The 52,803-nt window shown below is 38.4% G+C and overlaps 1 protein-coding gene across 2 annotated transcripts; it reads right to left on the bottom strand.

Annotated features, from left to right (window-relative positions):
• Nucleotides 1–3,778: 3,778 nt before the first annotated feature.
• On the bottom strand, nt 3,779–52,538 carry SCAF11 (SR-related CTD associated factor 11). 2 transcript variants are annotated; one of them, XM_083859271.1, is made up of 15 exons: nt 52,518–52,538; nt 35,433–35,508; nt 34,478–34,632; nt 24,858–24,935; nt 23,051–23,148; nt 21,957–22,024; nt 21,272–21,327; nt 18,796–18,902; nt 17,793–17,882; nt 16,368–16,474; nt 12,561–15,053; nt 10,240–10,583; nt 7,598–7,816; nt 7,040–7,159; nt 3,779–6,668 (listed from the first exon to the last, which is right to left on the bottom strand). In XM_083859271.1, exons 2-15 carry the CDS (start codon nt 35,491–35,493, stop codon nt 6,540–6,542), a joined length of 4,125 nt encoding a protein of 1,374 aa, XP_083715397.1. In that variant the 5' UTR covers nt 35,494–35,508; nt 52,518–52,538; the 3' UTR covers nt 3,779–6,539. The 2 variants fall into 2 exon arrangements, with proteins under 2 accessions (XP_083715397.1, XP_083715396.1); XM_083859270.1 differs by lacking the exon at nt 52,518–52,538 and adding an exon at nt 51,718–51,998.
• Nucleotides 52,539–52,803: the final 265 nt, after the last annotated feature.

The raw sequence follows: 52,803 nt of genomic DNA, 5'->3' as shown, positions 1-52,803 counted from the left end.
AAGTTTGTGTTTGCTGTCTTTGGTGCAAATACCTCTCCACTGCACCTCCAGATAAACAGCCATTTTCCTGCTTCTGTAAAGTCCCAACCTGACTGAGATGAGAACCAAACCTGGCTCTATAGAGTCTGCACTAAATATGGAACTAATTAAGGTTTCTCTGGAAAACACACAGTCATTTAAAGCTCTGTTGCATTTGCTGTTACCTAATGGATTTGTGGATTGAATAATTTTCCATGGCAACTGAGAGGGCAAAGTATTTACTAGATTGCAAAATGTGATCTTACAGAAAATAATTGATTTCAAAGTTTAGAAAATACAATATGGAATAATGGAATAAAAAATGGAGAAAAGGAGGTAGAGAGCACTCTTTTTAAGGAAGCTGTGGAAATCTCTTTACTTGCGATTGCTATCTTACAAGCAAAGCAATTATCCATGTGAGCAGCCTGACGTTGCAGGGATATGGGGTGGAGAGCAGTGGCTGCACCTTTCCGTGCCAGAGCATTTCTGTTGCAGGTTCTTTAGAGAGCTCAGCACAGCTCACGCTGCAGCCGCCGGCTGTGAACCTGCCCTGGTTGCCAGGGGCATTTCCCGGGGAGGAGGAACCCGGTGCTGATGATGGATTGACAGCTTGTGGTGGAGAACTGTGGTCTGCACTAAGGATTTGTGTGCAGGCATTGCTTCACTGGGAAAGTACTTCCTGGCCCACTGCTCCAGGGGAATGCCCCAGTGCAGAAGATGGGTGCCAACAGGCAAAAAGCTGCAGGATGCAGAGAGTGTGGTGTGATGGCTCAGCTGCATGTCATCCGTGTTTATGTGCTTGTTAGTGTACAGGAGAAATTTGATGCAGAGTTGTTGTCACTTAACTTTTCACAGCTCCATTTGTGACAAATCCAGTTCTTGAAAGCTCGTTGAGGGGAGGGAGCACCTAACAACGTGTTTCATATTACACGAGACACAGCATATTACCCTTACAGATGTTTTTGAAACCGGTAATTACAAAATTTCCCTTATATGTATTTTCTTTATTATAGATTACTTCAGTGTTACCCACTGTTCATTACAACAGATGGAAAATGTTCTGTGCTCTCCAGTGAGTATCATCTCACTGGAGCACAGTCAAAGAATCTTTGCTGTGGCTTGGGTCTACAGCATCTTCTTGAAGAAGAGTATAAATTTCTTTGGGAAATAAACCCCAAACCAAAGTTAACATTCCAGATTAGCTGTATTTTTTTAAATGAGGTGTTCTTGTATTTCTTCCTTTGAAGTGTTTTGCAGCATAGTAAGGATGCTAAAAGCATCTCTTGGCAAAGTAATCATTATTCCTCAATCATCAGCCTGCATCCTCTAGGGGTTGTGAAGTTGTCAGCACAGTAACACAACACTTCCTTAGCCTGTGGTCCAATTCCACTGAAAGCTGTTGCAGCACCCTTGCCTGGAAGGAGGAAATGTGCTGCAGCTGATGCCCTCTAGATCAACTCTTTTTTCCATCACCTTCTGCTCAGCTGTGCTTGATGATGCAGTTCTGGTGTTCCCTGCTAGAGCGTGATGGCAAGGCTGAACTGCACAGCCATTGGTGGTCTTTACTGCCTGCCAACCTGCAGAGTGGGGCACAGCATATCCTGGATTTGAATCATTTTATTACTACTAAAAATACGTGGTTCTCCTTTTTTCTTGCTAGTTTCAAACTTCAAAGGAGGGTAACCTGGAGGGAGAAGCCCCAGAGCATGTAGTGAGGTGTGAATCCATTTCCCATCACTGCCCAAGATGGGCTGACATGCAACAGCTGTGGGCACGCATACTCCTCCCATTGGGCTTCCTCCCTCCTCTGCCTTTTCTGCCAGGTAGTTACTGGGCTGTTGGACATTCCCTGCATGAGTGGCTGCAGAGAGTTCTGTGCCTGATGTCCCTTGGCTTGCTGGATCAGGGGATGTGTGTGCAAGCTGCAGAGTGTGGCAGGGGCAGCAAGCTGAGGGAGCCAGAAGGTTGCTTGGTGTCCTGCGTGGAAGAGGGTGCTCCTGCAGCACATGAGGCTGCAGCACTGCAGGGGCAGAGCAGCTTCCTGGAGCTGGATGTCTCAATGAGAGGGATTTCACAGAGGGGTTTGAATTTATGAATAATTTTCAAGTGGCAGACAATTCAAGGCCGATTCAAAATGGTAAAGTTGTCACCAGTTTGTTGTGGTCAGAAGGCAGTATCCTCTTAAATTACCACTACTTTTTAGAAGGCTGCTGTTTTTCACCTGTTTGTATCACAATCATTACTTGAGTCTTGGCTTCTCCCTGTCTGTGGTAAGATAACCAGAGAGCAATCTGAGCCCATACCTTTGAAAAAAGCTAATCTCCTGCGGCTGAGCAGAAATGCAATATTAGAGTAACAGACGTCTCCCAAAGGTGGACCATGGTAAAGTCTGTCTCATGCTGTGATGTTGGGTGGCTGTTGGACAGCTGGTCTAAGGTGGATTTCAGGCAAACTGTAATCTGAGTGGATATGTAGGTTTTGTTCTTAGGGCTGTTTGAACCTGCATGTCCACAAGAACGTTGCTGTCCTGGCAAACAGTAAATTTTTCTTTTACACCAGTGTCTGGTTGTCCTGACCTTTGGGCAGGACACTCTGCGTTTTTATTGTTTACAACAGTAACATGGTGAATCACAAGGTATGAACACATTCTCTAGGAGAGGGGCTTGCACCCTCATTCCAGTTTTCCTGCTGGCCTTAGTGGGTTCATGTGAAGTTTTAGGCAACTGACCTGCAGCTTAACTCACAGTTGACAGCACATCAAAAATGGAATCCCTTACCCCAACCCATGTAACCGCAGTGCCTGCACTGCACGGGTGTGTGCTGTACTTCCTCAGTATCAAGTAACGCTCTACTGTTATTAGAAATATTTGTTTAAATAGTCTTCTAGGAAAAGCCCTGCAATTAAAGGGTTAGGGCTTGACAGGAGACCATGTGTCAGCTACACTCCTAGTCCTCAAAACCCATGAATTTTTGTAAAAGGCTCTGAAATTTACAGTGAATTATTTTCTGTCATCACAACTGCTACCGCACCAAACCATCAAGAAATGCCTGCCTATTTCTTATTGATGCTCCTCATAATAAACTCGCTGGGTTTTAAATTTCTTTAAAACTTCAGGACTAATTATATGAGAACTTGCTGCCAAAATTTCTTGTGTTTGGCTGCTGCAGTAATTTGTGTTGGATTACACTCTGGGTTTGAATGTTTACCATGTATAATGAGCATTGACTGTATTGCTGTCAGCCCCTGTACTTATTGCACAGTGCACAACAATGAAGATCAGGTCAAGCTTTACTGTTGGTGGGTGATTCTGGGAGTTGTGAGTGATACTGGAAGAGTCAAGTTCCAAATCCCAGCCTCTGCTTTTCCAGAGCTTCATCTCCTTCTCTACAAGTAACAGTGCTCTTAATGGGTTTCTCACTAACCTAGTGATTATAAACTTAAAAAAATTTTCACAGACACTCCATTATTTTGAAACATGCATCTAATTAATACTCCTTAATTACTGAAATTGGTGATGTACTTTATTGTCCTTACTACTAAATACTCATCTCTATTAATTATCAAGTATTGATTAATGTCAACATTGTAAGGTGTAGTAATAATGAAAAATGTTGCCAGCCTAGCTCCTTAACTGTGACACTCACACCTGTGCCAACCTTACCTATGGAGCTACCTCATGAAAGTACAGTGGAGGTAACCCTTGGAATTTCCAAACCACACCACTTGAGCCAGAGTCATTTAAAACCAAACACTGCCAGCTGAGAGAAAAGAATTTATTAGAAACTGTTAAACACTACACAAAACTAAATTTAGAGTATTTTTTTCAGTAGACAGCACTCCAGCCTACATACACAGTACTGTGGACTTTGGACAGCCACTGTGCTCATAAGGTATATCTTTAGGATGAGACATTCAAGCAGCATGCACAGTGAGAAAAGGGGAGGGGGTGCAAGGAAAACCCTTTTGATTTGCATAAGTTCACAGAAGGTACACTTTTGTAATTGTTTCCCACAAGGCAGTTTGGAGTGAAGGAATCACCACTACCCTGGAGGCAGCAAGGGGACTCAGCTCCCCACCTCTGCCCGCAGTGCTGGTGCATGTTGGGACTTTTCAGTAGAAGGTGTTACAATAAACAGAAATACATTTTTCATCCTACTGGAACATAACCAGGATTCCAAGGTTGCCATACTCCCCTTGTCAGGAGATGCACCAACAGAGACCTCGCTGCTTTTCAGGAGAAACAGGAGCAGAGTCTACAGATTAAGGCAATGCATTTCTTTAATTCAACACAGAAATTGTAACAAACTGCATATTTTCTGATAAATTCAGAAATATTTAATTGTAAAAAATAAAGTTACTGATCACATGCTACTCTATCTGCTATTCTTCATTAGGTATTGAAATACAGTGGAGCATCACTATAGTCACTGCCCCAACAACGTGGCAGCCAGTGACAGCTTCTCTCCCACCCAGGAGCTGCGAAAGAAGAAACTAATAACCCCTCCCTTCTCCCAGTTCAAATCCTCCCTTGTTTCTTCCCACCTCCCCTAGTTTCCACCTCTCTTCTAAAAGAGGGGAAAAAACCCCCTTGAAACACCTGTCTGGCTCCTGAAAACAGCTTTATAGCAAGGCTCAACTGTATAGACTAGAAAAAGATATAAAAAGTGACTAAAATCCAAAAATTCAGAGAAGGAAAATGTAATAAAGTACGCATGGCGTGATAAACCAGGATACACATAGCAATTTGCTACATTTTTCAAAAAGTGCTAACCAATTTTAGCTTAAAATAGTTCAAGAGATCTTACAAATTGCTATCATAGTGTAAAACTGAGTATATTGAAAAGACTAAAACCTGAATTGACTGTAGAAAATGTATTATATCTGTTTCTAATTTACATAGCATTTGTATTTAGGCACACAAGAATAAATATAGACAGTCAAATGCTTCATTAAGTCTGCAGAAAGTTATAGTTAAAACCAAGCAATCAACTGTTGTGACAAACATCACATTTTTACACCTCTCTCTCTACATCACATGTGTGTACACAGGGGTGGATATCCCTTATGTTATCCTCAGGTCTCTGCAAAAGTTACTTAGAGATTAAGACTCTGTTTTCTACCAAAACCAGGTAATTTGGGAACTACTGGCTACAAAGAGATAATTTCTCAAAAAACTCAACTGCTATTTTCTGATAAAATGTTTTATTCCTGCTTTTTCTGGGCCAGGAGGCTTTGGGCTGGAGTGGGAGCCAGGCTGAGCCAACACCGAGGGCTGTTATGGCACAACAGGATTGGAAGGTTAATGACAAGATTTTAATAGCACTGGGTAAGAGTAAGAAAGGGAACAAATCAGAGTAAGGCTCCTTTGAGAAGGAACTCCAGCTGTTCTTTTGCTAAGGAGCAAGTGATCTCACTATTCCAGCAACTCTCCTTGCTGCTGCCTCAGGAAAACTGGTTTTACCTGAGGGGTAAGCTTTCCCCAGGCACATTCAGTGACCCTACAGCTGTTTTTAGAATGCTTGTGGTACCCCTAATAACCTCTCTGCAGTGCTTAGGGAAGCAGGAAGACACTTGGCTTCCAGTGGCATGGGCTCACCAATACCAGTCTGGTGATTCATGCCACAGTCCCTAATTAATGGAGAAAAGCATTATACACAGCTGAGACTGGCACAACTGGAGGTCTCTGGTCAACTGGGAACCTAACAATAAATTCCAGCTTTCTTGATTTTACTTGAAGAAGAAACTTTTTTGTTTCTCAACAGCTTCAGTATGCTAATATCCTGCTAGCCTAAGGGCACAACCTGAACTGAGATTCAGTGTGTGGTGATTGAGGGCTTTCAACACAAAAATTATTCAAATTATCCCACTATCTTGAAACAAATTGAAAACATCACAAACAATACCAAGCAGCATAATTTTTATTTGGTGTTACAACAGCTGTGCAGCACACCCATGCTTTTGGGCACCACGTTTTACTCTTTATGACTTTTCTTTTTGAAATCTAAACAGTTGTGTTCAGACAACTCTGTGTGCTTTTTTAATATACACATTGTGACCCCTGAATTCAGCCTGTCCAGTTAACACTAGAAATATTTGTCAAGGCAATTAATTATTTTATCTTTGCTATAATTAGGGAGCAATCAAAAGAAAAAAATTACTTTAATCTGACTGATCACATGTACTGTACATACCTGTTCCAAACCCAACGTACTCAAAGTTTCTAAGTTAATGCACTCTCTTATTCAAGTCAAAATGCTGTACATCTAAGTATCCACACAATCGTACATTCCTAATGATTCTTCTTTACACCTTTATTTGTTTTAGAAATCTCTTTTTAAAAAGGCATAAAGAAGTTGCCCTGCAGATCTATATTTCTTTAGAACAAAACATTATACACTACCTTGAAAAATAATTTTATCAAAACCAAATTCAAATCACTGTCATGTACAATTTTCAGTTAACTCTTCACATTGAAATTGCACTTTGCAGATAGAATAAAACTAAAAAATGAAAACATATTTTACTTCCTTTCACAGGAGACTGCCTCTTCAAGATTTTTCTTCCGTGAATGCTTGTATTTGTCTACATATGCTTTCACTAGATTTGCCACTTTTGCAGAATTAACTTCCCCGCTCTTGCTATGACAAACCTGCAACAGTTTAAAGAACAAAAGTGCGTGAAACATTTCCATTGATTTGCCACAGTCCCATATTATTCATTTATTTCCCGATACTTCTGATTCTTCTATCCCAGGCAAAACATATTTTAAAACTCCTAATACTTTCCAATTGCTTTCCAAATATTTCTGAATTCCCATTAAACTCTTCTACACAATAACCAGGTGCTGTTCTGAGAACCCAGAGAAAGCTCTTGTGGATGGAGAAAGAAAAAAGGTATTTTTGCTTCTCCCTCTTCCCCCTTTTCAGCAACTATGAGCTGTTCCCACACAAACGAGAAGCCCATCCCCCAAAGTTTGCCCTGGGAGAAATGTGTGCAGTTTGGATTACTGGACCAACTCACTTTATCTACAGCTTTCCGCACAATTTCTTTGTATTCCTCCTTTGTGATATCTTTGTTTTGGTAGAAAGGTTTAATGGCGAGTTTGACCTCTTGGGCTGCTTTTTCTTGAATTAACAATTTCTGAAGAGAAAACAAACTTGAGCATTATATTTCACTGCCTATGTATCTTTATCAATCACAAGTTAAAACTTTACAGGGAAAAGGTTGCTGCAGAAGATTAGAAACCCACCCCCACCCTCCCCCCGACATTTCAGCTCTCATGGGAGCTGCCTGTGCTCTGCTAAGAACAGAACGTTTTCCCACAGCAATTCAAGTAATATTCATAATAGTGCTGCTTTAAAGAGTACATGAAAAAGAGTCAGAAGCTAATTTGTGTCCTATGGCTGCCACAAAAATATTACATACATAGAATGGAGTATGTTACACTGAAGGGTTATTGTCATAACTTGCTATTTTTTAGTACATCAAAATGCATTTATATAAAAATTAAATTTTATATGTTTTAATGTAAATACATAGACAGTATATATATAAATATATGCTGAACTTTGAACTTGCCTGGTCCTTCTTCGAGCTATCTGCACTGGCTTCCACTGTCACACTTGCTTTGTTTTCTCCCAATCTTACAGCTGCATTAGAGCTCTTCATGTGACCTGATGACGTTGCATTACCCGAATTTGGTCCCTGAACTGTTCCCACGTTTCCCAGGACTGCTGCTGGAGCAGGCAAAGCTGGAGCACTCATGCTGTTACTTACATGAGAAGCATTTGGAATACCCTGTTTTAAAAAGTTATCAGTAGTTAATACGTCATTCTTCTACATGGCAATGTGCCTTTCTAGGAGTCTCAGCTGCTCTAGAATGAGCACAAATACTGCATGCTTTGGTTCATTACCTGATTTCCACACTGCCCATTATTATGGAAGGTACACACATTACATTAGATCTACTCAAAGAAAAAAAAAAAGAAAAAGAAAAGCTTGAGAAGTAAAACATCTTCCATGTCACCACAGTGGCTGCCATTTTCTAGCTCTGATCCCAGTAATACAACACCCTGCAAACAGGCATGGAGGCTGTTAGTACAAGGGGAAGGAAGTTTATGGCTGCAGAATCAATGTGATTTACAAAACAGGGCTGTGATAAGTGAACATTTCCTAAAAAAATAATCAGCACCTAAAAACACATGCAAAAGGTACCCAAAGCCACACTTGCATTCCTACATCATAATGATGCTGCTTTGAAAACATCTATTTTCATATTTGTTATCAGCTTGAACTTGCAAATATACACAGACAGGAGATGAAGCGCTGGCTGAAGTACCAGGATCAGTTTTTCAGGAAAAGCCATTTTCTGGCCATTTCCAAACACCACCAAAAGGCACTCTACATACTTTCAGACTGAGAAATTAAGTAGCTCTCAGAGGTCATTTTGAGCAAAAGCCCAGAACATCCTCCTGACATGTTTCTGGCAGGTTACACTAAACACTGCTTTTTTTGCAGGTCATCACTTTACACATCTGCATTTATCTAGATGGAAAATAATGAAACAGGAATCTGAGCTCTTTGGAAAGGACAGAGAAATGGAGCTGTTATAATCCGCGTGCTAACGCTCACCAGTGTGCTCTCTTCATTTTCCTTTCAACAGGAAGGACAGGTGGTGTCCTGCAATATTCAGTCATTTCTATTGTGCTACCATTGAGGGGTTGTTGAATGAAAACTCAAAGAAAAAGCAGCAGCAGCTGCAAGAGCATTCAGGTTCCTGGACACTAGTCCACAAAAGCAGGCAAGAGCAACAAGTGTAACATGGGCTTTATAACAGGTAACTGCGTCTTGCAGCAATACACAATCTTTACAGAAACATATTAATTGCTGCTTTAGATACTCATAGGCCTGAAGCCTATGTTCTGACTTCTTACATTTTTGGAGGTTAAATCTACTGGATTTCCAGTTGTGAAAATATCTGAATTCAGACAGGGAGGCATTAATTAAATCAACAAGCAATCTACCAGGATTTTAGTTCCAGCAGTACCTTGCTAGTTTACTTTGCAGTGTATTAAGTTATTTCATGTGGCCTGTAACCCCACTCAGTATTTCCCACAGCACTCAACTCTCCTTGTTCTAAGTTAATGAATATGAACAGATGACAGCAGTGAAAAGTGAGAACAATGTAGGCCATTTATCAGTTCACTTCAGATCTTTATAGGAAATGCATGAAAACAGAGGGTTAGAAATCATTTGTTCACTTTTTCAACCTGGAATGTAGGGGAAAGTGGTTTAGGTTAGAACAGGCAGCAGCAAAAGAAAAGCACAAACCCCAGTCAGCTCCTGAAGAGCCCTTTACTTCATCATAAATGCAGCATTAAATCGTCTTGCAGGGCCACGGGTTCTCCTCCAAGTTCATATTCCTTTCCTTGATATAAAAGCTCTTAATATAAACAACTACAGGAGGAGTTCACATACACAAGAGTTGTTCTAAAGGTATCTAGAGAGTAATAAAAAAATGGTCTACCTGCCCTAAGCATGGCAGAGTCCTTCTGAAACTGGAGAAATAAAGTGGGAGTTAGGGCTGAAACAGGGCATGCAAAACCAGGAGAATCTGGTAAGAAGGGAGAAGTAAAAAACACCAAAGAGGCCTCAGAAATTATTAATAAAAAGTCTTAAAAGAGCAAAGAGAATAAAAGATTGTGTGTGTGGGGAAGCCACTGAGATGGCAACAGCTGGAGAATGGAAGTGTGGAACAAATGGGTGCCATGCAATATTTGGCAATTCTCCTCTGCTGACAGACCTCCACAGGATGAGAACTGCAACAACAGAAGTTTAGATTACTTCATACCTGCTACTGAAAGGGTATTCAAGCATTTCCTAAAATGCTTAAAAATCAGGTTTGGAAGAGGAAAATTTTGTTTTTGAAGCAGGTCACTTCTAAGATAAAAAAGATAATGGACAACACTGACTAAATTTTTCAGTGTTCATTACCACAGAAACCCAGTTATGATGCTGTATGCTGTTATTATTTAAAAGCTACAGTCTCATGAACAACCCATATGCTCATGGATGCTTCCACTTCAAATTTGATGTGGGGTGGACGAAATAAGGCAAGAGAGAAAGAAACTGCAAGTATAAATTTATGGTATTCAAGATAAAGAATCCTTAACTGGTATTATTTTACCACTGTTCTTGCCATGGCTTCTGATAAAGCATACCTGCAATTGTTTTCCATCTTGCTGTGAAGCAATGTAGTTGACTTGTTGAGATGGTGGGGGTGGAGGTGGAGGCGGAGGTAATCCCTGAGAAATATTTGTGGGAGCAGCTACCTGTATGAGAGGCACTCCGGTAGGGAGATGCATGGGCATTGGAGGGTGCATGTTGAAAGGATTTCGTTGCATATTCATCAAGGGAGGATGGACACCCACTGGATATGGGAAGATATTCATAGGTTGGTGCTGTGCATTCACTTGTGGCATTACATTCATTTGTTGCTGCATCATATTTATTGGTAACTGAGAACCATCACTTTGCTGGTTGCCTTGGTCTTTGAGGTTTGGATCTGCCAAAACAAAAAACAAAAAAATATCAAGAAGAAATTATGTACTTTATAAAGCAAAAGGGGAACCAGGTGTCTAAACTCTTAATTAAGGATGGATTATCAAAAAGCTTTCTATAACCTGAGTATTTTCAAGATATTGCACAGTATTCACCACCATACATGCCATGAAGCCAAATGCTAGCCTTCCAAGTGTAAAAAGTTCAGGTTATTATGAAAGACTGTGTTTTGAATTTGTTTTCTCTACTTGTTCCCATAACACAGCCAATAATTATTTCATCACAATGAAACTGCAATTTTTCACCAAAGAGCAGGAAGACAACATAATTTACCCAGTTCTGCAATTGCAGGTTAGATACACATTACCCCATCAGCAAGTCTGCTCCCCTTTACCTGATTCACACAGACTCACTGTACAGTTCTGATAATTACAGAAATACTCTGCTGGGATTTTTCACACAGAGCAATAAGTCATCCTCAAACCATTTAAGAAATATTCGTATTGAGTTGTTTAAAGATCCTGTAATGGTACAACAGGTAAAACCTAGAAGTAAAAATAACCTCTTGGGGTAGCAGGTAGCACGTCTTAAATAAATTACTTTCGTATTGCATCTTCTCTTCAACAGAAGCCAGAAAGTTGAAATCTAGACACAAGCAGCAAGCATTCCAGAAGTCAAGAAATTAGTTTGGAGAAATCACAGGCTCCAATTTAGACATTCTTCCTTTGAATCCCTTTGAGGAACCCTGTCATCTAATACACAGGGATTGCAATCTAAGGCCTTGCATGTCAGACCAAATCCTCATTTTTAAAGATAATGGAATAATAGAATCACTGAGGTTGGAAGGGACCTAATGAGACTCTCTGGTCCAGCCTCCCTGCTCAAGCAGGGTCAGCAAAAGCAGGCTGCCCTGAAGGACCATGTCATGATGGCAACCTAGCCCGTTTTATCCAGTTATGAGAGATTGTTGTACTATTCTCAGCTGAATTCAAGTTCCAAAAGTGAGTAACAGCATGATTGTTCCTGAACTATATGAAAAAGTCTTTGAATCACAAAATGCTTTCAGTTACAAGTTGGTAAGTTTTCCCTGCAGCAGACAGAAGGGTGACAATGTTGCCTCAAAACTAGGAAGCCACTGATACATTTCTCTCAGAAGAGGGAGAAAACTGCTGGTATATGAGAAGAAAATGAATAAAAATGAAAGGCAAAACAAGGAGAGAGTGCAAGAGTGCAAGTGTGGTTGTCTTCAGAAATGGATTTCATAGTTTTTGAATTCAATTCACATCTATCTTTAAAGATTATTAATCAGGGCCTTAATAATCTGTGGATGACTTTTTAACTATTCAGAATCAATCTCATCTACAGTTCACTTAACTTACTTTCTACCAAAAAGTTTATTTCTGTCAGGGCAGTTGTCTTTTAGATATAATAACCCCTCAAAAACTGATTTAGACTTATATTAACATTTTAGAGGAATTTTAATACTGAAATACAGTAAAAGCACTGGTTTTGTATTTATAAATTACCCTAGATCTTTAAAAAGTATTTAAATAGGACTATGCTTGTCTAGGAGCAAGATAAACATCAACATGCTGCTTTGTCATCTCTAAAATCTGCCATGTGGGTATGCACAGGCAAATTCATGTCTTTTTGAAATGAATTAGCTTTCTTAAACTTGTGCAGATGCTAGAAGTAACCATGAAATATGCCTTCTCTTCAGTCAAATCAATTTAACTTCATGAGCACTCTTCAGATGCGCAGTCCTTAAACCCAAATTCAGACTTTACGCACAACCAAGAAGCCATCAAAATACAAGAAATCTCCATACCTTTACCCTTCCATATTGCAGTAAGAGTATGAATTCACCCCAAATTATTTTTTAAAGAAGTTATCAGCAGATCAGATGACAGGGTAATGTGACAGGATTTTGCTCAGCTACTCTATTTGTGACTAAGCTATTATATTTCAAAACCATTTATACCTTGTTCAGGTGTCTCCTCTTCTTGTCTCATTCCCCATCCAGACTGTGGGCTTGATGAATTGCGTCCCCTTCTCGAATAATAATTCTGCACATCAGCAGGTAAAGTCCTCCTCACAGCCCAGCTGGATGCAGATGTCCACCCAGACCTGTCAGCGGGGGTATCAAATGAATACTCTTGTTCATTCTTACGCTTGTATGGCTGCTGTTCTGAGAACCTTGAAGTTTCATTCCCAGAACCATTTGAGTTCCCTGAGAGAGGTTTTCTGTTTTGCCAGTGATTTTCACTCTGGTCTCCATACATGAAACCACTTCGGCCACGGCCACCTCGGCCACATTGACCTCTCCCTCGATTTGGAATCCAACCTGAACCAAAGTTTTTATTCCAAGACTGTCCTGCACTGTCATGCTCTTCCCAATGTGGTTTCTCTCTCTCTCTGTTTCTGACTTCAGGAACAGAGTTCATCCTCTCCATTACCCAATCTGGACAATCATTCCTCTGCTGCTTATCTGAAGAACATTGATCATCGTTTTTTTCTGTATTATTGTCCTTCTCTCTTTTAAGGTTTTCATTCTGTTTCTCTTGATCACTTCTCCTGTATCGATCATTTCCTCTGGGACTCCTCCAGCTGTCATTTGCCCGTCTCTCTTTCCATCGAGGTGAATGACCTTCCCTCTCATTTCTAGAGAATGAAGAACCTTTATTTCTAGTCCTAGATAGTGATCTTGATCTAGAGCGTGAATGTGACCTAGACCGCCTCCTATTTCTTCTTTCTCTGTCACGATCTCTTCTTTGATTATCTCTATCATTGCTTCGAGACCTAGATTTTCGCCTTGGAGATGAATCCTTAGTTCTTGATCGAGAAGATGATCTCCTGCTTTCCCTAACAGTTTCCCTTTTGGGAGATCGAGATGGTGTTTTTTTCTCATCTCTGAGTGCGTCTCTCTTTGGAGAGCAAGATAAGGATCTCCTTCCCTCCCTCACAGTTACCTTCTTGGGTGATCGTGAGCTCCTGTCTCCAGCTGTCTCCCTTTTAGGTGATGGTGATTGAGATTTCCTGCCCTCTCTCCCAGAAGGAGACCAAGTTGTTGATGGAGAGTGAAATCTAGATCTTCTAGTTCGAGCCTTTTTCTCTTTTTTGAGCTCTGGCTGGCACTCTCTTTCTTGAGGAACAGTCTCATCTTTTTCATCAGAACCTGATGCAGAGTTTCCCATGTCACACTGTAAGGAGTTCAATTCTCCTTGCTCTATACTTTCAGGTGGTGGTAACTGCTCAATCTTAGGTTCATTCTGGTCACTGCAAAATGAGTCACAGTCCATTGGTATCATTTCATTGTTATCTTCACCAAAATGTTTATGTTCGGCATTTACCAGGGGGGACTTTGAAGTTCCATCCTCTTCACTTTCTGAAATGGTGTTCTCCTTTAAGGTCTGTTCTGATGTACTGTCCATAGAGATACTGTGTATTAATGCATCTGGTTCTTCATCTTGAACAGGTTTCGTATCTGCACAGTCTACTACTGGTGTTAGTGCAGTCTCAGAATTATCTATTTCCATGGTTTCAGGATGTTCAGGCAATTCACTTCCGGGGCTCTCTAATGGCTGATCTTTTCCCAAAGGTTCCAGATGTTCCAACAATTCATTTTCTGGACTAGCTATGGGTTGATCTACTTTTGTCAAAGTTTCTATGTTCTCCATTAATTCTTTTTGAGGACTGCATGATGTCTGATCTACTTTTTCAGAAGTTGCATGGTCGCATACATCATCTTTGGGACTAGCTACTCTTTCTGCCAGTTCAAGAGTATTTTCACAATTGTCCTGATTGGCAAGATCTACATTTTTTTCAGTAACATCTTTTACGTCAAATCCCTGACTTTCACTTCCTAAAGTTAGTACGGGGGATTCTTGGAGAGAAAAACTTACATCTGCATTGCTTGAAGTATCTTCATCTCTGTCACATTCTCCTGTAGTTTCCTCAATTTCTGCATGCTCACTACAGCTTTCCAATCCATTAGCAGATTCTGTTTTTACATTATTCTTCTGTGGCAGGCTTGCATTATTGCTTTCATTATCTGACTGGTGGTCTTTATCTGAAGTTAGGGCTGCTTCAAGCTCAGTAATGTCATCATCTTCCACTGAGCCACAGGGTGATTTTTCAGCACGTGCAGAACTTCTCAGTTTCTTTTTAACTGCAGGTGTTTGTTGCTTAACTGCTCTTTTAGACTTGCGTTTTGGAGGAGCATTCTCTGCTTCTGAATGAGTTTTATTCAGAGATGGGTTATTGCTATCAGGGGCACTGCAAGCAGAGCTGCTTGATCGAGGCGAGCTCCGAGACTGACTCAGAGCCTCATTTTTGCTGTTTCGTGCAGACCTTCTTGTAGGAGTAGTAGTAACTGATTTCCTCCTATTTCCTCTAGTGCCAGATGAGCCAGAAGCTTCCTTTTTCTCTTCTCCTTCTTGGGTACATGCAACAGCATATCCTTTGCCTAAAGATTCTAATAAGAATAGAAGACTTAAGATTTGATAAAAACCATTTATCTGAACATATTTAAGAACATAAAAGAGCTTTCTGCAGTGTAACATATCCTCAAATATTACAATTTAAGATTTAGTATGAAATACTGCCACAGCTTTTTTCCTTTTTTAAATGAGGACTGGTTGTTTTAAAGAACAGAAACAAGGTAAAGTGACACATCAGACATCTGAATGCACACTTTAGAAACAGTGCTGGCATGTGCATGGACAGTGACAGCATGCACAGTGAAACTGTTATTGACACAGCTGCTCAAAGATAGTCAGCATTTAAGCTGTTAGGAAAGTAATGAATTAACCACACAACACTGTTAGCATATAGCAGTTTCTGTCACTCTGTAACACAGGCCTGTTGATAGTGAAGCTCTGTACTAGAGAAAGGGACATTTTCCAATGGCCATCAGTGGATGATCACATGAGCAGCAAAATACATACCTTTAAAAATAATTTTAAAAAAATGAATGCAACTTTTTAACGATCCTTCTACTACTTAATTCTTTCTGGCAATTTACTTCCACAAAATTTTTGTAAGCCAGGAGACCCAAATCTTTCCTATCTCTTTACCTACTATACAAGTGAAAGTGGTGTGATTCCCAATTCAAAGAAGGCTATTAACTCTAGCCTTAAGAAATAGGACTGCTTTGTTTCCACTTCTTTCAACTTGTGCAGCTTTTTGGAAGAGAAACTACATGCTTGCTGAGTATAGAAACAGAGGCTGTTAAAGTAACTGGAGAAAAGCAATTCCTTCCTTGTCTTGTCTTCTGCTGCTTTCCTGACAGAACATGGAGCTCCAGTACTTTGACAAGGTTTTTGCCCTGTAGGGTTTATAGGCAAACTGAAAGAGATCCATACACTTCACTGCTTCCTGACTGATGCTCTTCTCCGCCACAAAAGTTTGTTCCTCATGCTGCACAATACACCTCTTAAATATGCCATTCATAATGCAACAAAATGAGATTTATCCTTAAACAATGAGAAATTAAGAAAGAAGAGCATGAATGGAAAAAATGTTGCAATTAGAAATGGAATTAAGTTACATAAAGACTTACTATTAATTTAATCTTCAAAAGAATAAGTTATACCAGCTTTGGGGTGGACAATTCATGTTCTGTATTCCAAATCCAGAAATTAAGCAGCTGATTTTGAAATAGTACCAAACTGCATCAAAACAGATTTTTTCCCTGTTAAGCGTAACTAACTCTGTTTGATTTCTGATAATTATATTTTAACAATACTCCACATGAGCTATAAATAAAACTTACAAAAAAAAAGTTTACCAAAGTTTTCCAAAGGCCTGATATTTGTTGGAAGAACTCTTCCAGCCACTGCAGGAGAAGTGAGAAGAAAGGTCTCAGCTTCAGCTCCATAAGATATTAAAGGAACACTGTAAAGTAAAAGCAAAAGCAGTAACAGTTGTTTTAACTGTTTGCAGCAAGTCTTGGAAACAATGCACAAAACCAAAAACACATTAGGCAACTATAACCCTTTCAACTTCATCACAGCTGGAGCGAAACACAAAGCTGATAGTGAAGAAAACTTTCCTTGTCATATTAAATTTCAGGTTAATTTTACTGCCTAATCTATTAAAATTGTTTCAAGAAGATATGTTATGTTAAAGCAATATATGTCTGGCCTTCTTTAAAGTCCAACATAGACCAGTAATAGCCAGTACTGGAAATAAAGGTCTGAGTGCTGATTTAGTACTTCAGCAGAACAGCAACTTTTTCTGCAGAAAAATGAGAGCCAGTCTACACGAGAGTTTAGAAAAGGCTCCTATTTTTTTTTCTTCATACAAAAAAAAGGAAATAAATAATTATTCAGACTCCCACAGCAGACCTTGGGCAAAAACAGAGTTTAGCTAAAGATCTACAGTTTTTGTATTATCACTGAGTTGGAATGAAATTTCTCCTAAGAAAATGTACATGTAATAAATTTACATTTATTATTTCAATCCTAGACGTAATTTTTAAATTACAATTTAAAAAACTCTTCACTTGTTATTTTAACTTTAGTCTTTGTTTTTATACAAAAGAGAGCAAAGATATGTAGTGAAATTAAGATCATATAACCAATTTCTTATTGTGTTATTTGAAAATCAGTTATTTTTATTGTTCTGCTTTATACTCACAAAAATATCCTTAGGGCATGTTTAAACACACGTCTGCTCTCTGACAAAAAAAACCCCATAGAGTTATTTTATGTTCTCTGTTTCACTTGATACAACTCCTGTTATAGCTCTTTTTAAATGCAAACAGGATTTTTTTCATAAATGATTACAGAAAAAATGACAGAACCAACCCATGAAAGTAGAGTGCAGGGTGGTGTGGGGAGTCAGAACCAGACTGATATTAAAGCAAACATAGTCTGATATCTGGGGAGAGATAATTTTAACAGCTAATTGAATATCACCTTCCAAATAGAAAATATATTCAAACTCACATTTCTGTAAAAAGGTGACATATTAAGATGCACAAGTCAGTGGAGTTACTACACTTGTCACGAGTACCAAAAAAGTATTAAGACATACAGAAAAAAATATATTGACATTAAAAACACCAGGCAGCAAATACACAAAAACTTAACAAGTTAAATGCAAACACTATTTAGTTTCATGAAAATGATACTCTATCTAAAGAGCAATTTGAATTAATCAAACTCCAAACTTGAAGTATGAAGATCCATTATGAATCCAAAACACAGACCTTTCAACTCTAGCAATTACAGATGTACAGGACAATTCCAGTTCTTGCCTCTTCTGTCTGATCCCTGCATTGACTTCTGCGAATTCTGTACTGAAAGACAAATTTCACACAAGAAGTTATAAAAAGTAACTTTGTACTGTGACAATTCCAGTAATTGCTCCAACCAATGACTTTAACAGTATTAGAACTTTCAACAGTCATTATTAAACTATGCTTTGGTTATTGCTTAGAGGGAAAACATAAGAACCACAGCAAACATAGAAGAAGTACTAAATAAATAAAGCAGATGGAATGGAAAATAGATGAAATGTGTCTGCTGGGGAGTTAAAGGATGGAGAAACTTTGCATCCTTGACAAATTCTGTTGCACGCATGGCAAAAAGTTCACCTTTTAGAGACTATCAAAACCATACAGACATAGTACTTTTTTTTTTATTAGGCCATATTATCCAAATAACATTCTTTTAGACTGTTCATTTTCTTCCATCTATTCAATGATTTTTTTTTAATACATCCATTCTTAAGTATTAGGCTTAATTAAGTATTTTGCTTAATGCAAAATTGCTCCATGGATATTCAAAGTATTCCTCTTGAAATCAAATAACAACAACAAAGAAGACTGTTTCTGATACAAACCAGGATATTTACTGTTAAATGTTTTGGTAACTGCTGTTGTAATAACAGGGCTAAAACTTTCCTATCCAAGGCTACAATTCAGCAGGGAATTAAACATGAACTAAAAATAAAACTCTAATTAAATCAATGAGATTAAAATGCTCAAGTGTGTGCTTCTGATGCTGAACACATGACAGAAATGGGGGTGTGCCCTTAACAGCACTCATTTTAAAATGTTTATCTTTTAACTGCTCTTTGTCAATGAATTAATACTCTGGCAATCTTCAAAATATGTCAAGGCAGTATATATAAAGGTAAGAGCAGAAGGAAATTCAGAATTTACAATACAGTAACCCATCAATTTATACAAAGCACTAGTACAAACTAACCAGTCATTTCTACAGCTAAAAATGGATTCTTCACTGCTACCACCAGCCGGAAGCATGCTGAAGAAATTAGTTCTGATGCACTCATTCCAGCAGGTCTGTCTTCTGGGCTACACAAAAAATAAATTATGAATTAAAGACACCCAAAATAAAATAATTAACACTAAATATATAAGGACGCACTAAAATTAAATTAGCAAGACTTCAGCTCATAAAAAGCAGACACCATAATAGCTCCATAGGTATATGCAAAGATTTGCAGTTACAGCAAACAAATTTTCTCTATTCAGTCTCTAAATTTTCAAAAACTGCTCTTTGCAGGTAAACTACATATCATATATAAAGCAAAATCTTTAATGTTCCATATAGACATTCTGAATAAATAAGCCTGATCTTCACTATTGCACAGTTCTGCTACTTAATGCACAAGAGTAAGTACAACTCAAGCACCTTCACACCCCGCACAGCAGTTCAGCAGTTCACCAAATGTTTTGTTTCAAGTAACAAGAAAACCTAATGAGAGTAGCTGGGATTCTCCTTTGCCCCCAGGTAGGATTATGGAATTGTCTGGTGTGTCCAGTTACTGGGCCCTCACACAGAGGCACAACACTCAGCACCCACTTTGTATTTCAGAAGACACCACCACCGATTTATGCTGCTACCAAGGCCCAGCCATGCACTGGCTGCCCGTTGCTGTTTGCAGGCGTGCAGGGAGCTCTGTGCTGGGCATTGCACTGGCTGCTGGGGAAAAACCAAAAAACAAACCCCAACAACAAACCATCAACAGTCCTCCAGATACTCTTCCTACACTAACATACACCTACACTGATCCATTTTTGTCACAGAATCTAAAGGGCTCATACCACTTAAAATCTGACTAAAACTTTCCTGTTGATTCCCTGTGACTGGTGTTTTAAACCAGGAATTTAGAATACTCCCATAATTTTAAATCAGAAAAATGAAAAATAAACTTTGTAGTGGGTTGTATAAGAATACATGTCTTAATATGAAGTCATTATCCGTACGCTCCACCAAACTTTGGCACAGAGAGCTGCTTTTGCTGGGAACATGACCTATTTTATCAGTGTACAAATTTGAAGTTTTGCCTAAAAAATGGTTGGGTTTAAGTTTTATTTTAAGAATAATATAGATTTTAAACATTCACCTTTCTCCCTCCAATTAAAAAAGCTATCTAGATGTTCCACAAACGTCCTTTTGAAGTAGTTGCTAGTACATTATAGCTTTCTTTTAAATTTTGAACATTTCTTGGATAATTGAGTCCTGTGCCTCCACCTGAAGGTTTTTAATGGTTCTACTTTTGCTTATGTACTTTTTTTTGCTACAAGTACTATTTGAGACATTAATGCTATTAAACACTTAAAATGGTTATTATTAATTATCAATTATGGTTAATTTATTCACCATAAATTAGTGAAATTAAAAATGAAAGCATTCCCCAACCATGAAGTCACATTAGTGGCTGACCTACCATTAGGCGGCATCTTTTGAGTTCAAAACCACTTCAATGCAGTGAAAGGTACTTTAAGTTTACAGGGCAACAGACCCAAATTCTCAAACACCTGACTTAGAAGGGACAAACTGGAGCTAACAACATCCCTGACAACTATGGTGTAATGAGCACCAAACAGAAGTTACAGCTCAGGCAATCAGCTGCTGAAAACACACAGGATGTGCCCCATACTACATGAAACAAAGCAGTCACCAAAACAGGGACTTGAACATAGCTTTTCCTCCAAATATTCAAACTTCAGGTAAGACAGAATGATGGCAAATTATGGCATTTACCCTCCAGAATTAAATTTATGGCCTAAACCTTTTTCACACACATGCATTTACAAGTACAACTATGAGTAAGAAAGCACTGATCAAAAACTTGTGCCTCAGAGACAAAAAGTATTTTCAAAAGGAGGGATGGTAGAAATCAAACAAGAGAGCCTTTACAGCTCCTTATAAATCCTGTGTTTATAGGCTAAGATTTATGAACGAGAAACCTGGAAACAGAAACCTTCTAGACAGAAATCTCACATTTAAAAAAACCCCAACTTGATGCAAAGCATGATGTCTATGGCAGGTTCACATAAATTACTTGGTTAATTATGTCTATATATTTTATTGAAAATCATGAAAACTATATAATGGTGCTTGGCTGACAGCTTGTACATGCAACCATCTTCCTTTGGTGAAGATGGATGAAAATAGCATTCAGGATCTCATAATGTAACATCCTAATCTAAATGAAATGAATTTACCACCACAAAACTAAGTTTAATCTGAGAAAGAAGCTCATATAACCTAGTACTATATTCTAATTACTACAAGACAAAAAGAGACAAAATAAAAGTTTGAATCATACCAAAATTAACAAATAAAAGTTAACCTTGAAAATAAGCAGGAAGGTAGCCTTAAAATTGCTCTAATCGAAGAAAGCATTTACAAGTGTTTCATTATCAGAACCAACCTTGTTCATCTTCACAGAGAAAGCTTTCTTGTTTTGTTTGTCATATAAAATATTACCTGTGGAACAAGGAACAAAGCTTTGATCTTAACTTCAGCATATTAGTTCTTGATTGTTCATCAAAATCATTAATGCAATGAGAGGTTAACAAAATGTGTATCTTGAGTGCATTTACAATGTTTACATACAAACTGAGAGAAATGAAAATGCACACACCTCCAGAATAGCTTTTTAGATACCAAGCAGTTTTTTACCTCTTCAGATATTTGCTTCATATCCTAAGTTATGAATAGACTTATCAAACAACTTCTATTGAATAAACCCCCAGAACAGCAACCCCAGAACACAGCTAACTGCTGCTTGTGTTTGAACTCTCACCAAAAAAACTTCAGTGAATAAAAGCTAGTCATTAGCTGTTCCCCAGCTGCCTGATGCAGAAAATTACTTGAGGCTGAAACCACATCCATTTGACTTGTGACTGAAATTGAAGAGGCAGTTTTCCAGTAATATAAAAACAGGAGTTTCACATACTGCAATTCTGTTTTAGAAGTTCCATATTTCTACTACTTGGAATATGGGTTTTATATACAAATGTAAACAGTTTTAAAAAAATTAAACTGGCTCATCAAGAAAAGATATTCTAGAGTCCCTTAAAAAACCACAGCAATTCTGGAAAACACCAACTTACTGTATTTTTTCTTCACAATTCTGCTTAATTTTACTGTTACTGGCCCTCTGTCTGGACATACCGCTCGCCTGCAAGATCAAAAAAAAACATTAAAAAAGCAGCTTCTAGGCACATCCAAACAAAATCCATTCCTATTTGAAGGTATTTTTATTTTATGCACATAAACCAAGTTCTAACTGCTTCAAAACCTGAACTTGAATCATGAATATCATCTTCCACATATTAAAAGCCACAGTGCTTCAAACAGCTTAGATAAAAAAAAAAGAAAACCAATTTATACAAAAATAAATATCCTGTATTAAATCAAAATGCTCAGTTTTGTTTGATTTCATGGCAACACATGAAAGATGTTATAATCTGCTTCCTTTTAAGAATATCAGTCAGTGTTGATTCAGAGTGGTGAATCTTATTTTCTTATGAGTTAAAAAGGAGAATTTACCTCCAGTTATCTTTGCTGTAGTGAAGTCTGCTTCACATTAAACCTCAAGAACTCTGTATTTTTCATACATTCCATTAAATGCTGACTTCAGATAAGCACTATTTAGCAAAATTCATCTGGGTAATCATGAGCTTCCCTTTATACAATGCAGCAAATATTACAAGATAAAGTTTTCCATAACAGAAATGTTTTTTCCATATAACAACAGAAACGTTCCCTCTCAAGCTTGCTAGAATAAAACCAGTTGTTGACTACAATTATGTTTTATAGAAGAGGAAGATGACCAGTGCTTATGATAACATCCATGAAAAGTGGATGTTTGTTTAGGTAAGAAAGAAAAAGATTCATATTGTTAAAATTTGATGTAGCCACACTTCAAGTTAAAGTAAAATTTGTTCGATTTGCTTGAAAACGCAACTTTCACAGAGCTCAATGCAAGAAATACATTGCCCTTTACTTCTCCCTTGCTATTTTAACTATTCAAGTGGGAATTATAGCAATGATACAAGCAAAATTAAACTACCACTCATGAAAACTAACTTATTTTAAAATAAAAATAATTTTATAAAATATCAGACTGTACATGTTGAACCACTTGATTTTATACATTTCAAATATTCCAATTCAAATGCTTGAAATTACACAGATGACCAACCTCACAAAACTTCTCATCTTCACATGGCTGTAAATTTCCTTTTTGTAGGCACAGTTTTCCTCTTCCTCCTTCCTCCTTTGCTGTTTTGTAACCTGAACCTGTGTTGTAAAATAGAGTCAATCCAATCTAGAATGTCATGACACTTGGGCTTTAAATTCATACAAAGCCTCTTCAAGTCTATACAAAAGTTAAGCCCAAATAGAAGGACTAGAAAACATTTCAAATCTTATTTCTTTGACTTCACAGTTTGGAGACTTTTAAAATTTGTTTTTCATTTAAAAAAACCCTTCACCTTGGTATGTTATTGACAATGTCTGAGATGCATACTAAGTTCACAGAACCAAAAAAGCCCTGAACGTGCAGACTGCCATGGCAAGTGTCTCAGAGCTACACACTAGTTTCCATTAAGAATCTATAAGCTAAGTTTTTTAAAACTAAGTTGGTTGTTCAGAATATACCAGGTTCACCTTGGGAAAATGTTAAACTACTACTCAACTTAATATGCTTCCCCAAAATTAAAACACATCTATTTTTCTACTAGAGTAAAATAACTTACGTATTTTATACAACAGTGAGGTTTTCCACATCTCAAAAAACAGAGGGCAATACAACTTTTATTTCACACTGTGAAGTTGATTCAATGCTATATTGCAATTGTTTGCATTAGAAACTTTGTATTTCCTCATTCCTAAAATCTGGCTTTTTATGCAACCCCTTAATGTATTAGCATTCTAATTCTGACTGTCACAAAGAAAAAGCTGCCAGTCTCCTGATAGCACCACTGATAATGCTGACCACTGTCTGCATATCTTGGTACACATTCCATCTCTTCCTACTGGCTCTTTTTCAGAGAAGGACATTGTTCTCTGCCCACCTGTTTACACTGCAGGTCTGTGAACAGACAATCAAACTGTATTTTGATACAGCCTTTACACTTTTCCAAATGTAAACTTCAGTTTATCCCATTTCAACTGCTTCTTTGATTCTTCAGAAATAAAGAAGACAAAATACGCAAGCAGTTTTCTATGAGAAGGAAGCATCTCTAGTTGCCAGCACAGCTCCTTTACAGGTGACTGCCTGAGCCTTGAGAAGTACAAGGAATGAGTAGTGGAAATCTATTTTCTAAATGTAACAAATTGCAAGAGCAGCAGCTTATTAACTACTTATAAGTAGAATTTCATCACAAAGTTTCCAAATCCTACACGGAATTATCAGCATCTTTCTATATGCATTTTTAAGGTCAACTATCAGAAGAGGTTTTTTCCTACTTGATAAACTACTCTCCATATCAGTATTTTTAAGAAGAATTCAGAGCTGAAAAAAAAATCAGATTTGGGTTGAACAATGTTTAGCATTGATTCCTCTTGTCTTCATGTGTTTTTTTCTGGGAATTGGAGGCTGTGAACACAGAAAATTCACTTCAGCCAAAAAAGAAGGCACTATTGCATGATAATTGGTATAGCAGTTGTTTACAAAACCTAGTTTGAAAAACACTTTGAGACCAATTACCATACTTCTATTCCTGGATATATCATGAATGTTCAAAGATACTAGAAAATAGCAACAGCAGCTTTATGATTATTATTACTATGGTAAATACTTGCTCTGAAAAGAATAATTAGGACTAATTTCTAACTTCAAATATGTAATAGAAACATTGAAACAGTAACTACATTAGGAAAAGTAGTAACTTCATTAGGAAAGCTTATTTAACCCAACACATTTCATTTGTATGAATAAAAGGCTGCCGCATAACTTGGATGTTCCTACAACGGAAGTTATTTAAGAAAATAAGTCTAGAACATACCTTTATCTGCTTATCCAATGCATCCAGCCTGCACACTGCTTGAAATGGTCTGCGATCAATAGGACATGAAGCCTGTGTCTGAAAAATTATTTTTCTTATTACAAACTCAGTAATGAGCTAAGAGAAGCCTTAATTTGCCACACTTCTATTCGCTATTATAGTAGCTTACAGAAGCACACAAAATCCCAACTTGTTAAGAAGTTGCAAGTAAGAATGATTTGGATGCATTATCCATACACTCGGTGTTTTGTTTCATATAAGCAGATTGCTCTTTCAGGAAAAATCTAAAGGAAACAAGAATGTAACCCAGAAGTTGTGTTTAAAAAAGGAAAAGCATTTAATGCATTTTACATCAAGTTACCTTCATTTTCTGGACGTTTAATTCCTTTTAGGTAACTGATTTTATACCAATGTATCCTGATTTTGGCTGGGATAAAGCTAATTTTTCTTAGTAGCTGGTACACTGCTTTGGATTCTATGTAAGATTAATGTTGATAATGCAGTGAAAAGCATAACAACATGCAAAGTCCTCTACATTTTGTATTGTTTTAGCATTTTATTTCTTAATTTTGTTTTCAACAGGAATTTTGTTGCATTCTGTATCCCCTAAAACATAAAACTGGTAAGGCCAAAAGCCATCAGTGTTTATAACACATCTCTTTTGTTGCAGTCAGCAGACAACAGATTCCCCACACATAACATATCTTAAGTTTTATAAATCAATTTTCAAGAAAAGTGAACTGAAGGCTATTTTACTCGACTGTTTGATGGAAATAGCAATTTACTGGTTTTCCCTGATCACCTAAATGCTCTCTTATTGAGGCTGCACTACATCAGATAAAATACACACACAGAGAGAACAGTAACACATTATTAACCATGGAAATGGGAAATTTCAACTGAAGCTCCACCCAAGTGGATCATGTAGTGAATCAACTTTAAGAAAAATCCACATTGGATATTAACTTCTGCTGTGAGAGAACCCTTTATTCCTTTTAATTCCAGACGTGTTTGCTGTGAGTGTGTGGTTCTCTCTCTGGCTTGGGGGTTTTGTCATCATTACACCCTGCACACCCACTTTAATTCCACTGGCTTTCAGAGGCTCAGTTCAACACTTGTAAACAAAATAAAAAACCAAATCACATACTCAGTCTCCACCCCTAATTCATTCACTGAACAAGATCCAGTATATGAACTGCACATAATTTCTGCAATTTAGAGAGCTACAGGGTATCTATGCAAGCAAGACGCAGTACTAGAATTGCATAAGTAGCTGTGAAAAACCTGCATATGAGCTCTGCCCCAAAATTTAGTGGTGAAGTTAATTCCTGTTTTCTCACTGGGGCTTCTAATTTTCCAGTTAATTCTGTTCTTTTCTCAATTTCAGAGTGCTCAACTTCTATTTCACATACCAGCCCCCAAACATGGAAAATTCAGGAAGTTTCTGAGCTTCTGATTTCAACTGTAGTATATAGAACCAAATTAGACTGTTTTAAAAAAAAAACCAAACCCACAAAACTAACAAACAAACAAAAATACCCCAGGAGTAGTTTCAGGAACAAGAATGTAAGTTAAAGCCATTACCTACCCTTTGATTCTCTGGTATTTTATCCTAACTAAAAACTTCCTCTTTTGGGGGATGCCATTGTTCTCTGCAGTGTCATGGTCCCAGATAAGAAAAGCATATTGGGTAATTAAGCCAGCTCCCTAAGGACTCAGATCATGAAGACAGTGTTTGTCCTGTAGTCAAGGCACAGCTAACCCAGAGTAACATAGTAGTGCAATGTTCCATCACGATATTTGATAGCATGCAATGCACTGTAGCTTCTGAATCCACTGCAAACATCAAGGTACATACTTTCATTCTCAGATATACCAGATTGTAAAAGATAGGTAGAAGGAAGTTATTTTTCTTAGCCATTTTTATTCTCATTTCAGAATCTACCTTAGCTGAAATGTCCATCCAATACAATCTCTTTCTACATGAAATTTACACATGAATGTCAAGTTATCTTTCCAAGTTTAAGTCACTGTAAGTTACGTTTATTCACTGCAATAAAGTATCATCAAATACTAAGTGATACTAGCAGGAATCCAAATAACAACTGGTTTTGCTCCACTAGAAAGATATTCAAGGTTCAGTTCTTTTGAACGAATGCTTAACAACTTAAAACAGTTTTACACAGTCGTATAAAAGGAGGAAAACATTCTGGAAGAGTCAAAAACTACCATTAGATTCATATGCTCAGAAACAGGAGATGCTCTTTCCACTCCTACTCAGTTGCTTTTTATAGCCTTAGCATTTTCTGTAAGCTGACAACACTATCACAAGAGAAATTCTAGTAAACTCAGGACGTTTGGCTGTACATTCCCCAGTCCCCAGGTGGAGTACAGTTGTTGGGTACCCTAAGGGAAACTAGAGGTTACTTCTGTCTAAACATGCATTAGCTCTCACCTGTCTGCCAACAAATAAAAGTAAACCTTTAAAATGTTGGAAAAAATGGAAGAAAAAACCCAAAGTTCTTCCCCTGTCCCTTTTCATCAAGACAGGATTTATACTGCTACAGAAAGGAATAAAGGTAAAAAAGTCAACATTCATTATGAGAAGCAATTATGAGGAGTGGTGGTCTTTAACTCATCTCTCATGTTTTTTGAGAGCATGGTACAGGTAACAAAGGTGTTGAGTCTTCTTTCATCAAAGGCAGGTTAGCAATTCTACTCTTCTGAGTTTTCTGTTCAGGGAGCATCGTAAGTAGTAGTGAATGTACACTGTACTTTTTGATGAAGAACGTTTAAAAAAGAAATAAGATGCTGAGATGGAACAAGTCCAAGGAGCAGCTGCCACTTTTATTGTGCGCAAGGGAGGAGATATGTGCAATGTATCACAACCTTACAAGAACCACAGATTTTTACAATATCTTTCTTTACCAGAGCTTTAAAAATCAGACCATGCAGTATTTAATGTAATCATCAGTATCACTAGAACCTCAGTGCTTGTATTAGTGACCTGCTTTGCTTTGCTTCCCAACAGTTCTTTCCTTGGAAAAGCACACACTAGTAGCTTAGCACACTTCAAAATGCCTTTGATTGTTTTATTCTTCACATGAAACTATTGAGAGTTTTCCTGTTAAACCTGCTAACTCAACAGTGATTTATTTACCCTTTCACCCATCCTGTGATATCTGAAGAATTCATTTCATAAAATACATAAGCATTCACAAAAATCTGCAAGCCCTGGAAAGTTATCCACAAGTAATATGTTTGGTTTTCAGATTAAAAAAAAAAAAATAAAAAAATCGTATTTTATTTGGTTTTTATGACCCTCTAGAAAAATCTTACTTTAGCTCAACATGCATAACTTAATTTCTATATTCCTGTAACTGCTAGAGTAACACAGAACTGTGACCTCTAAACTCAAGGAGCAATTGTCCCTATTTTAACTTCATCACTTCAAACAGCTTTTGAACAAAGTGAGGCAGGCAAAAGGCTGAAGCAGTTACTACTTTCCAGCTAGGAATTTTTAGAAAGCTATACAAACAGGTCCAAGCTAACTCCAAAACATTTTTGGCTGATAAAATAACTTTGAGAGATATCCCTACCTCGTCAAGTTCCATGTTATGAGGTCTCATTACAAGTAGTAACAAGATGCAAGTACAGATTTCAAGTTGCTGCAGTAATTCCCTCCCCCAATTTTTTTTTCCTACAAGTGGCTCATAATAAAGTCTGTTCTCCAAATTTTGTATTGAAAAGCTAATACAAAAAGAAACATGATCCTGCACTCTTAGATAGTCTATTAAACACAAATAATACCAGATTCTCCTAACTAAATTCAGACTTAAGTGAGATTTAGACTGTTAAAGCAATGTCTATATATTTTACTTCTCTTTATAATAACAGTACAGTAAAAACCCCACAATTCCACCTCCAGCTTCAGTGAACAGAGAGACCATTACACCACAGGTAGTGAGAAACACCCTCTCCACATTTTAATGAAAGTAGGAAGACATTGGAAAATGCACTGTTTTCTAGAAACATGTAAAAACTTATAATTACTCCTTTTTCAGTCTACTTTTAAAAAGCAGGTTTCATACTTATACTTTAAGAAAGCACTATTTCTGACAAGAGTCTTTTTTGCACAATACAGAGTGCAAAATAACAGATTATAGATGGACCACATAATCAGCAGACTACTTAGTTACAAACCTAAGCTGCTCTCTTCTCTCTACCTACATGACACAGCTGGCTAGTTCTTAAGTTCCAAAATTCCATTCCAAGTTCAAAACTGCCATAAAGTGTTGACAAATTAAGTTTAATTGTATTGACACTATTGGAAGAACTAGAGTAAAACAAAAACCACTCAGATTTCTGCACTGCATTTCAAGAGCATTAACATTCATAAGTTGCTACACAAATGTTCTTACAAAATCACAAAGTGGTTGCAGTTGGAAGAGATCTTTGGAAGTCATCTTGCCCAACCCCCTGCTTAAGCAGGGAAATAGCCAAGAACAACTGTATATACAAACCAAACACATAATATGCAAAATCTAAGATCTACACATTCTGAAACAATTTGATTAATACATTTTTTGTGACTATCAGTTCTCAGATGAACTGTCTACATATAGAACACTTTGGGCATACTTGAACAATAAGTTTTTTTCGACTTATTTTTGGGGTTTTAGGTTGTGTTTCTTTGAACACTATCTACGTTTCGTTCATTAGTGTCATCTTAATCTTGCCCACAGTGCTCTGTACAGCAGATCATTGTGGAGATTATTGCTACATAAGCTGATTCCTTCCTAAATCCTTTAGAAAAGAAGGAATCCAGATCAGAAAGAATACACATTAAGAATCCCAGTAATCATACAGGTAACTCTCCTTAAGCTCAGAAGAATATACTGTGCAGTAGTATACTCCACATATTCAATGATCCAAACCTTGTATGAGCACAGTCAACAACTACTCTAAGAGCATCCACTAGAAACATAATGCAACTAGAAACATAATCCATTAGGAACAGCTATTTGTGCCAACTGCTTAGTTTTGTTTAGTCAACCACAGATCCTCTACAGGGCCTACCTGAATATGCCCTAATGCACTGGAGAATTTACAATTGTACATGCTCCCCTTTCACATTCTTGAGATGGGAAAAAAATAACGAGGGAAACTGGGACCAGAGTGTGAGAAATAAGCTTGGTAGGTGAGGGTCACTGAAATCAATGTCTGTTACACAAACATTGCAATAATGCACACAACACATTGAATCTTTTCTTCAACATTCTTATCTTGTGATGATTCATAAGAGGAATTAATAGTAGAGACAGAAATCTCTGGTATATTTATTAGCACTCTGAAGAACAGAAAGAAAGTTAAAAAGCCTAAAGTAAAGTAAATACTTACTGTTTCTAAGATTGTTTTCTTTGAATAGAATAGAAAAACAAAGGCAGAGATTTTTCTCTAATGCATACAGGCAAGATATCACAGCTGCTAAAGCAGTTGTCTTAGCTGAGGTTGTGTTAACTACTTTGTGCATGTTTGCCAGAGATGCCTAGTTAACTTTCCTTTGCATCAGTTTCTCTTAAATCCTTTCAGAACCAATTTTCATAAACTAAAATATGTGCTTACCAATGAAAATATGAAACGCAAGTTTATTAGAAAAAAAAGTTTAAAAAATTAGTTTTGACCCAACTAGTTTTAATATACTAATAGTATAACAGATGACAGAAACACATGAATGTAATTGCTTCCTTTGGTGCAACATGACATTACTGATGGTGTTTAAAGACAAGGGGATTTTTGTTGTTGGCTACACCCTCCCCCCTTTTTTTCTGTGGCTGGAATAATGTTACCACATACATGTTCTTTATACTGAAAGCAACCCTTCACTTACACTGTCCTTCTAATTCCCACTAAAGAGTGTGTCCAGTAACCTCAGCTCCTGATTTTTATGATCTTCCAGCACAGACTCACTGAAATACAAAGCCTCAAGCTTGGAAGTCTTCATTAGTAAATTACACCATGTTGGTCTCCAGAAGTGGTTGACAGCTGACACAGGATGACAAACATTTATGTAATCTTCATGTGCCTACTGAAAACAGCCCCAGCAGTGTGCCAGCCCAGTGCTGCCCAGTAGTGACTGGGAAAGCACTAGTTAGCATGGCCTAAAGCACACAAGTTGACAATCTAATAGTATAGAAGAGTTTAATAGCATAGGCAACTGAATTTTGTGCATAGCAATGCTCTCAAATGCCACAATTAACATAGCCAAAGAGAGCAGAACAATTCAAGGGACATATTAAAAAGTTACCCTCAAGATTAACTATTTTGTGGGGATTCTTGGTCTGCCCTTCACTTTTTGTTTTATGTGTTAGACACATCTCTTCAAAGACCTGACTCAACTGTAATGCCATTTAATTCTGAAATTAAATGTTCAGGATCTTGCCTGCTCTGTGGCGGGTTTCCTAGCCCTCTCTGACCTTTGGAATAAAGGCAATTTTTATATATTGCTTCTAAGTGCTTTTTAAAAATCTATATTCTCTCATTCTCAAAAAGTAAGATGTTCAAAGTGTTATGGCTCCTGATTTCAGACAGAAGATCTGCTGGCACAGGACACCTGACTGCAGTTGTAATGTTGAAAATCTCCTGTAGATTGAAGAGGGAGCAGAACAGTAAAACTCTTATCTTCTGCCTAAACTACCCTGGTTTTGATTAGTCTACACAGTTATATACAAAAGCCATAAACTCTCAGGAGAACAATGATTATGTACAATTTCAAAACAACAGTTTCAAGAACTAGCTTCCCCTGTTATCTTTTTTAGTCCAGATGCAGCACAGAAAAATAAAAGAAATATCCAACTTGAACCCAGACTGCTGGCAAAGCCTCTAAGTATACAGAGCACAACTGAAGATGCATAAAAGAAGACGTCAAATAATGTGAATATCAGTCCTTTTTTAAAAGATTTCATTCAATAGTTTTGTTCTCAGTTTTTTTCTCCAGCACTTAAAGAAGAAAATACCATTTCTAAAAGCTATTTGTTTATATTCCAAAAATACTTAATCTTTACCCAGAATCAAGCAGTGTATTTTTAAAACAACAGGTAATTTTTGTATCTTTTTTACATCTTCATTACTCAAAATTACTTAAATTATGGTTATGATCCACCAAGAACCAGAGAAAGCTAACCCTTATCCAACACTTCTCAAAAAATAACACATTCAGTTACTAAATATTAGTAACAGACAAAAAGCACACAGCATCAGCATGTTTTAAATGGTGACATGCTTATAATATTTTCCTATTGTTCAAATCTATAGAACCTCATCTGCTTCTCATAGCTGAAGCCTCTGAATCCAGTTTCCAACACTTCTTTTGTCACTTTACTTTTAATTAAAACTACCAGATTAGGCAGTGGAGAGCCATGAACTCAACAGGCCTGACTGTCAAGTACAAGTAACCTCAGAAAAGGAAGCCTGGCTGGCTTTACCTATCTGATATCACTAATGAAAAGCAGCAGCAGTCTTATGTACCTTTAGAAACTCCCCCACATCTTTTTTATGGCATCACATCTACTTTACCTGTCAACTCTTAAGAGAAGTTGCTTTTATTCTATTTGAATAGCACTTCAGACCACAAAAAATAAAATTGACGCGATAAGAAAAATGTCATATCATACATTTGCCCCTTTAGAACAAGAAAATTTCTCTTCCTCATTGGGCTTAAAAGCATCTGTTAGACAAAGTGAATAAACTCAAATCCAGCAGCAAGCCAATATACCGTACTGCTTCTGTGTGCATGTCACTGTTTAATGCTTTTCAGCTGTCAATATAGCAACCAGCTAAGTCACTCAGGGTAAAATTGCAGGTGAAACTTTCCTCTTTCCCTTATAAATAAAATTGCTCCAATGAATCAAATGCAGGACAGAAAATCCGGCAACAGGAAACTTTGTTTACTATCTGGTTTGTAAATCTAAAGCAATTTTAATGTAATCCTTTTTTTTAATATTCTGAAGTTCATATAAATTCTCTGGAAAATTGTGTTACCACTGCCTTTCAGTAATAAATAGCACAAAAATTAAGATTAAGAACATAGCAAGAATAAGCATATTGCATATATATACAGACAAGTGATACCAACCTTCTGAAGGGAATACTGCAACCAAAATCATTATTTACTTCAAAAGAATGATATTGCAAAGAAACCAAACAGGGGTCTCACTAAAGTGACAAATTAATTCAAGCCCACAGAAGCAGGGCAAAAGGCAGCAAACCCCACTCATCCCAGTACAAAGCAATATTAATTTGGTGTTTTATACTGATAACTGAAAAAGCTACAGGAAAAGTAAAGACATCAGACTGAATGCAATGCCTGCATGACATAGGTGAGGGAAAAGGACTATATAGAACAAGGTTATCAAGGATTTGTTCAAAGAGCAATTTTTCTTTAAGGTTCCAGAGCTATTGTCCCAGGGTGACTTTATGATGCTTGTACCCCCCCAACTGTCTGTTCCGTGTGTGCTGTATATTGAGTTCTCTGCCTTTAAGGCTGGTTCTGAGAGTGAAGCAGGGAAGGAAGCAGCCTGCAGTTTGTTTGAGAAAACAGCCTTCACTCCTCTGCATTTTTTCTCGGGATGGTTTTGTTCGTCTGAGGCATGGACAGCAGCAGCACAGAAATATTTTTTGCTTTTAGTTAGTTTAGCTAGCTGATGCAGAGAAGCTTCCTGGACGTTTTCTTTCCTTTTTCTTGGGTCTGTTTGAACCTACTCTGGACTGAGAACCCAGAGGAGCACCAGGGAGCTCACACCTGCAGCCCACCGGGGCCTGGACCTCCAGAGGGACGGATAAGGGACTGATCAAGTTGAGTTACACCCACAGCAAGGACTTTGTTAATTTGCCATCTCACTCCAGAATGAGAGGTTTTATTGTTTCATATTATTCATTCTTTATGCTTGTGGGTACTCTGTTTGTTAAATAAATAGTTTTTCCCACTTTCCTTCGAAAAAGTTCTTTTCCCAGACTGGCTGTGGGGAGAGGCCATTTGAGTCTGCTTCCAGGAAGGACCCTATTTGGGGGTTTTCTCCCAAATTTGCCCTAAACCAGGACAACTATCTACAAAGTTATTGACAGAACAAAAACCAGCCGTCATTAAAATACATTTTTTTTCAGCACAGCAGTAAAGCTTTTAGCTGAATTCTCTTTATGGTTAGAAAATTAAGGTTGTACCACTCATTTTGTAGACAAACATGAATACATATTGGTCCCAGCCCTGAGTTGACACTGTGACAAACAGCCTGAAGGTTATCACAAATTAAAATTAAGCTAATAACACAATATTATAGCAGGTATAATAATGTTTGATCTTCCAAACAACCAACACTGATCTGTTTACTTACCCCTAATCTCTAGCAACCATTAAGTTACTAGAGTAAGCAGGATTGTTTAGTGAAAGAAAACACAAAATACTTTATTGAATTAAGAAGAAAGTTTTCCAAAATCTGACAAATTGGTCATTGAACACTTCTCTGCAAAGCCAAAATCTGTAACTTCCATAAAAAATATCTGTAGGTATTAGATGCAATAGATATCACTGAAAAATAGAAACACACCTTAATGCTCAGTCTTACCTCAGCCCATTTAAGAATACAGGTCATGCAGAAGGTATGACTGCAGTTCTCAGGAAACCCAATCTCTTGTTCTAGAAGGCAGTTCAGACAGATGGGGCACGTGTTGCCATCGTACAATAAAGTAGAACAGGAGCAGTTATCCTCCTTTTCTTCACCTGGTATTATTAACACCAACACTTAGAAGTTTTGACAGTGTTTGAAACAAAGTCCTTCTAGATTTAAATAATAAAGAAGTAAGAATTCTTTCAAGTGCTCCTCTGGCCATCTTCTTAGCTGCATTAGACCTGAAAACCTGAATTCAGCTTGCTTTTAACTACAGAACACTGTGTTTCAGGTGAAAAAAGCTAAGCAACTCATTTCACAGACTACTGTACCACTCTTTGCCATTAAAACAAAGGGAAGCTGATTACAGGCATCACAGTGTTTCCTATTGATTATTAAGTCATTTAGACATAATTCTCCTAAGTTCTTTCTCCCTGTGTGTTTGCACTCTCTCCATGACAAATTACACCAGCATATTCTATATTCAATAGCTTATATACACATAGTCTACCTTACTTTAGTTTTTCTTAGAATTATCTTAATCTGAATATTTTCAAATATTTACCTAATCATGTACATTAAATAAAAAATGCTCCCGATTTTGTTACAGTTAAAGTGTTTTCAGAATAAAAAATGTATGAAAATTTCTTCAAGAAATTTTACTCTGAATTAATCATTTTCTCATTTTTATTTTGCTACTAGAAGTTAACAAGTAATAATAAGAGAAGACACAGGAAATTATCTGGGGATGTCACAGGCCAAAGCCAAATATTATGAGATAGTGGTTATGTTTACACAACTTCTTTCAAAACAAGCAGCACACTAATTGAGAGAGCAATTGAAAAAAACCCCAGACATTCACAGCTTGAAGATGAATAATATGCTTCAATATCTAGACATACACAAACTTTACCTTCCATGTCTTCATGCGTCTGATCCTCAGTATCTTGAATACATTCCTTTCTGTTCTTCATCTTACAAAATGAAGTCTGGAAAATACAGAAGCAGTTCATTTAGACTGCAACTTGAAAATAAAAAATTAATGAGTATTCTCCACTAAAGAGTAGAAATACATGATATTAGAAGTTAAGGGATCATTTAGAATGTTTACAATTTAGAAGCATCATTATTACTGTCAAGCAACTGATGTTTCTAATGTCAAAATTAGCTTTTGTTCAACAGATGCTAAGTTTTTGCAGTGTTTTAAGACTACCACTCGTGCTTTTATTTTTAAAAATTAATCATATTGCTAAGTTTCCATGCAAACCACCTCATGCAACACTGCAGTAACACCTGCAAACTGCCCTAAACAAATAGTTGAAGCAACAAACTGTAAACTCAAGCATCAGAAGAGTTGGTTGTTTTACAAACCTAGAGCCATCATAGTAGTGTCAAGTGAGAAAAATGAAAGCAGCTTATATTTGTATGACAAAAGCAATAAGGAAATAATTCAAACTATTTGTACTCAGTAAAACATGTAGAGAAATTTGATTCAAACAAGGGACAGGTCACAAGCACAGATGCAGGGGAGTATCATGAATGGGGATGCATTTTTTTATCTGCCCCCTGAAGGAGATGGCACAGATAAAGTACATCGCGGTGATCCACATTGCAAAGGTGGGAAGAATTTGACCCTGCCTAAGAAATAGCAAGTATATGTTCTTTGGAGGCTTACTTAATACATGTGGAATGAAACACACTTGAAAAAAAGAGTATCTAATACCAAGGGCTGAATCTCCTGCATTTCAAACTCCTGTACTCACAGCAGAGATAGTAGATATACCTAAAGCTCCAACCCAAGCCCCAGCGGGAACAACGGGTTTCTTCAAAACTATATGAAGCTTTTAAAAAAATCAGTATTTAAAAGCACAAACAAAAACTTCAGAAGACATTGAAGAAATCAGAGATTATCAAGATCTGCCAGTTAAGCATTCAAATCTGAAACAAACCAACCGACATTTACTCTCACACTTTGACACCTTTGCTAGACAAAGCAGCAGGACAGAGCTGAAACTACCACAACTGCACACCTCAACCAAGTCTCCTCCTGTTTCACTCAGAAAATACATATTATCCATTTACCACCAAGTCATCCAGAAGAGGAAGACACAGAATTTGCTTCCCCAAACTTTTCTTCTCATCAAGTTTTTATTGCTTGATCTTGGCAGCAGGAAGTGTTTTAATGATTTTTTTTTTTTATACTAAGAAAAGCAACTGCTGCACATTCCCATCACATACACTTTTCATTTTCTTAGGCAACCCAAGAAATCAGGACTCAGATCTGTGAGTCTCAAAACATAGACAGTTTGCTAAACAAATAGTCAAAACTGTAAAACTAGTTAGAAATCTGCCATTAGAATTCAAAACGGCTTCAATATTCCCGCTAGAAATTACTTGTTGATTTCCCAAAGGGAACATGGGAATCAATCCAACTGAGGATAGGGGAAAGTGAAGGCCAAGGAAAGAAAAGTCTAGGTTTAAGGGATTTTTCCCCTACACTGCTATTGCATTTTTTTGCTTGAAATTATTTTCAAAAGATATCATTAATGCATGGCATCAACTGCAGGCTGGTTACCAGCACTAACACTGACACTGACTGAGTTGCAGCCAATGCTGTAAGGTAGAGACAAGTTCTGTCGGTAGAACAACCACTGTCCAGACCTCCACTGTTTGCAAGCTAAGCAAAAGGAAACCCAAACCAAGTCAAGCTGCTCCTTTAAAATTTCATGCCTTCAACAAGCAAAATCTGGATGAAATTAGGACAGGTAAGACGACCAAAACTACATTTGAATTTAGGAGATTGTGGTCTGTTGCCTTCACTCTGATTTGCACAAGTGGCTTTGGCCCCACAACGTGTAAACCATGCAGCAGTGTGTGGTATATGTGTATATGTTTTCATACATAAAACATAAGAACATCCCTTCTGCTCTACATCTTAAAACCTCAGCAATGCTTTACAGAAGCAGAAAATTCCACAAGCTGTACTCAAACATCTTTCAGCCCTACAAGTCCCAGGACACCTTAAAGCTGAGTCAGTTTCAAGACAAGATCAAGAATTCTGCACTCTGCATACGTCCACAGAAAATCATTTAAAAAGATACAATCTAGACACCAAATTAAGGAGTAGCTTTTGAGTTCACACTTATTATAACAGAGGTCTAGAATTCACTAAGATTGCAGAAACAGAACACAGAAGCTCTTCATATTTGTTTTTCCCCAGAAAAAGTAACCTTTTATTCCATTGTACTCTTTCTAGATACAGACATTCCAGAAACTCTGACACACTTCCAATAATTAGAAAAACAGAGATCCTAAAATCCTGACAGAGTATCAGTAAGTCCACAACATGCAGTAACTGAAAACATTTATGTGGTGTTACCCCATTCTTCTCACAAGCCTATAACTTAAACAGATAGTGAGTGCTGCTGATGCATTTCACAGATCACTTTGCACAGCACAACTTCATCAGTTTGACATTGCATTTCACACAACACAGCAAAGGAATTTAATACTACTGTTTTCTTAATAAATAAAGTAAAAGATATGATCAAAATTTACGTATTATTTAACAAATTAACTTGGAAAAGATTGTTTTCTCCACTACTTTAAAAGGGGCACCACAGGCATTAGAATAGCAGAAGAGTTAACACTGGACTGTTGTTAAATTTATATGATTAAAAGCAGAGTTAGGAAATAAAAATCTGGTTTTGAAAGAGCAGACAGCTTGGAAAACAGAATAGTTATTTTTCCCAAAATGTGACAAAACAGCAACAAGCACTATACTACATTTATGCTGACCAAAAAAAAAAAAAAACAAAAAACAAAACAAAAAAAAAAAAAAAAAAAAAAAAAAAAAAAAAAAAAAAAAAACCACCACCAAAAAAACACCCCCAAAAAACCCCAAACAAACAAACCACCCCTCTCCGAACTCTGCAGATAATCCTTCCTAATAATGCCTAAGGACAGCATAGCATTACAGCCAAGATGGTACTTTTCTGGTGCTGCTACATTCTCAGTGGAATTACTTTCTAAGAGAAATATTTTACTTTATTTCATATTTGACATAAAGACAAGTGTATCTAGTATATTAAATTGAGAACAGTGAGCAGAGACACTAGCACAGGTACACAACACTACCTCATTTCTCTGTTGTCTTCAAATAATTACATGTTTAAGTTTCCAGGCTATTCTTCCAAGGAAATGAAATTCCTGTTCTTGTTTTCACAGAATGCATCTGCCAACCAAAGTGCTTAAAGAGAGTTGACTGTAGATTGCGGTAATACATTTGTCACTGTCCGTCTGAGGAACACAGCTTCATGGAGAACTTAACACTCCACAAAGCAGACTGAGTGCCATGCACACATTAAACTATTTCTTGTATCACAAAAGTACAAGTGTGATTCACACAAACTACTTCATACAACTCACAATCTAAAAATACAGATGTATTTCAACACTAATTCATTGTGCATGTAGAAAAAAGACTTGGTCTGTTCAAAGTCATGCCTCTTAATTTCTTAATGAATCTATTATCTTAAAATCTTAAATAGTCATGGAAAAAGCATTGGATTAAAACATTACAGAAGCCTAGTTATAAGTGACATGAAATTAGCACATGCCTCCTTTTTGCCTAACTACAACACAAAGTCATTACAAGCATTCTTTATGCCCTGTAAATAAAATGCAACAACTAAATACACTCTTCCTCCAACACAATAACCCTCCAGAGACTCATCTACACAGAAGTGCCACAGTTCAGCTGGAAAGGGGGATGGAAATCAAGAACACATGCAACAAGGTCTCTGGTGAGAAAGTGCAAAATGATGCCCATGACATCTCACTCATTTCTGCAACAGATTTAACGCAGGAAACATTTGTAATCGAGCTTTCAGCTTCTTAGATACATGTTGCATTAACACATAGGCTAGCAACTTATTTTGACTGCTCCATTTAAAATATTTTATTTTAAGAAGGATTTGGGGGACTCTTAGTTATGTTTTGATTTTTTAATAACTCAAGAAACAACCAGTTTCAATTATGAAACAACAGTCAGGCATATGTTTAGTACACAGAATTTACTTTCTTAATAAACAATAATAACACCCTTTACTCCCATCAAACTTTTGGGCAGTAATAGGTAGGACTCTGCTTCTCCCTATGCATTTTCACTGTCATTAAGAAACCTTGGAAAGAGGTTTAATCTGCTCCCTCAGCAAATATGTTGTTAAAGAAAAAGATCTCAACAACTAGTTACATTCACAAACACAGATTTTTGGTGGTGGTGGTTTTTGTTATTTAAGTTTTAGTAGTTAATGACAGAACATGTGTCCTCTGAAGTTCCTCACACAGGCTCATCCTAATCTCTGGACCATTACTGGGAAAATGTCCAGCTGCTGATGAAAAATTTTAAACATTTTGCCACTTCTGTGCTATCTAAGGGATGGGCTGCGAAAACACTTATAATTTGCAATGGCAGTTGAACATTTGAAAAGCTTTTGACCTACTTGTATCACTATGTCTAACACAATACACACACCAAGAAAAAGAATAGAAAATCCACCCCCGTTACCGGATATTTGTCTAAGTACATCAAGAACCTTCACAGTTGTTTTATTTTTTATTAAAAAAAAAACAACTTCTGACTTGTCAGAAGAGCCTGGAAGGAAGGTAGACTTGCTTCAAGTGACAATTGAGTAATGTTGTTTGCCCTTCAATAAATGAGAGCTACACTGAGAATCTGGAAGTACTTATCCTGGATTTTCTCTTTTGTGCAGTAAAATCTCTTGGCCCAGCACATTAGTGAGAGTAGAACCAACGGTGACACTCAAAAGCAGGCTTTTAAAGAGGATCTTTACTCTTTGTAAGCTCAAATTGCACCTTGTCTGCATTCCCAAATCAAATGCAATAGAACCAACAATGACGAGAAGAAAAAAAAGACCAGTGCTATGCCTTGGGGAATAGAGAGAAATCTTTTTCTATAGGTGGTTTAAGCCTATTCATGTAGATCCAGTGTCTTGAAAGAATCACTGCTATTCAGACAAGAAGATACTGCTGATTTAAAGACTCTTTCCAGACCCTCTAAGGATGCAATTACCCAAAAGAGCTGAGCTAATCTAACAGCTTGCTGCCACCCAAAAAAGCAACTATGTTTCTCACCACTGGTGACGGTGAGCAGACTCACTAAGAGTCATTGGTGTCCAAAGACATTGCAAGTGACAGAATGAGTGAAGGAAGACATAAAAAGGCATTGCCCCTTTTGGCAGTGGTAAGGTGCAAAAAAAAAGCTCAGACTTTGTTGTCAAACTTGCACCCCCTTCAAGGACCCAGCAGTACTCAGCTAGATCAGCTGCTGGGTCCATGAAAATGCAAGGTAAACTCACAGGAGAAAACTACCAAAGCCAAATGGCTAGAACTATACCATACTAAACAGTACACTGCTGTCTGTTGCTCTTCCCCTTCCCTACGCAAAAACCCCCAAAAAACCAACAAACCCAACACACAAAAAACCCACAAAAACAAAAAACAACCCCTACTCAAAGCAACACAGTGGATATTATCCTCAGATTTTCCACAATCTAGCAGCAAGATACTGACAGGTACACTTCAACTACAGATGCTGTGGCTACAGCTATGTCCCTGCTAGAATCAGTGCTTTCATTTTTGTGGCCCACTCAACAATAACAATGTGAATATCAGCTGCAAGCACTCACTCATGTCCAGTCAGCACTGGACAGGACAATACCACAACTGCCTTCTAAGCAGGGAAGGAAGACACAACTCCATCAAAATGTGCTTGAAAACGGCTGCAGTGACTCAGATGCAGTGACCAGCATTTAGTAACCTGTCTGACCATCCAGAAAGTCAAGAGTTTTAAGGAAGACTTAGAACCTTACAGGGGACACACAGAGTAATCTCCTTCCTGTATATAATGCTTATAAACTGTCTCAAAATCTGCAGTACAGATCTTTTCTTGTTAAATCAATGGAACAGTGTACCTCAATGAAGTTTAACAAAAGAGTACCTGCAAGACTTAAACAAAAAATAAGTGTAGTAACAAAGATGCCATTTAATAAGAATATTTGAGAATATTTTATAAACTGTGGGGACATAATGTCTTTTACAGAATGTTGGGTGTTGAAGTGCTGCTACAAATCAAACTCTAGTTTCTCAAGCAAAATACTTCTGTTCACTGGACAGTGTAAAAAGGTAGCCTAGCAATACCAGCAGTACCACTTCACTTATCTGTGCCTTCACAACTTATGCTGATCCCCAAGTTGCTTTAGCATTCTGTGATTACTAATTGAAAAATGCTTCACTCATCATAATGCTATTCAATGTGTCAGGGTGAATAACCAAGTTCTAGCTCTACTTAGAGAGGTCACTATCCAAAAAGCTTCAGTACAACACAGAGCTAGATAGATTACCAATCTGAAAAATAGGGCAACATACTTACATTCCAAAACTTGAGCTTTGCTGTTAATAGCTCTAGCAAAAGAATGGAGCCTGTATAATGCTCTCTAGTACAAACTTACCAAAGCTTTAAGAAACCTAAACTGTAACAGATTTACTACCCAACAGATATCAACAAAGTTACTATCACCAACAGGAACCTATTAAGGAACTTCTATCTCTCTATTGGGAAACTCAAATACGGAAGAAGCATCCCTTCAACCTCAAAATCCCAGTCATGCAGCTGGCCTCCCAGTCTACCAACTTTCGTGTTCCTTCCCTTTCCCAAATAGCCAGTTCTCATTAGTTTTTAGCTAGCAATAAAGAAAAATTAAGAATGCAGGTTGCAGAAGAGTAATAAGTAACAAAATGACAGTCAAATCTTGTACTAAAAGTTAACTGGTAATGAAGCTATCAGTCTTCAGCAAAATTTCAAATTCCACCCTTCCCATCTGAAGAAATCATCCAAAAGAACAAGCCATTTAAAAAATTTTAAGCAGTAACTAACTTAAAACAATATCAGGCACCAGAATTTGTGAAATACTGTTTTATCACCCCTCCTTCCCCATAAGGATGGCACATGTGGGACAGCTGATTTGCCTAGACTCAGGACCATCCACGTAACTACTGGGACAATCCATATAAAAACTGATGCTTCCAGCAAGCCACAAAAGGTATGACATTTGACCAAAACAGCTAAAGCCTCAAACAGATAGTAATTTTCTGTGTCAAAATCATGCTGAAGAAGTTTTCCCTGTATTCATCAGCTCTCACCATGCTATCACACAAGATGGACCCCCATTTTCTGAGGAAAGTCTTGAAGAGGTGGAGGAAAACTGATCACAAGCTCGCACAGCAGTTCGCAGTTCTGAATATGGTACTGAACTAGTTACTTCAGTGGCACTGATAGGTAATTAACTACAGGAGGCAAATTCCATTTCTCATCTTTCTGCATGTCAGCTATAAAAGACTTTGTTCCACTAGGATGGATAGCAGAAGTTTAGCATCTCTCCTGAACTCGTTTTTAAGGTGATAATAAACTGTGTACTTCAGCAGATTTCTCCATGAGTCAACGTACATCAATTATCCCCTAAGATTTTCAGTATCTGGCAGCAGCTGTGAGGTTGGCTCATAAGACCATGTGACATTACATGGCAAAGTATAGCTAAGTGGCACCTCTATACCATCAATATGTTTCAGGGTGACCACTGACAACGGAAATAGGCCTGTGTTTACATAAATTCCATTCCTAGACCAAAAACTAGATAAAGCTAAACTTTCTGGTCAGTAAGGAACAGAATAAAAACAAAAAAAGAGGCACTTAGGGGAGCTAGATGTCACAGTGCAGCTTCATTTGATTCAAAGTATATGTTCCCAGCTGATCAATCTAACCAGTAATTTAAACTTATGCTTGTCCCAGCTGGCTCTTTAGTGACACTTCCCAAGTCTAGGAGAAAACCCTTTCCCTATTCTGCTAGAGGACAAATTACGTTACACAAGCCTCTGTCAGCTCTTGACAATGCAAAAGCAGTGAGGGCAAAGCCATGCAGCTTCCCTATATGCTAAACTTAAGGTAATTTTGCAGGGCAGCTCCTCAGTAAGTCTGCACTGATAACACCGCTTTCCAAAGACGTTCTGAATTATATAAAACAATTCCAGACCTAATCTTTACAGATGTGTACAGCTAGGCTCACAACAGCCATAAGGAGGAAACATTCATTGGAGCTGTAGTTAAGTCCCTTGGGAAAAAAAAAGCTTCATTTATACAGAAGAGAGGATGAATAAAACCTTCTAAAGACTGATACAAGGTGATGAAATGTGTAGTCACAGAAATTAAAAGCCCACCTCATTTTCTTTCCAAACCAGTGTTTTCAACAGAAGGCAATGTGCATTGTGCTGCTGTTTCTCATGCGCATGCATGTGTATGATAAGGCTCTCAACAGAAGATGCACTTACACCACAACCACCCCTGTAGGAAGAACATGTGTTTGCCACTGGCTAAGTCACATCATTTCATATCCTGATAACAAAACACATAAATACTGTAGTAATTACCATGATACAAAAAATATGAAAGAGAAAACAGTGTACGTAGCATGCTCTCACAAAATGTAGAATTCAGCACTTAGGTGTTTCTTCTAAGTAGTCTGTGACTAAACTGGGTGAAATTGAGATTTACAAATAACAGGAACTCATTAGGCATTAGGTACTATTGTCATAGTGCACATGGTTCAAGCAACTAAATCGAATGAGCTTAAACTCAGGACCTTGCCTTCTGCTGCTCAGGCTCCTTAGTCACATGTGGACTTCTGCAGCTGGAAGGGATAGCATTACATACCAAAGTCAGCAAAAATGGCTCAGCCATCTCAAAGAACAGTGTTTTGGGGGTTTTTTAAGTTCTTTTTTCTAGCCACTTGGAAGCACAAGTATTTTCATGCTTTCCACCAATGAGCAGATATTTGGCAGTGGGTTACAGAGAGTAAGAACATGCTTTCCACACAAGTAACCCTTCCAAATACAGCCATGTCACAGATCTGGAGGGAAAAAGATTTGCATTTAGTCAATTAATCTTTGCTAGTCATTGCATTTAATTTTCCCCCAGCCATAAACTTGATCTGTGCTTCGCATACAGAAATAATTTGAAGTTCCTATTCCACTGCTACACGGCACATACAACAGTCCCACAAGAGCAATGAGCATACTTCAGCCAGTGCTATGGCAACACAGCAGGACTTGTTGCAGTCATCTCTCTGATGCTGAAGAAACTAGAAAGACCATCTTTATTCTTTTTAATACCATTCTAATCATACCCAAATAGCCAGACTCAAACATCAGGAATGCAGAAGCTGAACCAGAAGACCTTCCAAAGACAGAAGCAGAGAAGACTAAGACCTTTTAATAGGGCAAGGAAAAATGATGGGCAAACCTGATGGAGTAAGATTGAGCTCAAATGAAAAGCTCAGGGGCAGCTACAAGAAGCATATTTAAGATGCAAAAAGTAATGGGGCAATAGAACGAGTGTGGTAGGTGATTACACAAGCCTCTTGAGCTAGAGACAAAAAGAATGAATGCAGCAAAGAAACAGCATGCAATTGTCCAACTACAGACTACCACTATTTTTTCTTTTACCTAAACCACAGTAGTCATTTTTTAGCCTCTGCATGTTGAGCCCCTGCAAAATGAAGGACATTCTTCTAGCAAAATTTATGTAATACACTGGCTTCCCTATAACTTTATGGCTTAATTTACATGGAAAAAAAAGGACTACAGAAGATTGCATAGAACAATAGACACAGCCTTGATAAAAATATCCTGAACTTGAGTCCTCTATTAAAAGCATGCTGTTCTTTCATTTGAAATATCAAATCAAGAGTTTAGACTTCTGTCATGTTCATGATATGTTCATGATTTTAAAAATGGTATTTCTGGAAAAAGAAATTTCAGATTACAAGTAAAATATATAGACATTGAGTCAAAAACAAACAAACGAAAGAAAATAACATCCCAATTTTAAAGTACATTTTGCCTCTGTGTAAAGGCATACACTTTAAAAAAAACACACTAGATGAAAGCTATGGTATCAAAAAGACAGTCCTCAAGCTCCTTCTTGCTTTGAATAACAGCATTTGAGGTCAAAGACCTACACAAATCTCTTACAAAACCTGAACAAAAACAGATGCTGTATTTGTGGAAAAAAGAGTTCACGAAGGATTGATGACTACTACAATAATTTTACGTGTAATTGTATTTTGTAAAAAATCTCCTACAATATCTGCAGAATAACAATGCATTGGATGTTATTTCAGAAGTAGTAGATAGATGGGGAGTAAGCAGTTTCAATTACTGTTTTCACAGCCCTTACTCAGCAATAACTTTCAAGACAGCTAAAATAAAGTTAGAAAACTCCAGCCAGGAATGGGAGACAAGTAATGTAAGAAAAGGTCCTTCTTAACACAAACAGTAATGCAAAGAAAGGTAACACAAACTACTAATGCAAGATAGCAACCTCAGATCTGAGCTTGAAAGTACAACCTGAACTCCATCACCTTTCCTTCCTTTCCTTCCAATTTGTGAAGTGAGTCTAATAAATAGTCATGATAATCACCTTTTTGGCTTCACCATATATATGGCATCAAGAAATTATCTACAACACAAAAGTACTTTACTGTGAATTCTTAAGTGACCAGCATAGGCCTTATTATAACTGATTATTCTATACCATTGCAAACCTTCAAAAAGAACTTCATCTCTCTGTATCAACAATGTTAGAGGCTCCCCACAATGAGGAACTCCACTGTCATTCAAAGTTTCTTGCCAGAATAACTACTACAAAATAACCACTGGAACCCACTAACTTATCCAAGACTTGCATAAGGTACCTTTCTTGCTTTAGCTGATGAAACTGCATCACAATTGTATAGGTTTAAAGAGAAGAATATATTTTAATTTCATTGTTTTAGGTAACTTTATTTGGTAATATCTCTAAGTCAAAACTCCAATGAGCCCCAAGGCTCAAGGTAGCCCTAACATTATGCTTTTCTCCAGCTGTTTCATAGGACTTCCAATTACTTTTTGTTACACCCATCTATCCACAATGGTCACTACCTCTTACCTAACAAGTGATAAACTAAGAATGTTTTTAAAAAAGCAGAACTGCATATAGAAAGTGCTTATTCAGTAGCTATATGAAAGGCAGAGAACTTCACTGCCTCTCCTATGTCCAGCACTGAACACTATTCAGTTACTCTGAATAGTGAGCAGGCTAATTAAGATTGCATGCCTACCTTCATATTCTACCTTAACATTCCAATTTTTAATATCAGTTCAACTCATTTTCATGCAAGTGTCTCCATCTCTCCTGTGGCATAGCAAGAAAAGCAGAGTTTTCATTGCTCCAGTTTTGGCCTGTGTTGCTATCTAAAGATACGGACAGAGATGAAGACTTCTATCAGACATCGATGACATAGAATTTCACATTCCTTATTACTGCCGGCAGTCTAACAAAAGCCAGGAAGTAAGTAGAGAGATAACAAGGGTTAACTCAATTGACATTTCCAAGCAATTTCGTACTAGCTTGAAAATTTTCAAATATCACTAAATGCATCACTCAGGTTTACTGACAAATTGTACCTGTGAAGGTAGATCACAGTTAAGCAGTAATTTCACCCCTAACCATTGCATTTTAATGTGAGCTCACCAATCCTTAAGTTAAAAAATGCATTAAGACAGACATTATTATTAGCATCTTTTAGAAAAAGTGATCGGATACTGCAACTCACCACACTATTAGGCTTTAGAAAACACTCACTGGAAGACATTTCTATTTCTCAATTCTCTCCATATATTCTTTTATACACACACATATATATGCATACGCAAAATCCGAAAATCTCAGAAAGAAATACCACCAATCACAGAACCATAAAACTAAAATGCTACTTTTCCATCTTTGCTATGACAGAGTATTTTTCAGTTCAAATTTCAATTCTGTGTTCTCATGGAGGAAAAAAAAAAAAAAAGAGCAATACTACCGTTTCATCAAAATAAATTTGCGAGACAGCATAACTTGCTAATAAAAAATAAATAGGTGAAAAGACTCAGCACAACATAAACAAATGTTAGACATACATGTACAATGCCTACACAGGTGTCTGTGTATTTGTTTCATGAATAAATTACATGCAGTATTTTGATCATCCATTGTGAAGTCAATTAACAATTTCCCAAGTTTAGAAATGACAACTTCCACATTTAGTTATATTGAACTTGTTTCTCCAACTTCAGGTCTTCAGGAAACTTTGCAATGCTCATGGGTTGAGATAAGGAAAAAACACTAAAGGGCAAAATAGGCTTAAACAGTATAAAGAAAATTTATTAGCAGAATTAAAAAAGAATAATGAGAATAAAAATAAATCTTTAGAACACGTTTTTTCTCCCTCCAGTCCCTGCTTCCTTCCCACTGACAGCACAGAGGCAAAACATGGGAGTGTTTAGCTGGCTTGTTATTTTTTAAAAAAATCTTTCTTCAATTCACTTAGGGAAAGGAGTTTGGTTTTTTCCTGTTGTGCCATGGGGTCCTCCCCATAGGAGACAGTTCTCTGTGAACTTTTCTAGTATGGTTTTAATCCACAAGTAGCAGTCCTGCCCAACCTGCTGCAATGTGAGTTCCTACAACAGGCAAATCATTTTTCCACAACTGTTTTTCATGGTCATTAGTTCACGTCATTAGTTCCTTTTGAGGATGAGCTGCTCTACTTTGGAAGTAAGGGTCCTTTCTCTATCTCTGGAAGCAAGGGTCTTCTTTCTGTTTGAGTTTCCCACTAGGTTACAGCTTTTCAGCATCTACTTGCTCCAGCATGAGCACCTTTTCTCATGAGCAGCAAGTAGACCTCTACATCCCCCCACACACTTCATGAATTACAGGGAAACGGTTTGTTGTACTATAGTCCTCACCACAGCTCGTAGAAAAATTTCAGCCTTGATGTCCAGAGCACCTCATCCTTCCCCTCCCTCCTTTTACCAACCTTAGTGTCTCCATGTTATTCTCCTCACATGCCTTCACCTTTTCCTTTTCTCTGACTCAGAAGAAAATTGTTATTTGTAGGTTTGTTTGTTCTCAAGTTCTATCAATTGAAAAGTTCTTGTAGGGTTTTGTAGTGCTGGAAGGTTGATACCATCTGGACTCCACATCAGGGAATGGGTCATCGTGCCCCCTGCTGTTGACCACATGGTCCCCCCTCCAGCACCACAGGGACAGCCCTGGCCACCGTGGGGCTGGCTCCATTCAGCGCCTCTCTCCATGCAGGGCACCAAAAAGGAGAAGCTGCTGGCCCTGCCCCTGCCCTTCTGCCCGCAGCAGGGCTGTTAAAAGCAGCCAAGCACAGTTCGCCACAGACCGTGCCAAGACAGCCCTGGCCGCATGGTCCTGGCACTGCTCTGGTTTGCATGGTCCTGGCCACAGGGCCACTCGTGGCGCTGGGATGGCCCCCAGCAGCAGAAGAAAAGAGAGTGGACACAGTTTTTTCTTTTCTTAAATATATCATCACCATTAGAGGCGTTACTAACTTCTCCAATTGGGCTAGCCACTATGTCCATCATCAGAGCCTTCAAGGATTGGCTCTGCTGGACACAGTAGAAGTTTCAAAGAGCTTCTCTCTCAGCAGGCACTGTGGCTTCCTCTGCCCCCACTAAAAGCCACGCTGTATTAAACCAACACGGTTGGTTGGTTTTTTTAAAGCTCCCAACAGAGAAAAACTACTTTCTGGATCTGGTGTATACAGATTATGCACATTCGACCTTTGAGAGCCTTTCCAAGGCATCACCCTCATCATGCCTTTGGTACTTCACCAGAGGCCAGATGCAGAGAGGACAAATCTCTCAAACCTCTCACACAGAGCTGTTTGAGACAGCAGAGCTGCAGCTTTAGCGAACATAAAGGTAGAGTCACCTTCCATCTTCCAGCTACAGTCCTCCCTTTGCTACTTCGTGACTGTAGCTATGTTCCTGCACAAGAGAATCAAGTAGTTCAGGGTATCAAAACTAAGCAACTTTCTTACAAATTGTGTCCACATCCTCACCAGGCGGGCTAAAAGAGATTGAACAAGTAGGGAAGATACAGTATCACTGCACACAGACCCTCTCCAATCGGGCAAGGTGGACTAGTACATACAGATGAAACAAAATGTATCTACACTGCAGAAAAGCTGTGAACTAGCCCTTGTTTGGAAGTGCTCTAAAGCAAATGCACTTCAGAGATCTCTGTCATTGATGAGTACAGAGGATGCTTAACACTTAATTCCAACCTGGAATTAAAAAAGGCAGAAAGATTGGACAATGTCAAGATTTATAAAATCAACTTCAGCCTTAAGGGGTTTAGCAGATTAACCATAACCATTTAAGAATTCATTAAAAAAACCTGATAACAATAACAGTACTGGATAGTCAGTTTAGCCATCATGAGGAATTACTCTACATGTTTTTATAGGTACTAACAGGAAAGACAATTTTTCTCCCTCACCGTAGACTGTTGGCAAAGAAAATCTGAACACTGAGCAGTGGACTGACAAAAAGCCGGGCTTGAAGAATTTTGGTGTAGGTATGGCAACTTGAACTTTTACCAGCAGTGGTTTTTTCACCCTTATTAATATAAAGTATGCTAAAATACATCATTAATTGAAAGACAAATTACTCTTTGATTACTATATAAAGCCAACTTAAGTAATTTAAAGTTTTTGCACAGGTTTTTTAGTACTCAGGACAGTGGAAGACTGAGAAGATTCTTCAAAGAAAACCTGTAACAAAATAAAACAAAAAACCAACAGCTGAATGTAACCTGAGAAGAACAATCATGTACAATCATGAACAGAACCATCTACAAGTTTTATAAAAGCAGTGGCTAGAAGCCATGCAACAACTGCATCAAACTACAGCCAGTTGAGAGCACAGAGAAACTCTTTATCATTTAGATGTTTCCAAGGCAATAACTGACTAACTGGAGAACAAGATAAACTTACAACTACCCATTGGGTCAAACTCAAAAACCTTCACAACTCTCCATGTGAAGGAGAACCATAAAATCATGGCCAAAACACTCAACATATACCTAGAAAGGTGTTTCCAATGGTAATCTGAATACGAGATAAACTAGTCAACCCAGGACTATTGCGGTTCAAGGTCAGAAAAAACATTCTCTTCCATGACCATTTGGGGGAGAGAGATTTCCTCACACAGACACAAAGTTGTTGCCTGCTCTGCTCATTTCAAAGCAGACTTTAAGGTCAGTGAAGCATGAAAAAAATGGATATACTTCTTATGTGTGTAATTTGTCACTCAAAGTCAAATCAGTCACATCAGCAAATGTGAACTGCTGAAAAGAAAGCTTCAAAAGATTTAATATTCTGACTAAAAGTCTAAAGAGGCTTCCCCACCTACAATATGTTGCATCTTATCTCAGGAAATCACAAAAGCAAATACTGTATTCCTAGAAATGTTAAAGGAAACACTTGAAAAAGTACTTGGGATCATTTCCAAGTATTTTCCATGCCACTGAAGAGGATGCTATCCATTTACTTTTAAAACCGTGAGTTTCTAGATACAGATTTTCCTGTTAAAAAAAGAAGAGACATGGATTATCACATATAATCAACCAAATAACAGCAAATTTTTTGTCACGCTGTCACTTCATTTAAGAAGCTACTACTTATTTCCGCTAAGAGCAAGTGAAATCTTAACAAAATTACTCTCCCATGTGTAAGTGTCTGAATACATACACAGTAAAACTTTAAGTCAGATTATACTTAAAACTGTGATCCACTGAAAAGAAAATCAAAATTCCCCAGCACATTAGTGATCTACAAACTTAACTGGACACTCAGCTAGATTTCCCTTTAAGCTTACAAACTTAAAATAGCTGTTCAATAATCAGGGACATTCCAATCGATCATATAATAATTATTTTGATGGGCACAGCCTTAACTGTCTCTCGACATTTCAAATAAACAACTCTTTGCCAACAGCACCTAGTTACTAATACCAAACACACGGTAACTACCTGGGCTTTCTCTCTGTTATCTCGTTCTTCCTAAGAATTTAAAATTAATTAGTGTACTAAGAGGAAAACATCGTGAGAGGGCGGGGACTAATTTTAGTCCTAACAATACTGCTTTGTTTTGAAGTTATGAACGTGGAGATGGACTGTCAAAGATGAGTTACATTTTGAGCGCAAGCTAATAATATTCTTTAATACTCACCAAAGCGGGGGCGGGGGGGGGAATAAACTAGGACACCATGTACTATAAAACACGAGAATTGGATATTATCTCTCCAGCTCGGCAAATTGCTTCCAGGCTCCAGCGCTCCCCTGCGCAACTTTGCCGATGTCTAAGTGGCGATCACACGGCGGCACAAAAGCAGAGCCAGGCTTTGAGCTCTCCGTGCAACTTCCTCCACAACTCCGATGTCCCAGAAGCCGCTCCTCCACCCAAAGCCGGCGGTGTTTACAGCTCCGGGCTGCCGGCCGTGCGCCCACCCCACGGGCCGCGGGGGGACGGCGGGTCTACCTTTGTTCAGCCCCGCTCACGGGTCAGGGGCAGCGCCGCTGCTGCTCCCGGAGCGGCTCCACAAAGCTTTCGGCTCGGAGGGGCCGCGGCCGCCCCGCTTTGTTTCCCCTCTCGCCCCGGGGCCCGGCGAGCTCGGAGCCGGACCCGCGTCTGGCCGCGGCGACGGAGCCTCAGCCCCAGGCCGGGCCGGTCCCGCTCGGCGCCACGACGCGGGCGGCGGGGAGGGGCGGGGAGGCAAAGGAAGGGGGAAGCGCGGCCGGAGCCGGCAGTAAACTCCGCCCCGGCCCGGCGGAGCGGCGGGAGCGCCCCGGCCCGGTGGGCCCCGCGCGGGAGCGAAGGCCCCGGCCGAGGCGGGACTGCAGCGCCTCCCGCCCGCCCTGCCCTGCCCTCCCGGCCCGCCAGCGCCCGACCCCGGCCCGCGGCCCCGAGCGCTTCCCCTCGCCTCGCGGGAATTCCCGAGGGAGGCGGCCGGCACCAACCGCCGCGCTCACCTGGCGCCGCGACGTTCCCTGGCGCGGTCTCTGCCCCGCGGGGAGCGCCGGGTCCGGGTCCGGGTGCCCGCGCCCCCTCCGCCGCCTCGGGGCTGCCGGGGCTCCGCACGCTCAGCGCCCGCCGCGCCGCCACATGTCCGCGCGTGGCCGGGAGAGCGGCGGCAGCGCCGGCGGGGCCCGGGAGGGGGCGCTGCTCGGCTCCGGCACGGGCGATGCCCCGGCGGCAGAGGGACCCTCCGCACCGCCCCCGCCGCGCCGCCTCCCGGAGCATTATGGGATAGGTCCT

Source organism: Zosterops lateralis, assembly GCF_965231275.1.
Source record: "Zosterops lateralis genome assembly, chromosome: 4".
Lineage (NCBI taxonomy): Eukaryota > Metazoa > Chordata > Aves > Passeriformes > Zosteropidae > Zosterops > Zosterops lateralis.
This window is presented reverse-complemented; position numbering and strand designations above follow the sequence as displayed.

Coding starts and splice junctions, on each gene's coding strand:
- SCAF11 (XM_083859271.1), bottom strand. CDS start 35,493: ATGAAGAACAGAAAGGAATGTATTCAAGATACTGAGGATCAGACGCAT. Junction 34,633..35,432: donor GACGCATGAAGACATGGAAG/GTAAAGTTTGTG, acceptor TAATAATACCAG/GTGAAGAAAAGGAGGATAAC. Junction 23,149..24,857: donor CATTGGATAAGCAGATAAAG/GTATGTTCTAGA, acceptor TTTACAACACAG/GTTCAGGTTACAAAACAGCA.